The sequence below is a fragment of the Dromaius novaehollandiae genome, chromosome 24, assembly GCF_036370855.1.
Source record: "Dromaius novaehollandiae isolate bDroNov1 chromosome 24, bDroNov1.hap1, whole genome shotgun sequence".
Classification (NCBI taxonomy): Eukaryota; Metazoa; Chordata; class Aves; order Casuariiformes; family Dromaiidae; genus Dromaius; species Dromaius novaehollandiae.
The window spans coordinates 5546684-5607631 of record NC_088121.1 but is presented as its reverse complement, the minus strand read 5'-3'; the positions used below and the strand labels follow the sequence as shown (position 1 = coordinate 5607631).

General features: G+C 47.4%; 1 protein-coding gene across 11 annotated transcripts; it reads right to left on the bottom strand.

Annotated features, from left to right (window-relative positions):
• Positions 1-14890: 14890 nt before the first annotated feature.
• Positions 14891-57890, bottom strand: SPSB1 (splA/ryanodine receptor domain and SOCS box containing 1). Of its 11 annotated transcripts, none has more exons than XM_064525553.1 (4): positions 57634-57890; positions 47358-47451; positions 21593-22421; positions 14891-17014 (listed from the first exon to the last, which is right to left on the bottom strand). In XM_064525553.1, the coding sequence occupies exons 3-4, from the start codon at positions 22284-22286 to the stop codon at positions 16887-16889; spliced, it is 822 nt and encodes a 273-aa protein (XP_064381623.1). In that variant the 5' UTR covers positions 22287-22421; positions 47358-47451; positions 57634-57890; the 3' UTR covers positions 14891-16886. The 11 variants fall into 11 exon arrangements, with proteins under 11 accessions (XP_064381623.1, XP_064381616.1, XP_064381619.1 ...); XM_064525546.1 differs by lacking the exon at positions 47358-47451 and adding an exon at positions 42805-42937; XM_064525549.1 differs by lacking the exon at positions 47358-47451 and adding an exon at positions 42845-42937.
• Positions 57891-60948: the final 3058 nt, after the last annotated feature.

The following is a 60948-nucleotide window of genomic DNA, read 5'->3' as shown; positions in this document are numbered from 1 at the left end:
GGGGCAGGTCGCTGTGGGGCAGGCCGCGTGGGGCCGGCGGGTGCCTCCCCTCAGCCGCCCCCGGCCCCGGCGTGGGGCTGGCAGCGCGCGGGCCCCGGGACAGTGCTGGCGAGGCCCCGCAGTGCTCCGGGCCGCTCGCGCGGTGCCTCCTCGCGCCACGTTCCCGCCTGGGTTCGAGGCGCCGCGCTGAGGAGAGGGACGCGGCCCGGCGCAGAGGCAGCCCGGAGAAAGTCCCGCCTGTGGCAGGCAGCGCGGCCCTGCCCGCCGCGGGACCCCTGCGCTGGGGGGACGAGCGGCTGCCGCCGGCCGGCGTCGTGGCGGCCCCGGCTCTCCTCGCAGCCCGCGGAGGCGGCGGCGGCGGTCTGGAGCGGGGCAGGGAGGCCGCGGGAAGGGACCGCGCTGCCGGGACGGGCCGTCGCCAGAGCCGCCCGGCCGTTCCCGCCACCCGGCCTTGCCCCTGCACGAGGCGCGGACACGACACGACGCGAACAGCCCTCGGCAGCAGCCTGCCCGCGCGGCCAGCGAACGCCTCGACGGCCCGTGCCCAGGCAGTGGGGAGCGTGCTGTCTGGCAGAGGAGCAGCCACAGTGGTGTCACCCTGGACGCATTCCTGCTGGCACATCCGCAGGGCGCAACGGCGTCACGTTGATGTGGCAGTGGCTGCTCTGCTGGTAGGATTCAGGCAGCGGAGTGCTGTTACAGCCCTAATACAAGAGGCCGGCTGGGCTAGTAGCCAGCACAGTGAGGCTTGTATAATACCAGCGCGACGTGCTGAAATCCCACCGTAGCGACAGCCCAGCCTTGCTCTGTGGGACCCAGAACAGCACGTCAGTACAGCGTGGCTGGAAGCTGGCTTACGGTGGACACCACAACAGTGAGCACAGTATCAGACCCTCCTCAGATCCCGCCTGACCCGCGCCTGTGTGGCCAGCAGAGCCTGAAGCCGGCTGTTGGCTTGCATCCCCCCCCCGTGCTTTATTCCTTCTGCAGAGGAGTCTGCGTAGGGGACGTGCTGTGACTTTGGTTCGAGTTATATTTTGATTACAGATGCTGTGAGCAACATTCATTCCTAGTGGGTGTATCATGGCTAGAGCTTCCGGAGAAAGCAGCCAGTGGAACAGCAACAGGTCCCTGACAGGGAGGGCCATATCCGCTACAGCCTGTACGCTCAAGAGGATGCAGCTGTATCCTCCCCACCAGGCTTGCACTTGCGCTTTCCTTCATCAGACCTTAAGCAAGCGCTGCACCTCCTCGCCTTGCGACACCAACGACAACTGACCTCCTGAGCACGCCTGCCCTGCAGAAAGTGCCCAGGTTGGGGAGGAAAGGGAATTAAACGCACCCACCCTCACACAGCCACTGCATCTGCCAAAAGCCTTGGGTTGCCTGCAAGGGCAGGCGGCTGGAGCCCTGGTTTTAGGAGGGGAGTTAATATAACCTGGCCTCTGCAAGTAGGACCCACCCTGACAGTCTTTCAACACCCAGAGAGACATCGGCAAGGACCTGGCCTAGAGGCGTTGACGTCAGGGGGACCTGATGGACACCATGTGCGTCACTGCGCCCAGTGAAAGGAAAGAGTCATCTCAGGGAGGGAGGGCAGACAGAAAACAAGGACCCTAAGGATCACTTGCTCAGAGGATGAGAGGGGAAAGAGGTCAGTTCCTGACAAGCAGCTCAAAACAAACCCATTGTTCTTAGCGAGACCCTGTCGTCCCTCTTTCACCAGCTGTTACCTGGAAAACCCATCTGCCCTTTCCCCCTCCCGCCCCCATTCCTCTGCCCCGGCTGCTGGGGGAATGGGGAAATTCCTGAGACAGTCGTAATGGCACCAGCTTCCTGGCCAGTCTCGCCTCACCTTCCTAGAGGAAAATCAGCCGAGCTCACTCGCTGCCTGGAGGAGGAAGCATGCCCCGGCCACAACGGGACAGCTCTGTGGGAGAAGTGTGCACCAGACAGCCCTGAGACAGACTCTCTTTTCGGCAGAAGCACCACATCCCATGGTAGGACACTTATATTTCATTACTCCTGCACCTACAGAAACTTGCTCTGTGGGGTCACCAGCCAGCCACTACCCTGTAGTAATACACACCAGCTCCTAGAAACCACACCCGCCCCTTCCTCACCTCCATACTTTTTCTACTCCCTGCCAGCACCTTCTGGAAAGGTAAGAGGGGCAGACAATTTCCTATCAGGACAGGAGCAAACACCCTCCTCAGCTTCCAGGCCTGCCTTTCTAGGGCGGAAAAGAAGTTCAAATCTTTTCCCTGCCCCAGCATCAGCAACTCTAGTAAAAAAATGCCTTCCAGGTCTTCTCACACATACTCCAGGTCTTATCCATAGGGCATTCCAGTTCAGTACAAAGCTCCAGTCCTGGCTTTTGTATCCTAATAAAGAGCATAGTCTGGCAAAACAGTGCTAAAGAGCTGTGCTCTGTCATGTGCATCACGGCCCTCGCATCACCGCACCGCTTGCCTGTGTGGTGCCAGAGCAGGCTCAGTGGATACACGTGAAGTATATAAGCCTTTTCCATAGAATGGTTATTTAAAAAACTCCTTGAGACTGTAGCCCCAAAGAAAGGGCCCTGAACAGGCCGATGGTGAACAGCATACAGAATGCAAACGTTACGCTCCTCAAAATGCTGTCTTGGGGAGGTACGCAGAGGAGAAGGGAACTTCTTGTCACGGCTGATTTCTGGTTGCTTTGGCTCACAGCCAGCCTGGAACACCCCGGGCCTTTGGAGAACCTGTGGGAATGAAATGCTGGGGAAGGTGTGGGTCCTCCTGAAGAGTCAACTAAACACAGGAGGCAGGCTTTGTATACAGTGCGCACACGGTATGAGGAGACTGTTTCTGCTGGGTTTTGGCATTGCGTCTACTACTGCGGGGCAGAAAGGCTGGTGGGGAGCGGGAATTTGGGGATTTATTAAAAACAACAGTATTGGAAAAGAACGTTCAAATGTTGAACATCTCCCACAAAATGAGAGTTCTGAATTTCTTTTTGGTCAGGAACCATCAAACTGTATCATGTTACTTCTTTTGAAAAGATATCCATGTTCAACACAATCATATGAGCACAACTCTTCAAATATAATCAAAAGAGAACATGAAAATTTTAACCTTTTTCCCTCTATGGTACATAACTGCCCATTTATTTGTCAGGAGAAAAGCAACCCACTGAAAGTCTTTTAACCTTTGTGATTTTCCTTCTTCTTTTCTTCTGCCTTTAGTCTCCCTTCAGGGAAATTAGCTTTGAACTAGTGGTAGGGACAGGCAGACTTAACTCAGGTGTTCTTCAAGGAGGTCACCTATGTGAATGCTTAAATCAGAGCAGGTACTAAAACCTGAGCACATAAGCACATGCTTAAGCATGTCCCTGAACTGAGCCCAAACACTGAGATCACTGAATCGATGCAACCTTTGCCACTGACGGATGGGATTCAGCATAAGCCCATTCCTAATTACAATTGTCCTTCAAATTGTAAGGCAAGTCCTCATCTTCCTGATATTTAGGCACACGTCATATGCCTTGTTTACATGAGTGGTCAGGCCCTTAACTGTAGCCTTGCTCATCTGTTTTTTATAAAGTACAGCTACTATTTCAGATCTGAAGAGAATGAATTCTACGCACAAGTATCTTGTCTGCTTCAGAGCGCTGCAGTTTCCAAGCGGATGCCACTCTGGCTCCTGGCCTGATCTCCCTTCAGCCCTGTCTTCCAGAGTCAAGCAATAAATTCCATTCCTTCTACACAGAGTAGCAAAGGCCATATGAGTCATCACTGGGTGTGAGGACAAAGAGATGTTCCTTTAAAATGGTTTCTGCCTGACTATTCCTTCCTTAAGAGGCCTTCTGGGAAGATCTATTCAGGTCCCTGGAAAAAAAGCGGTGTTCTAGGGCCTTGACAGTTTGCATAATGCTCTCTGCTGTGAAAATCTAAAAAGATTCAGGTGATTTAAGATATTGTCCTCCTCCCCAGGAATATCTTCTCCATCATGCCCACTTTCTGCACTGCAAAGACTACAGTAAGGCTGCTGAATTGTCTGACAGTCGCTGCATGGATCCATCTGGAGATTTGACTGTTTCTGCCTCAGTCAATAAGACTTGGGTGCAAACAGCAAGATCATTCTCAGCAGACACAACCATTACTGCCTCAAAGAGGAATGTTCTTTCAAATAATGCAAGAGATTCCCAGGAAATTTTTGGGTAGGAGGAGTTGTTACTGATGGGCAGGAAGTGATTGCTGTGTTCTTACCAGAATAGAAAATTCGAAGGTTTTGGAGAAGCAAAAAAATAGCAAGCAGTTTTTTTCATTGTGTATATAATACCTACTTGCAAAGTGCACTTATCTGAGAGGTAAGGAGTTATCTTAAACACCCGTGACCCACAAGCCTGTTGACAATGATAAGAAAGGTATAGAAATATGCAGAATTCACAACTAATTGTACTTTTTAATGGTAATTTCATTTTCCTTCCCTTTCATCTATAACCCCTTCACACGAAATAAAGGTAATTCTTAGTGTACAGAGTCCAGCACAAGGAGGTGCCGCAGATGGTACTGAACCATGAGAAAGAAAAATGCAACTTCAGTTGTTTTTCATTGCCTTACTCATACAAACAGAAGCAAAGCTTTCCTGTTTGGGGCAATGGAAAGGGAATCAGTAGTGTGCACCTCTCTGCTGCAACTTCAGGACCTTGGTGGGTGTTAGATGCGTCTGCAGCTGAGCTGGCACGTGTGTACCACAGCTGCTGCAAGGAGACCCTTCTGCAGCATAAGCAGTGTCCAAGACTGTCGATGAGAAATCGGTGGCAGAATCAGGTGGGCAGCTGTAAGAGAGGAGTTCTGTGCGGCATTCGAGCTGAGATCTTCTATGAGGTACCTTGGGTGGTCTCTACTGAGCCAGGCATATAATTTCTAGAAAGTAGAGCCAAATAAAAAGAAAGTGAGGACCTTAACGGACTGACATAGACATCGCTTCTCACTCATAGGCTCATACATATCTCCCCAACTCAAAACGAAGAACATAAATCAACTCCGCTGCCAAACAGCTAGAGAATATCATTTTTAATGGTGAACAGCTGGGAGTACATGTACATGTGTTTGTAAATGATTTAAGTCACATACATATAGGTCTCCTTGCCAGAAATCTGTGTTTGCTATATGAAACTTGAAGAATTGCACCTTGACTGTCCGGTAATCAGGACTTGTATACTCCTGGTTTCTTTTTCCTTTTTCTTTTTAAGTGCTGTGGTTCTTTAATGTGCAGGCAGCACTTGAGTGGGAGCTGTTACTGTAGATGACTGCTCTGTGATAATATTTATGTAACATGTTCTTCTAGGGGCTCAGCTCTTGCCAGCTCTGCATCTTTGTTCCAGGCAGCCCTCCTGTTGACTGTTAGCACTGAACTCTCACATCAGATGTCTTGAGAGCATGGTTTTTCAGGAAGTTGGCTATGATCCCTTCCTAGCAGCACAAGAGCCATTGCTGTACCAAAGCCTTGCCTGATTCCACTGGGAGACATTTACCAAGGCTTCTTAGCAGGCTCAAAAAAGTGGGACACATGGGGACAGCTTCAAATGTCTGTCTTTTCCTAAGAGTAGAAAACATACAATTAAGAGGTAAGAAAAGAATTTACTTTGCAACAAGATACTGACAACAGTGGCATGTGGCAGCATGTGCAGTACAGGCCAACAGGCCATCAGACAACTCTGCAAGTGTTTCTCAATCCTTTACAGTCCCCTCCTTTCACTTCTGCCTTCCTTGCTTATGCATCTCAGCATTAAAAAAGTAGGTCAAGCACCTAAAAGCCAGCTGGGAATGTGCATGTCCCCATCACTCTGGGACAGGTTATGTGTGGCCTGCAGAAAAGCCATGGACAGGCATCCTAGGATGGTGTGAAAGAATGTTATTAGCAGGTGCAGCAACCCTGCAGGAATAAGTGATCTGTTTCTTCAGCCCGCAGTGCGCTTTGGTGTTGGCGCAGCCATTAGGAAAAGATCCATGCATGCTTAAGTAAGTGAGTATCACTTCCTTCTTAAGTCACATAAGAAAAGCAAATTTAACAAGACAACCCTGGATGTCAGAGAGATCATCCCTACAAAGGGACAACAGTCCAGGATTCCCTGGTCCTATTCCTCTCTGTGTCACAGACTCTTGAGAGTTTAATTTAGTCATTTAATTTGTTCTCTTTCATAGTTTTCCTGCTCCATAAAAGACAAGTTTTATTAACAATTTATGAGACTGGACAGTAAATCTGGGGAATAATTCTTTATTGCAACCTTGATTGCAGCCTACTTGAAAAACCCAATGGAAGATGCTGCTGACAATATTGCTCAGTGGTGTGAATAAGGGGAGCAAGGTGCAAGCCAGGTGCATGGAAAAGGCTGACAAAAGGGGAGAAATGCAGCATTTCCCTTGGCGGTCTGAGCTACATGTCCACATTTTATAAAGGCTGTTAATCCCCACAATTAGTAAATGCAGGTCTTAATACGTTGCTGGCTAAGGCCCCATGGTCTCCCTCGGGTCCACCCAATGCCCGGGAGCCACGGGCTGCGGGGAGAGCTGCACAGCGACGCAGCACAACCATAACGAAGAGCAGAAGCTGCTTTCCTCGTGCTGCAGGAAGAGCCTTTCGGAAGACCTGTACAGTGGAAGCGTGAGAGGCATACAGACGTTGCCATTGCGCCTCTGTGAAACCTAGGAGCTGCGCTATGTAATCTGGTTCCTTATCTGGAAACTATTAATATAGAGAGATACAAAGCAGTTTTAAGACACCAAGCACCCCCTGGCATGGCCCCAGACAGCTCCAGTCCCCTCCAAGAGATGGCAAAGGAGGTGAGAACAGTGCTGCGTTTGCCTTCACACAGCCAGCCTGTCTTGCCACTTGACAAGGGAAGAAAGAAAAAAAATCCAAAGCCTCAAGACTATTTTTATTTATGGTCATGTCCGTGGGCCGCTCTTTGTCTAGACAGCTGGTATTAGTATCTGAAGCTGTCTTGGAATTTGAAATACCATTTATTTACAGGGGAAATAAAAGCCCTGAGATTAAACAGTTCGTAAAAATAATTTGGGAACTGACACGGGGCCCAAGGAGACCAAAGGTAACAAGGGCTGGAGCAGGCATCTTTGTTTGTCTTGGCTGTAGAAATGTTTTCTCAAAAAACAAAACAAAGCAACTTCCATCTCCCAGGAACCTCCCCCAACCCCCTCTAAAAAACAGCTTGGCTTCAGGAAAGCGTCTCCTTTTGCTTCCTCTCCTCCCCACCTTTACTTGGCTGTCTAAACAAGCCCCCACAAAGTAGCTGCCGAACAAACTGGTCACCCAGCTGAAAAGGGGAGCTGGACAGGGACAGCTCTTACCCTTCCAAGAAAAGCCCAGGAACTGGGAGCTGCTCTGTTTGCATGCGGAGAGACTCGGGATGTCACACCTGCAGCAAAATGTCATGCTGTTATCTCTAACAATCATTTTGCTTCTGCTTGCAGCAGAAAATAAAAGCAGGGAAGATAGATAGCAGGAGCCCTTGATCTGTCCTTTTGCTGCCATTGAGGCTCTGCCAGGCGATGATCCGTGCCTACTGCACTTGGCATGGCTCTGTTGCAGGACCACCTTGTCGGTCTGGCCTTCACACTGCACTCATTTTTCGCTGCCAGTTCACAGAATTTAGGAGGTTTCCAGCCATGGAGCTAAGCTGGGAAAGAGCAAAACAAACTTCTGGGCTCCATCTGCTCCCTCCCCTTGAACAAGCCGTGCACCATCACCCAGGGGAGTGTATAAAGAGAGCTTGATGGAGTCACCCTGTGATTTTACACAGCAGCAGCTGGATTTTAAAGAAGAATTACAGTAAGGTACAAGACCTCCCCCCTTTAGAAAGAGCCACTTGCTCCTTGTTGAAGCAGAAAGTTCATAATAACGTAAGCAAACTATTAGACCTAATGCATAGCAGCTTGGCTGGAAAAGTGCTACAGTGCTCAAACCACAGAGGGAAAGTTCAATCACGGAGGCAGCAGCTACAGGAGAGCACAGCAATACCAGGTGGGCCATGGATTGACTTTGTGCAGAGTTGGCAGGGGCAAGAGTTGGTCTAAGGATGATTGGCAGAAGTTCTGAGGGGTTCAAAAGTGTGTTGGCCCAGAGGTCTACGAGGGGAGAAACAACCCATGTTGCTGTGGTCCTGAAGCTGAGAACAAATGCTAAGACTTTTTATTTTACTTCACTAGTGTCTAACGTGGATTTTTCTCATGCAGCCGTTCTGACAGTCCCCAAACATGAATGCAGAACATGGAGCATATTTAATAAAACTACTGATTACCAACTGTAGCCTCATTTTAAGACACAGTCCAAGGAAATCTGCCATTTTAATTCAATACAGGTAGCAAAGAAGGAAACAAAAGGTCAGTGTAGAATAGGACCAGGGCATAAATCTAAGCACAACACATCTAAGCTGCCAGGTTCTTGAAAAACCAACCTCTCCAAATATATTGTGACAGCCTGGAAGGAAAGATGGGTTTGGGGAGTGCATCTGGAGCAAACTGTGTTTGATTTCCAGCTCTGATACAGAGCTCATGTACAGCCTTGTGCAAATCATCTCAGCTCCCTGAGTTATAAAATTAAACTATTATACCTCAGGTATAACATTAGACTACTACCTCTTCGTCTACTTTGTTTAGAGGCGGAGACTATCCATCTTCTGTAGTGGAAAGAACAACTAGCAGAAAAGACTAGTTGTTGCACAATAAGGATCTGCTCCCTTCGTTCTGCAAACTCTCTGCAATCTATGAAGAATTTGCCGTATTACCAGAGGGGCCATGAGCCGGGTCATTTGCAGCCACTTTCTGTAGAGAACTGTTGAGCGTTGGCTACCGTTGGAAGACTCAATTTGCTGGACAATGTTCCTGACCCAAGGTGGCCAAACTTGTCATAGTATGGAAACACTGCTAATGAGATCAGAGTCTGAAGAGACAAATTCCAAAGCACAAAGAGAAAAGGATGTTTTCTTTTCCGCTGGACAAAACACAACTTTTCTGGCAGGCACAAGTAGGACAGTCTGTCCACTTTGGCAATACCCTGCGTGCCTGGACGTACACAAGTGTGTTTTTACATGCAACCCGGTTTGATTACACAACCTCCCTCCAAGAGAACTTGGCAAAAAAGATATCTGAGAGGCTTTACAAACCGAGAGCAGTCTGCAGCATGCTGCATCTCTCACTGTATATCTTGCACCATTTGGAGCTGCTGACCATCAGGAAAACAACCAAACAAACCCACCATAACGGCTGCTCAGTTACCCAACCTGCTGTTTCAGATGCCACAAGGTTGCAGGTTCAGCTTCTGTTGCCAGCTTGTACCCACCGACCTTCATCCAAAAGCAGGGGCCGTGATCAGAGCACTGAACCAGCCCCTAGGCCAAATCCCTTCCTCTTTTTCATTTTCCCAAGGATGATCCTGAACCTTTGCCAAATGCATCTGGTAAGAGATCGACATGTCAAAGGCCTTTTACTAATCGAGGCTCTTTGTGTGCCTTGGGTTCTTCCAGAGCTGGATCTGCCCTTTCAGTGTTTGCCCCTTCCTGAGAGCGCTGTATAACACCCATCCAGGGAGATGGTACTTAATGCTGGTGCCCGATTCTGCTAGACTCCTAGTTAAGCTCTCTGGGAAATGCACGATAGCTTATCCTAGGATTCTTATGCTTGTTTGGGTTGCAGGCACCTTACATGTTTGACCATAATATTACTTTCTTTGCATTTGCTGTTCCTCAAGAAACATACACGCCTTGTGCTTGCGAAAAGGTACTTGGGATCAGTGCTGATGCCAGGCAGCCTTAAAGAGGAAAATACGTTTATTCTAGTGAAGGTCAGTTACAGTCTTGATTACAAAGTTTGAAACACAGTTAACAAACACAGACATAAAACCAAGAAAATACAAACCTAAAGTATGTGTGACACGAGTCTCTTGCTCTGAAGTTCAGCATCCTCTGAGGCGTTGCTTGCCTGCGGGCTTGCAGGCCCGTCCCCAGAGTGCCCGAGCTCCAGGACGCTGCTGCTCAGGGTGAGTTCCTGTCCAGGAATGTCTGCCTCCCATTTAGACCTTCGGTTTATTTCTGTTTTTCTGATTATTTTTTAATGCAAACAAAAATGTCAAATTATGTATCAAAACCCACCTTCTTTCCCTTCTGATAATGAGGATCTTATTGCACAGCACTGCACTTTGGCATAGACAGTTGGCATCTGTGAGAACATTAATTAAAAACTTCTATGTTTAACTGAGAAGGATGCATCACAAGGACTCAGAGTACTCATTCTTCTACCTTTTCCCTTACGAAATCAATTAAAACCTTAATTTCTAGTGTTCTGCAAACCTCATTTTCACTGCTGTAATTTCCTGCTGAGCAGCGGCTCCAATAATCTTTTCATTAATTAGCATTTCACAGAGACAAAATCTGATACATTAATACATCTCACTGTTTTAAGGGGTTACACTGTCAGAGTGTTGTTATCAAACAGCACAGCCAATAACTTCTGAAATCCTGAAATTTGTGGACTATCTAGATCAGTTGAAAATGAAGAATGTCAAATCTCAGCCTTAGTGATCAAATTTCCTCTTGTCTGCTTGAGTCCGTGTCTTCCCTTGGGTTTCCATATAGCTCATTAAACAAAACAAAACAAGAAGGGGCCTCTATAGAAAGAAGAAGTCTGACATGATTAACTAGCTCTGCTGGTAATGTGCGCAACCCACCCAGGTGTCTAGACAGTTTGAAAAATACAGATTGTATTCAGGAGTAACAGCTGTTACTCCTCAACTCTCTGTCTGTCGAACCTCAAATTAAGTAGGAACAGACCATATCAGTATTAGGTGGTCCTCTTCCAAAGGAAACACCCAGCCTGTTACAGGAAATTAAGCTGCTGATTCAGTGGGTGGCACCTTACCTTCCAGCTCGATGAAGCACTTGCCCAGCACGTGAGAAAGTCTTGCACTCCCAAAGGTGCTTGCACTGGGAAAAGCTAGAGAACAGAGAGTTCAGCACCTCAGCGTGGGAAGCCCTCAGCATTTTTTCATAAAGGAAAAGAAGAAAAGAGCAGCACCTGTGTCCTGGCCAGAGGCCAGTCTAGGCAGGTGCTCCGTGCCTCCTGTGTGCCCTTCGTAATAATAGAGTGGGGAGCATGTTTGCTTATGCAGGTTTCGGGCAGTAAAATTCTGCTAGGTCCTGCTGAATAATAGTTAATGGCTTAGCAAAAGGCTCTGAGAGGGAACGTGGAAAGACTCCTGTAGGCGTTTTGGAATCCCTTAGGACAGACAAGGTGCTCTCTTGAAGGCTGTCCAGAAGCAGTATCTATTTCTAGGCCTGTGTCCCCACAGTACCACTGCACAGCGAGGCTTCCCCGGGGCACGAGCTGTTGGCTTCAGAGCAATCTCAGCTATTCGCAGAGGATGTTAGAGGCAAGCACAGTGCTGGGTGCCCAAGGAGAAGTGTGGACGCAGGCCCCCGACTAGTGAAAGGTGCAAGTCTGAGCAAAGTGAAAAACAGTAGGTTAAACCCATTTAGCAAGGACTCTGCCTGAAGATACTGCATGTGTACAGATGTGATGTTGGAGGAAAGTGAGAGTGGTGCAGCAGCACGGGAAGCCACGGATGTGTGCTTCCAAACCTACAGACACATCAGACCACTCCCAGCTGAGAAACTTCACACAAATGGCATAAATGGGCAGGATGCTGTTGGAGTTGGGTAAACGAAGGAAATCTTGAGGCATCCCTGCTGGGCAGGTGCGTCTTTCAAATCTATCACAGTTTTAAAAAAACCTAAGGCCTTTGCCTTGCTTCATTGTGCTCAAGAATTTATTGCCTATTTTACTCATAGGGGAGAAAAGAAAAGTTTGTAACCCATGGAAGTTGCAGCTACTCAGAGAGGCTACCCAAGCCGTGAACTGTGGCCATTTAGTGTAAGGTTATTGAATGAGGCCTTGATCCCCATAATGCTGTTTGTGCAAGCCCCAATTGCTTTTGTAAGAGTCTGCAAACCACCTTAACTTCTCTACACTACAGCAACATGCGAGCAGAGGAATGCGGCTGGTCTGTGCTAGTCCCAGAAAAGGTCCCAGATGAGGCCAGCAGATTGCGAGCGGACGTGCAATACCAAACCACTGCACAAAGCGCTCGGGCTTGTATCTTGCCCGCGCTACGTGCGTACGCGGCTGGGGCGAAGGGGCAGGAAACCAGCATGGAGATGCCGCAGGAACAGAATGCACAAGGGCAGCTCGAACGGCTGATGGGAAGAGCATTACTGAGCAGTAAGCAAGTTGTAAAACATAAGTCAGACAAAACATCTGGCAGCTGCTTCAAATAGTTTTCTGTCTGAAGGGCAGACAAGCCTGCAATGGTCTCAAATCAAAACATGTGCAAGGACAGGATCAATGCTCTAGTGCGCTTTGTGCAAGCATAGGATGAGTTTTGCTCCCTTCAATAATATTTTCTGTGCCAAGAAAGGTTGTGTTTTGGGTTAGGTTTTTAATTTTAATAAACTTAACTAAATAAATCACTAAGTATATCCCTTTCCAGTCAAATGCAACTTCATCTTTGGCATAAGATCAACATTAGCTCTGCATAGGAAGTATATAGGAGAGAAGAGGGGGCGCATACTAGGAAGTGTTTTTCATGACTGTCTTAAGAACAGATTCACTTACTCAGTAGAGAAACTCAACTGCCAAAATAGGTTCTTAGAAGTATGATGTAAATCCTTCCAGTTTGCACATCTCAGGCACTGGGAAAGGGAAGATTGTATTATGCTCGTACTGGGTAAAAACTTGAGAGATCCAGACTGATCTCTAGGCTCTGTTAGGAAAGTTGCTTGGGCTCAGGCAAATCATTTTATTAGCAACTTGCCTCAGTTCTGCGGGTAAAGGAGAGGATTGGGAACAGTCCTTTTTGTCCCCAAGTTTTTCTGCCGTATTGACATTGCTGTAGCTTTGGCCAAAATCCACAGTAGGAATGTTTGCTGGCCCGGGTATGCTGCACAGAAGCATAACTTGCACACAAAACAGCCTTTCTTTTCAAAAGGAATTGTGGCAAGACTGCTAAAGTACTGTGACTTATTTTCTTATCACCTATCAAAGGCCTTCAGTGGAAACTTCCCCCTTGCAAATTTTTTAGATTCAAGTTACTTCTACCAATGCCTCGACTTTCAGGAAGAAATGAAAGCCACCCCAGTGCCTGTCTAGAGCATCAGGATGCCAGATGCTCTGCAGAATTGCCACCTCACTTCTGTATCACCAGCAAGGCAAAGCAGTCAGACTATCAAGGCCAGAAGCCTCCTGTAAAACGTAGAGGAGCAGTTCCATGTGCATCAACATTAGTCAGCAATAGCAGGAAGACCAGAGATGCTGGCCAGCATGAGAGGGTTGGGTTTCAAGAAAACCCTGATACAAGCAGGACTTGTGATTTTTAACGCTACTCAGAGAAGGGAGCAGGTCTGCCTGCTACATGCCAGTGCCTGCGCACAGGCAATAGCAGGGGAAGCAGCGAGCCACTGATTCATTAGGACTTGCTAATCTGTGATATCATTTGTTGATTCCACCAGGTCCAGTCCTCATCTCATGACTTCCTCCGTCGTCACCATGGCACTGTACATAAACACTGCAGACTCCCAGCCCCAAACAGGTCATTTATTTCAAATATTCCGTGCAGCTGGAACACAAGCCTGTTTGGGTGTCTGGAGCTGAGCATGAACTAATTTCTCAGTCTCCTGCACCCGCCCCACCTTGTGGGCCCTCCCCAGGCCCAGCCTGCTGCTCTCCCAGCACCCCCGCGCCAGCTGTACTCCCCGCTCAGAGACAACCTTTCTCTGAAAGTTAAGGGGAAGCTAGGTCTGCCCACATACGGGCAGGAAAAAAAAGTTTCTCTACCTGCAGCAAAATGAAACACCGCTGACGGTTAAACATGCTGGCTGTTCAGCTTAGCATTCACAAACAGCTGTCCTCAAAAATTTGAAAATCCTTGCCATGATCAGAGATAAAGGCAAGAAGCCACTTAAAAAAAATCCCCAAGCCACCCCGCACACACAACTCTCCTCACGCAGCAGATGGGCAGCTTATAAGCATACTTCTGAGCTTGAGTTGAGTCTCACATTTTGTAGTGTTTGAACTGACAAAATGATTTGCTTTTCACACCCAAGTTGGGAGCTGCAGGGAAGGCAGAAAAGCAAGCATGGAAGGGAGGAGGAATTGGAGCCTTTGCCGTAATTGGAGAGTACAAACCCATCTCACCTTCAGTCAGTCTGGAGAGGCTTAACCTACCCGCTGCTACAATTTGATAGCATCTCTGTACCGCACAGGTTGGAGGTGGAAGAGACAGAAGGCACCATCAGCAAGCACAAAACAATTTGTACTCTGCAGCCAATATCATCCATAGCTCCCAATAGCCCAAGGATGAATCCTCTTGTGCAAAATAGATCTCAAACTGTGTTTACTGGCCTGTGCTATGCAACAGGTTCAACTAGATAATCAGGGCCCTGACCACAGCTTAAAAATGTCTTAGCAAACCAGAATCTATTTCAAGAAACAGGAGTATTGCATAGTAATGAGGTGGCTGTAAGCCAAGTTTAAGTAGGAAAGCCAAGGCTGCCATGTCATCCAGGTTTCTTTCAACTATGGCTGCAGCAGCCATTTCCAGCCCCAGTGGCAGATATGCAAGATTTCAGGTTCCCACACCCCACCACTTGTAGTGATAGCTGCTGCTCACCCTCCTCCTGTGTACAGCTCTTAAAGACCAGCTTTGAATTGTTATGCTCTTAAGTGAAGACAAGGCCAACTGCCTTTGCTTGTTTGGGATGGGTTCTCTGGAGTAAGCCTAGCATAGAGGTAGTAAGGAGGTCTGATCATGTCATGCATATAAAAACCAGCACCAAGTAATATTTAATAAAGTTTATTAGGTTAATGAATATTATCTACAGTCATAAAATAGAAAGTGAGAATTTAAAACTGTACAAAGCAACACAGTAGGGAAGTGAGAGGAGAGGGAGACAAGAGAGCGCAAAGAGCATTAGAAGTGGGAAGAACACAGATGCTTCCCTGGAGTTAACGGAAGACACTGGTTCAAGTTGAAGGCAACCAAGTAGGGCTCCATACACACTGAATTTTCTTGTGCAACTTGTGTCCCACCCTGTAACAGGAACTACTACAAACCCCTATGTTAAAAAAAATTATACAAGATTAAAAAAAGGGGCACATCACACCCCACCCAGTCTTGGCACCAATTCTGTGCTTTAAAAAATATACTATGCAAGTAGTTTATTTTTAAAAAAGGTACCCTACAGCAGCTGTTTAAAACATGGTTCTTATACATACATCACAAATATAATATATATTAACATTTTCAACAACTAAACTCATTTGTACCTACACAGAACTGAAGGAATAACTCAAGAGCAAAAAAAAAAAAAAAAAAAACCACCCACACAAACATTTTTCAAGACAAAGAAATGTGCAAAATAACCCCAGAAAGGCATTGTAGTAGCCTGTGGAGACATCAAGAGAGAGCTCTGATCCTCTCTTTACTGGGCTACTGAGGCAAGAATCTTTATTTGGGATGTGCTGATTTTGCCTGAATTGCTTGTCCTGTTGTTTATTGCAGTTCCTCCTCCCAGCTCTGGAGGGGGTCCCTTTCTTCTCCCTGTGCCTGAAGGTCACCCCGCAGGGCTCTGCCAAAGCCTCACAACCTACAGTATTCTGCAGCAATCACCAGCTTCTAGATTTCCAGTCTGCTGATGGCAATTCTGCAGTCACACTGTTAACCTCCCTGTCTGGGAGATCTTCCCACCCCCAAGCAAGGAACAGGGAGAACTATTCCTGCTGCATAGCTAAGAGGAGATTAGGCTGATGGTCTATGACAGGACAAAGCCTGGCTAGGAGGACTTTAAGCAGCTTATTGAAGAGAATACCCCGGCAGAGACAGAGGAACACTTCAGTATGTGTTTCTAAAGCCCTGACAAGGACAGGCTATACAGAAAGCAGACTTAAGAAAGCAGGGCCTATAGCTGTGCGACAAGCCCCAGAGCTCAACCACCCTGGCTTATATTGCAGGACAAGTTTGTCCTTTCCCTGTCTCCACACTGGCAAGGAACCCCCTGATTCCAGACTAAAACCTGCAGTTTTAGGTCAGCAGAAAGCAGGCAGGTGAAGACACGGGAGGCCTGCTCTGAGTCACACCCACTAAGACAAGGCAGGACAAACAGCAGGAGAACTGGGAAAGTGACAGCAGCAGAAACAAGAAAGCAAGATCCACTGTCTATTAAATAACCTCAGAACACAGTGAGAAGTCCTAGCAGAGACAGACAGACATCAGCTACATAACCACCTTCTCCACGTTAAGTGTCCTGGTGGAAGGGTCCTTGGTTTTGGTGTTTCAGGTTTTTGTTGGTTTTGGTTTTTTTGGTTTTAACATCCCACTGATAATTCCTCTTGGTATTTCAGACTCTTCCCAACTCTGCTGGCCACCCTGTGCCTTTCCATTCTCAGCACCGGCTCTGAAGACAGACCCCCACTCCTCCTGCCTTCCCTTCCCCTAAGCTATGTTCTGCCCTGTGGCTGGCGCAGAGGAATAATTCACTCGTAGGCTCTACAACCCATAGGATCCAGTATAGCCTTTATCTGGAGAAGCAGGGAAGCACAGAGCTTCTGTGAAGGTTCCTTTTGTAAGTGTGCTGGAGAAGCAACTTCCAAAGAACAAGATGCTCATTTTAGTTGCGAAACAAGGATTATTTGAGAATTCGCTTTAGCACTGAGAGGGGTACTTCGGCCAAGGAGTTCCAACAGTAGCGGTGGCATGAGGGTGGCAAACCCGTTGCCCAGTGGGTCAGCTCCAGATTGTTTGCCTTGGTTCCAGCTCTGTCCTTGAACATGAAGGTCATTGGTAGAGCAGATAACTCTTGAGGGAAGCTGGCAGTGGCAATGTAGGGATCTCATTCAGTCTTTCCTTGCCCAGCGCAAGCCTCACAGCTCGCCGACACAAGTCCATCAGAGGCAGTGGTTCAGCTGGAAGAAAGACATCCAAAACATTAGCATCCCGACCCATGAGCTACACATTCACTTTGCTAGCTCTAAAAATCCCCAGAAAAACATGGGCAAGAGAAGTGACTGCTGGGCCTGTTCATAAGACCCAAGCCCTCAATCAGCACTCAATCAGCAACATTAGCATGTCAAATACGCAGGCCAAGGATGACTTTCTGTAGAAGGTATTTAGAGCCACACATGGGTGAAGGAAAGAGTATTAGAATCACTTAAGGAAGTTACCTCTCTGCAATACCATTCGAGTCTGAGTACATACATTTAGTTTGTGCCTCTCCTGGCAGTATCCAAACACCTTTGTAAGAGGTTCACCCAAAATAAAAGACTACAGCACAGTTTGATAACACCATATGATATAGGTACAGAGAAAGGACCATGATTTGTGTTTCTTCTCTAATACTGTAACAGCTGTCAGCCCCTTCATTCCTACTACATGATCCCCATGAGACAACTAAAGCCATCTGTTAAGCTTCGTGTCACTACACTTGAACGTAGTGTGACAGCTTCCAGAGGATTCCCCTCTGGATCATACACACCTAGGAAAAATACAAGCTTTGGGCTACCATTTCTGCATCTGTACTTTAAACACTAAACAAGATAATACTAATTTTTCAAGCATGACATATCGAGCCCTTTGATGCTGAAGAGTCATTCACGACATAAAGGGGACTCTGAGGTCAAAGCTAGAGTGGACACAGAGCTGTACGGAAGGAAGATGAGTTATTTTCTTGCAGCTTCTGTTACTGAGTCTGCCCAAGCTCACCTACACACAGTGCACTGCTCAAGGCTGAAGGGTCCCGCTCACCCAAGACCCAGCTAAAACAAAGACATCCTGAATTAAGGAAATCACTGGACAATCTTCTAATAGCCTGAGTGCTCAGCATGCACCATTATAAAAAGTTTCCTTTAGAGACATCTCAGGCCAGAGACACCTAAAACACACCCACAGGAATGGAAAAGCTTGGCTGGGAAGCTGCAGTTTTCAGGAACTCTGACAGATGCCAACTGCTCTAACTTCCACTACTCCAAGCCAAATTAATTTACTTCATACAGCTGTTTTAAACAGCTGAGAGTGAAAGCTTAATTCTCCTGGACACGATCATGTTACTGCATTTCTTACCCGTATTCATTCCATCAGTAAGATGGATAAAAATCCCTTCCTTCCAGGTTCATATATTACAATTAGTACTGAAAAGCTCAGACAGAAGCGTTGTCAGTAGCCTCTGATCAGGCCACGTCCCAATTCTACTTTGGAAAATAAAAATATTCGGATTGCTCCATGTAGAGAAAATTTCCAGTGAGAAGCAGAGAGCTAGTTTTTATTCTGTTTTTGGCAAAAAGTTTGCGAGAAGGAGAGTCTGCTAACTGCAGAGGGACTTGGTAGCGAAGTCAGGAATCACACTCTTGAATTGGTCTGTCTCCCCCTCAAGTTTGCAGCCAAAGAGCTGAACTAATGCCCTGTTTCCCCCCTCCCATTATGGACTGCAAACTTAGCTGCTGCAGAGGAAGCTGCAGGACAGTGTTTTTTCTAGCAGTTCTCCCAGTGCTTCAAGCATTAATTATTCAAGGTGTTACACCTCTATGCACGCCCCTTCAGCAGTGATAGCTGGGTGGACATCAATCAGCAAACAGATCCATCAGAGCAGTGTTGTCACATCCCCAGCCCCATCAGTCACATCTGCTCTGTGTCATAAGTGACAACAGCCTCACAGCTGCTCAGTACCTTCATGCAGAACATAGCTGCATCCAGCCCAACGCACTGCAGGTCCTGCCTGCTAACGAGCTGCTCCAAGATCTGCACTGCCTCTTCTGCAGGGACGGGTCTCTGTACAGCAGCGCTGCACGTCTCGGCTCTGGCTGCAGTACTGCCAGAGGAACCGATTATTGGCAGCACTCCTTTGGGACTTTCCAGTGTAGCTTATTTTCAAACTGCTGGGGCACAAATGCTAAACTAGTCTGTCCCATCTCCTGCTGCTCCACGTAGAGATTGTTTGGACACAGACACTGTCCTGAAGTACGCAGTGCTTGTCTACCCAGCACCCAGGACAAGGGGCCCTGACCTTCAAGGCCTATAGGCATTAGCATAACAAACACATTCCAGTTTAATGGCCTTAAAAACAGAAAGGATCTTCTTCCCAAAGAGATTAAGAAGAACTTTATCCCCATCTAGTCTGCCCTGATAACCCAGTCTGACAAAAGATAGACCAAGAAAGCAAGCATGCATGTGTCTGACCTGCTTTCATTCACCAGCACTACAATCACTGGACACAGTGCTGCTATTGAATGCTCAGAAGTGGTTAGAGCCAGACACCTTCTTTCTATCTGTGCCAAAATAGCATCCTGTCATTCCTGGCCTCATGCCCATGATTCGCTCCTATGCTGAGAGCACATTACAACCAAGTCCAATACAGGAGGTGGCTGTTTCCTTGCTAAGTGCAGTTCTGTGCCGACAACTCCACAGACTTGCTGGCTCTGAGGGGAGCTGCAGATTTTGGCTTTGACCCTTGTAAAGCCTGGTTACTGCAGCTCCTGCCATTCCTTAAGCCATTGTGTGGCAGAAAGAGCTGGGCTCCTTCCTGCTGGTGTGAGAGGATGTTTTGCCAAGGACTCTCAATTCAAGATTGCTATTCTCCAGGGTTGTTCTGCCATTCCTGCTCTGAGCTCATCTGCTGAAAGCTGATGGGAACAGGGCTGGCTGCAGGAAAAAAAAGAGAATAAAGTAAGTTGTGGGAGGCAGACACCTATGCTGAGCACTAAGAGATGGTGTCTCAACTTAATATCCACTTAACTGCTTAACATCCACTGTAGACACTGGAAAGACCTTTCCACCTAATTACTCCAGTCCTGCAAACAAAGTAGTAGCAAAAAAATCAGCTGAACAATATACCTACTTGAGGGACAGTACCAAACTCAAATTCCTCCAGAGCTAAATCTTCCTTGGAAGAGATCAGTTACGTTGTGGCTTGTGATAGAAACAGCAGTCTTGATAGAGCATCTCAGCAGATAAACATAAGGACTTAAATCAGTTGCTTCATATAGAATTTACAGCCATTAGATAGATACTCCATGGCAGAATAAACTGAATATCCGAGACTTCTGTCCCATCACCCTGGTTTTTAAACCAGTTTCGAGACTCAAAAGCTGAAGAGCCAAGAAACTCAGTATTTTCAAAGAAAAACAGCAGAATAGTTCATATATTATGCCTCATGTCTGACAAGCCAAACCGCAGAAGACTAAACTGTGTAGACTTCCACTTGGATCCAGCTTGGTCCAAGCTTCACCAATGCCCTGGGAATACCCTGTTGCATGGAAACGTTTACTCTTACTTCAACAAAACCAAACAGGACTTATCTAACTTAAAGTAACTTCCTCCTGACGTATCATCAGAAGAGTATGCCTGTAACCCCCAGTTAAAGAGAACTAGGAGTTTAACAAAAGGTGTTTAACCAGCATGAAATGCCATCTGGTTCTTTTCCTTTGGTCTGTGGATTTAGCTCTTTACCCCGTTGCAAGGCTTTTCAGGTTATTCTATGAGAGTTCTTGAAAAGAAAGTTTGTCACAGCTGAATTTTGGTGCCTAGTGTCAGCTTTGTTGTACCCCACATCACCAGTGCCAGGAGTTGGCCACTGCTGGCCCAGCATTAGAATAAACACATTCTGCTCACAAATAAAGGACTCCAGTATGCTGCAGCCTTTGGGCAGACACTGCTCTGGAATGCAGGGGAAATACACTGCCCTTTTCATATCAACCTTGCCAAATTTATTTCAGTAACATAAATCCAGATTTTAATCCACTTCCTTCACCTCTTCTCCACCCCACCCATATGACTGAGTCAGTCTGGCCCAATGGGAACCTCTGACTATAAGAGATAACAGACTTCTCCGCACATTTGGAAAGCCAAACCTATTACTAAGCTTAGCTAGGAATTGACATCCCTCTTAGAGGACTTGGCACAAACTGTGCTGGCTACAATATTCAGCCCCGCACTAGAAGTCAGCACTTCCTGCCCTGAAAGAAGCAAGAGAGCGAGCTGCTTTCTTGAATGATGGGACATTCCCATTTGGTCGGAGGGACAGATCTCCCCATTCCTGCCTGCAGGGGATTTTGGAAGCTCTTTCATTACGCATCTAAGGAAGGGGACTGTGCTTCAGAGACTGCTCCCTGCAGAGAGGCACCAAGATTACACTGCAAACAATGCGACTGTCGAGAGGATATCCCTGCTGAGAATTCAGTAGCAATACAGAAACAAAAGCTTCTCAGCTCTGCAGACAGATAGCCAGCAAACAGCCAGGAACACCCTCCCCGTCATACCATCTTCCCATGCCCTGCCTGCTCCCTGCAGTGCCATGGTGATAGCACACGTGTTCCCAGCCAGACAGGCTCCTTTCGAATGGGCCTTTAAGGATTCAGAGATGTAGCCAGCCACCACAGGGCTGACATGAAGCCCTTACCCTCTAAAAGCCTTCCCCGAGGGCTGTGGCAAGCCTGCACATAAGCAGCCAACAGATCTGTGCTGTTCAAAAAAATACAAGGAGTTATACTCACGGTCAAGTCCATTCAAGTAGCGCATCCGTATTTCACAGTGTCCCCACACTGCGCTTACCACTGGATATAGCTTTTTCCCTTTGAGTCCCCGAAACGCAACACCCATGTATTGCCCATCTACAATGAAGCTCAGCGTCCCATCGTCCATGTCCAGAACGACCAGGAAGGAGTCCGGCACGATGAAAGTCTCATCTGGTTCTAGGAAGGCAGGGTAGGTTTTACTTGGCTGGTTCTTCCCATCGTGGTACAGTCGGTTGCGCCCAAGGTCCCACCCCCAAGATTCATGGTTATTTCCTACAAGCGTGGTGTAACCTACAGAATGCAGAGGGGCATCTGCCGTTGCCACCCCCACCACAGCATGTGTGCCTCGCTGCCGCATCGCCCACGTGATCTGCCACACGTGCAGTCCTCGTGTGTATCCCACTTTGCCTCTGATCGCGTCTGTGCTCTGAGCCACCGGATGCCGGTGAAATATGAGTTTGTCATCCTCTTTCACGAATACGTTCAGCGAGCGATCGTCATTGTTCCATGAATGCAACAGCTGGACTTCATACGATACTGGAGGCATGTCCAGCAGCAAGTCCAAACGTGTGGGTTTGCTGTAGTCGAGTCCCTGGAGCTCCTGTTTCAGTGGCCTGTATACAGGGTCCCTCATATCCACAGTCTTTATCCCACCTGTGACCTTCTGACCCATTGCGTGTTCCGATTTTGCCTATTTATAGGCTCCCCAGGCAAGCGCATCAATTTACCCTGCTGTTCCCGCTGTCATTCAGCCCTGCGGAAAAGGTTGCTAGGAGACCTTGTCAAGATGTGCACTGGTCAGTATTGCCTAAGGGATGGAAAGAAAAACAAGAGGAGAGAGTTAAACATTAGCACGTACTGCCTTGTAAGCAACATTTACACAACACTTACTGTTTTGCCTGCCAACTCACCCCTCCTGTCCATGAGGGAGGAAGGGTAATGCATAACATCTATGCAGTACACCCTGCACAGCAGAGATAGCGCTATACTATCTAAACCACCGTCTATTTAATTCATATGCTACATCTCGGATGTCCCCTTCGGAAAGGCACTTGAATTTCTGCTCCTTTGCTTAAGGACAGTGTGGACTCAGAGCCAACAGAACTCGTCTTCCCTTTGCAGTGAACGCACCGCTCCTCATTACTGCACCATTAAGCCTTAGGAGAGCACACCTTTAAAGTCAGGCTGCCTCCAGCTGCCCTTGGTTTCACATCATGGTCACCTATGTGTTGTCCAGGCCGGAAGAAACCATTGCCTTAAGTTTTCCACACAGAAGACTTGGAGCCTGATACACAGTAATGCTAGAGACATTCCTCGTGATGGTCTTCAGTAGGTGGGAAGACTGAAAACAATGTCTTTTATAAATATAATTTTGCCTGGTTTCCCAGCTCTAGTTCATACCCACAAGGCCAGGCTGAGCAAGACATCCCAGTGAAGCCCCCAGCCGCCTGCTGATGTGCACTGTTCCAGCTCCTTCCACCCACCTTGGAGTCCCTTTCCAGTTGGATAGACCAAAGCCATCTCTACAGCTACCCATAAAGGAGTCAAAACACACAAGGTACTTAATACTCGAAGAAAAAGTCCCAAACAACTTCAGTCAATTTTCTTCTGCTGTAGAGATGTTGGAACTAGCCTTTTGAAGGATGCAATGCAGTTGTAAGAGCAGCTTTCCCTATGGGGGGAAAGCAGGCTTCATTTCGGAAGGGATGCATTTGTGTTCCAGCCCAAGAGGACCACGAGCTGGCAACTAGAACAGGCACTATAAAAGCCTGGTACCGGTGTTTTTCCAGGGGCCAAAACAGCTTATTCATGCAACAGCAACACACCAGTTCACCATCTGGTGTTCTTCTAGCTGGTACTCCAGCAAGTGCTTCCTTTGCAGCGCTCCCAGATCTCTCATACAGAAACTAGATGAAGACGACCAAATTCCAGCCTTCCTTTTTTGGCTGACGGTTGCAAATGAGAACCTCTAGAATGCAAGCATCCCCTAGAGTAAACGTTACATATTGCAAATACACATGCAGAGGGATTGCCTGGTGTTGTCATCCTTCCATAAGTAGTTTTTTCTTCCCTCAACACTTAAGCAGCTCAAAAAAATAAAAAGCATTCAGAACAATCACCCAATAGCAGTGATCAAACAACACAGGAGTCAGGAAAGAAAAGGAAAATTTCTCCATCTGGAGAGTTACAAACCTTCCATGGATCAGGCAGCAAAGCAGCCAGCAGTCACTGGTATAGGTCTGAGGAAATAATTCCCTTCAACCCCACTCCAGCTTTGCAAAGCGCCTCAGAGACCTGACTGTGCAAGTCCAAAGCAGCAGACAAAAATCCACCGTGCCCAGTCTTAAGGGACCTTCACTGCAGCAGCCCTCAGCCGTGCTGGTCCCACTATTCACTGGTTGAGAGAGCAGTTAAAAAGCCTCCTGTACGGCTCGTCTCAAGTGAGCAGCATCAGTTGGGGCAGCTCCTCTTCTCCAAGAGAGGAAAAAAATCCCAGCTTAAGATGCAGAGCTGAGGGGGAGGAGCAAGATTCTTCTCACAGTTTAGCAGTTTTCCTTCCAAATCTCAGAGAAATCTAAAAAAGTTTAAGCCAGTTTGCCTAGAGAGACTGGCTCACTCTGCGTACCTTTCCCCCCAGGACAGCATCCACCCAAACAGCTCTGCTCTCACTCGGCAACACAAACAACCCTCTGTATGACAGCCGCCAAACTGGGGGCAGCTATTAGGAGAATTAAAAGTGGGAGGGGAGGAACTAGCTTTCTAAGAAAAAAAGTGTTATTTTAACATTTCCTGGAGTGAGGCAATCACTCAGGGCTCCTGCCAGCTACAGTCACAACACTTACTCACAACCAGGACCTCATCTGGCATGGAAAATAGAGCATGAATCAGATCTGGTTTAAAAATAAGGTTACCGGACATAAGCAGCAAAGCTTCAGCTAGAAGGTGACAGGGAAAGATCGTGTATGTTCTGGGTTAGGGATCAACTCACCAGCTTCCCTGCAGCTTTTGATTAGTAGTCCAGGGGACACTGTTGAAACAGTGAGCTCAAATCAGGTAGTTCTTAAAGAACCTCTACAAAACTACTTTCTTCCTTTCCTTCCCTGCTTTTTTTCATCCAGTGTAGGGAGGAAAATCCGAGGGTCTTTAAAAGGCACATCACTAAGCAGCAATATAGCTATTTCAAATAGCAGCAGGATAGCTATTCAGTGACCTCAGATGCATGGCACTGAGGGACAGAAAGTGGTTCATTAAGCGACCCCCACTTAGATCAGGTCCAATCACATTAGCAGTTGATAAGCTGGAACAACAGGGAAACCCTGTAGGACCCTCCAATAAGGACCATCCACAACATCAAAACAAGTCCTGAATAATGCAAGCCAGGCAGCCAACAGCTGAGAATGAGCAAGTAATTGCAAAACAAATTAAGAGTGACAGCACAGTCACCAGATGCCAGCACCTCTTTAAGACATCCTTATTCACCCCCTAGGGTTGTTCTTTCCAGTTCACCCAGAGGTGATACTAATACTTCTTTTAACTTCTAAGCATGAAAATTTCAGGGGTCTGTTTTGCCTTCCCACACCAGAACTTGACACGAAGGGAGAACATCACCCCCCACAACATAGATGTGCGTTATTTAGCTGTTCTGCCCCACAGCTCAGAGGGCAGACAGCACCTAGCACAGGTGCTTGGGCCAAGCATTTCCATGACACACAGGCACTCCCAGCCACTAAGGACAGTCTCCCTTGCCCTCTGTGAGGCTAAGGAACAGCAGCATCTCAAACCAAAGGGACCAAAAAAAGCAAGCTGACACTGACACGAACTGAGCTGCTGGTGTACAAGTTCACTACACCGTCGCGGTTGTCTCCTACAGTCATTATCACAACATAGCAACAAGTCCTACAAAGCCATCTGGGAAGCTGCTTGATCACCTTTTTCAGCTCAGCACATAGCTGCATGCAGCTATTCAAGGGTTTGACAGCAGCTCCTCTCAATCCTCCCTACCGCCTCACTTTTAAGTCTTTGTGCTTGTGTGCTCAAGTGCTCAGTTTTGACACCTTAAGGCTGACACCAACTTGGTTTCAGTGCAAGTCATCTGCTCAGGCTGGGAGAAAGACCATCAGGCTACTGAGATCGGAAGATCTGAATCATACGTCCTTCTGCAGAGAGCACCGGATGAGCGGCCTGGCATTCCCAAGGCCTGTGGCACACGGACAGAGGCTGTCAACAAGGCACAGGCTGCAGCGCATTTGGAAGTCTACAGGCCAGTTCAGCTGTTGGAACATCGATTAGGATAAAGGAACAAAACATTGGCAGAAAGAGGAGAGGCAGAGATTTCCTGAGAGCAGTACAGTACATGTGAGAACACTGCATAGGAAGCAATAACCAAAACAAAGCAGGCTGCCAGACTGCAGGAGTATTGGTGCAGATTGTTTTGAAGCACAGAATGCTTGAGAGAAGAGTGCAGCTCTGTACTCTAGTTAGAAAAAATCATGCCCTGTTCATTATGACTTTTTGCCTCCTGTCAACATAAGCTTCATCATATTTCTCAAGGCTGCTGCACCAAAGAATCAACACGGCAAAGACAAGAGGCGCTTCCAGAGCACGTTTGGCAGGGTGCTGTCTCTCTGCCTCCTCCGAAAAGGAAGCAACCTTTCCTGAAGACAAGGATTATTCATCACATGCCTCAATTACGACTCTTTCCCCAGGCAGACTATTAACTCTAGATGAAGTGTTACAGTCAGGATAGAGAAGTGAGAGAGGGGGAAGGCAAAAAGAATGGAACAAAGGAGTTGATTAGACGGAGAGGAGGTCAGGTACTGAGCACTGTACACCAAGACTGAAGGGCAGCTTAGCTCCTTATTAGGGCAAGGCAGCAATTCCTGCTCAGAGCGGGCTCCAGTGATCCTGGCACTAGCCTGGTCCAGAACTGCAGAGCAGCACCTTGCCCTGCAGTCTGGAGGCACAGTTAATGCCCCTGTACTTTTAAAGGAAAAGCTTCTTCAGGCACAAGACTATACAGGTGCTTTCCCTCAGCAAGGCAGATAGAGAGAGGCTTAGCTCCAAAGTTAATGGACTAATGCTCTGGGCAGCTTGATATGAGATGCAGACAGCCATAAAAAGAAATATGCTAGGGAATCAGCTACTCAAAGCCTTTGAATGGTTAGCTGTTTAAGTACATATGCAAGCACTGAAAGTACTTTTTATCTATCGCATCGACGGTTCAGGTTTGCTGGAATTCTGCTCTGCTTTATAAACATAACCCCATCTCCATTATGCTGTTTTGTTCCCACGCTATTTGCAGTTTTATTGTTAACCTTCCAGACTTAAAAGCTTTGGAACAAAATTAGGATAGTCTGTCTCAGAGCAAAATGCTTACTGCTTTTTCAGGGAGAATTAGATTCCCCCCTTCAGAGCAAACAGGCAGTTTGCCATGCTAGAAAGACACGCCAGGTTTCAAAACAACTGCTTGCTAGAAATAGATCAAGGCAGGAGATAACAAAGACATTTCAATGGAAGGTGTCAAAGTCCCTGCTGCCGAACAGGGAGAACACAGCTTTTACGAGGCTTCGCAAGGAAAGGAACGTACACGGAAGTCAGAGCGGAGCTGAGGTGTACAACCCTTCTTCCATTTAGGCATTAACACGAACCAGGCAAGCTGTTTAAGTGCCTACCACAGACCTCCTGGAACTGAAGTAGTTCATCCTGATTTACTTCCTCCGGTTCTTGTCCCACATTTTCCAAAGGCTGGTTGCTTTTCCCCTCTCCAATCTACAATTCCTCCTCTCACTCCACTCTGGACCTACAGTCCTCTCCCTAAGAGCTTGAGTAGTTTTAGTAGTGTCGAAGTGCTGGGTGCAAGAGAGCAGAGCCATACTGAGTGCCCAGGGCCACCTGTACCCCTTTGGCAGGCTGGGACTGCTGGAACAACCCAGAACCCAGCTAGGCTGATGCCATGTAGGGGAGTCTGAGCTATCCACACCAGAGTATTTTGTGTCTTGATATGAATCAAAAATAGCTAGAACTTGATTTCATTTATTTCCCTAGCGTCCTCTAAAACCTGGGGGGAACACCTTGCACAACGCTTGTGAACATCAGTCTAAACGATGCACCTTAGAGAATCCTCACAGCTAGATTCAGAGAAAGTCATCCACATCCGGAACAAGGCTGCTTTTTTGCTCCAAGCCTGTTTACCTCATTCCCATACGCACCAGCATTCAAACCCATTCAGCTCATCTGAACACACACACTAGAAATGCAATCCAAACTATCAGTACAGTGAACTTAAGCCAGAGAATACTCACCCGAGGTGCCCTCCTTGTTCTGTCTGAAGCCAAAAGGCTGTTCCCATGTCAGCCTTATCACGCTGCGGGAGGTTACTTCAGGTAGCTACGTCTCAAAGTGACACAGGAATTTTAAAAGGCTGCTCTGTAGATTTTCAGCTCCATTTGGGAGCTACTTCCACAGAAACAGCAGTCCTTAAAGTCCCAGTCCAACATCTCCCCACAAGGCAAAGTCCTGGCACTAGCTGTTCGGAGAGACTTGGTGTCTCTGCTGGTGCCGTTAACCCTGACACCCCCCCCCCCCACCCCCCAACAAAATCCTGTGCTGCCAAAGTGCTGCCAAGGGCTCAGTTTAGACTGGATGGTGCAAAGCCTCAAAACCCATAGAGCAGCATGTGGAGTTCTAGGAACAGCTTCTCCAAAGCAAGCGGAAGTAAGAAGGTTTTCACAGGAAAATGCCTGCAGTTGTTCAAGCACCTGTGAGGCACTCACTCAGCCACTGAAAACATCTCTTTTCATGAGGTGAGGTATGGCAAGCCATTCTTCAGTTGCAAACTGCCGGAAGGAAAGAGCAGAAGCACTTCTGGGCAGTTATGAAGAGTTTTGATAACTGCAGTTCAGAAAACCCCACATCTTCTCACAGGTCTTTCCATTGCACTGCAGCTCAACGCCTACAGGACACCTGTCCGGAACATCAGTACATGAAGGTCCTAAAATTCCTTGATTCCCGATTCAATTTTACTTTAAGTCTATTTGTTCTAGTAAGTTTACTCTGGCTCCTTTTCTTCCCACAATAGTTATACAGAATACTTCTATAGCGAAGAGGCCGGACCTTTAAAGCACCTACCAAACTCTGGGTGCTCTAGAGACAATGAATCAGAGCCCTACCCTGAAGATTTCCAGCTTAGAAAATACCTCATGAGAAGGAGAGAAAACAATGTTCTGCACATGGTCATCTACTTGCTTCCTGCTTTGGAAAGCTGAACTACAGGATACCAAGCTCCTGTAGAGGAGGCTGAAAGAAACCCTGCAGATTTGCCCAGGTTTCCACCCAGCATTCTTTTAGTAGAAAACCATTAAGTAAACTCTGCCTATTTTCTTGGGCTACACATTCATCACATAAGCCAATAGACAAAGAAGCTCAACTGATGGGAGCTGCATTATTGCTAACTTGCTGACTAGCCTGCTGGCAGCAGCTCACCTTTCCATCCCCTCACAAGATTTTTTACATGCTGGTTGTGCACGAACTCCCCACAAAGACCTTTCGCACAGAACTATCCCCCCTTCTTTAACAGGGGACCAGAAGTTACTTAAACATCAAAGCTTTTCTTGGTGGTATAGATAAGATCCCTTGACCGTATGCCCCCAAAAGCCAGCCCCAGATGTTTTCCTTAGCATTGATTATTAATATTTTTAATGACCACGATGATTCTTGATGCATCACCTCATTTGTACTGTGCACTTCTGCCTACTGCACAAGCTGATCACAGGAAATCTAGGACACCTCAACCAGCCCTGACGCAACCACTCCACTGGCATTCAGGCTTCAAGACCCTTCTCCCCCACAACTGACGATTTAGCAAAACCTTGGGGAAAAAAGTAAAGCTCACCTATGCAACTGAAGCAGTCTTCCAGTGCTGTGTTAGCAGAGACTACTGAGCAGCTACAAACCAGGTGACAGGAACAACCGAACTGACAACATGGTTAGAGGTGGTTTCGGAGTGTTGCAATTTTGCTTAGATCAGGGCTGGGCTGGCAGCCCTCATTGCACAGCACTGTGTTTCGCAGCACTGACAGCCTCTTACTATCTTGCTCTTTGCAGCAAGAGAAGGTTGCCATGGGGCAACTTCCCCTGCCCCACCTACCCGAGAGCTGCAGCAGTTTGGTTCGGCAGATTTAGCTGTTGGCAGCAGGGCTGCACGGCCTTTGCAGAAAGCGAAACTGCAGTCACTGAGATCACGAGGGGGGTAGGGCAACAAAGAAGAATTAAGAAAGATGGCACGTGTCCCAGCAAGCACATCAAAAAGGAAAATCCTCCACCAGAATAAGAGGCCACTGAAATAACTGTGTTCAACATACGCCTGGGATGGGGAAAAAATGAGACCCTTAATATTCAGCAGAGCTTGTCTTAACTAGACTACAAAGCTAACAAGCCACCACGCATAGCCAACAAGCCTCATTCATCTGCTGAGCTGCAGGTTCCCTGCCTTGGGCACCAAGAGCTCTGCTCTCCTCTACGTTAGGGAGCTAGCATAGGAACGCCCACCCCGAGACGTACCAGGGGAGACGCCTGTCCAAGGGAGCCAAGAGCATGTCATTGTACAGCACTGCTAGGACTTGTCTGTACCAACACAGCAATCCAGTGTTCCCCTCCTTGGGAGGATTCAGACAGTTTTTGCAGAAAATTTTATTATTATTATTATTATTAAATGTTGCAAGGCAGCACGAGGACAGTGTGTACTCTTACGCTCTACAGAGTGGCTGGTTCTCCAGTGGAGCACTGAAATTATCTGGGGCAGCACATCTAAATAAGCTAACCCCTGGAACTGCAAGAACCACCTGTTATCCTCTGCTAAGCAGCCACCCACAAGCAACCAACTTCAGCAAGTTTCCACTGTCCACCTACCTAGGCAGTTCCTGGTAACTGCAGTGCCGTGTAACCTAGCAGAAGAGGCTACGGACGAGAGGTTTACTTTGCAAAGCGTTTGTACCAAGGGAAGGAAGTCAGACAGGAGTTCCCCAGTTCCTGCCAAATATGTTCTCTGCTGTTAAAGGCTAGTTACAAATGGCAATTCAGGTCACAGAGAAGCTTAAGATATTTCTTTAAACAAAAAGTGAACTCAAGCTGTTCTTTCTCACAGAGGAAGTTTAGTGGATGTTTCAGAAAGGTCATTAGACCCTTCACAGCTCTGTTTAAGGCAGCTCCTAGATTCCACATAAGTGCCAGGTGCAAGTTAAGGACCATGCACAGGCAGTGTTTCATCAAGGCTCTTTAAAAGAGCTTCCTGGGGCAGATTCCAGCCAATTGCCTGCTCTGGCAATGCCATCTTTGTGCGCATCAAGTCTTAACAACTCTAAGTCTTGTCCATTTAAGTTCTCCTTTCCACTCGAACCCTGTACTTAAAGCTACAGACTCTTGCCTAATATGCCTTCAGAACCACAACAGAGCATGTAGTCTTCCACAGCCTCTCCCACGTAGGACTAACATCTACGTGCAGGTACAGCAGCTGTACTGACATAATGGCTCTGTTCACTGGCACAGTCCGTGACCTGATCCATCCCATGTGCCTGAGCACACTCCGCAGCATGTTTCACTGCCATGCCTGCTTCATAACTAAGATGCTGGGCATCTTTCCTTCCACAAAGGATAAGTGGTAGTGAGCTATCTCATCAAGACCTCTGTTCCCCTTGCCTCCCTGTGAAGCAGCAGAGAAGCCAACCTGAGTGCTGGTCATCTCCATGCAGAAAGAGGCTGGGATCAGCTCTGAGGCTCACTCGGTCACTGCAAGCCATTATGTTCTTGGCACAATTAGGCTGTTAGACCATCTTCCTATGGTCAGTCTACTTTGAACAGCAGTCTAGAGCTATTCCTTTGTACCTTTGCTGAAGTTACTTGAAGGATGCTTTGTTCTCAGTATTCCAGCAGCAGTAAGCAGCAATGTAGCTTAAACAATAAATTTCAGCTCTACTGCTGGCTTTAGGTCTCTGCATTACCAACAGCATATAGTTTCTCCTTTTCTCCTAGTCTCAGTTACTCTCACCCATTCTTACTCATGGCCTGTGGTCCTTACAAAGCAAACACTGCTTAAATCAGGATAATGAGACTCTGTCTACAAGTAGTTCATTTATTGGTAGTGTAACATATACATAGTAAAAGGAGTCAATTCAGTTTGTTCTGATCTCCCAGCATACTGGTTGTACAACAGAGCAGAACTTAACTCCCAACCCATTTCCCTGACACTGCAGAACACTACCATGCAGGCTTGTAAGTGCCTGTACTGCAGGGTAAGCAGCATTATACGGCATGAGAAGAGTAACTACGCTTACCATGGCTTCTCTCAGGCCTCCTGGCCAAGTGTGCACAGCAAGTAGTAGCAGAGTGAGTGAGCCAGAAAGCCAGCTACTACAGCTCTTCCTTCATAAGGCAGGATGGAGTCCTGAGAATTCACCACCCCACACTGAACTGACGACTCTGCATTTTAGCCAAGTGCTGAGAAATTTAACCAGAGTCCCTTCCCATGTCCCCCATCTGCAGCTGCAGCAGTGACCTTCCTTACACCTCTCCCCTTTGCTCTTCTCTAACATCCTGCTGGTCCAAAATACTTGTTTGTAGCCAGCTGGTGAAGTGCTATTTTCCAGAAGCAGCTTCGAACTATGGTTTCTAGCAACTATTCACAGGCAATGCTTACAAACCCAGAGCTGATTTGATGAGCTCAGGTTGCAGGTATAACTCAGCATCTGAATCACGCGTGGTGCCACAAGCCAGCCTGCCGCACGCTCAGAGGACAGTCAGCTCAGCTAGCAGTCCAGCCCTCTGCCTGTGGCGCGCTCAAGCTAGAGCACACACAGATGGATTGCAGACATCCCCTGTTTTTAAGGCAGAGGTTACGGACAGGCTATCATGGGGACATGGCAAGCTGAGCCTCAGCTCTGCACTCCAGGTAGATTCTTTTGGAGGAGACAACAAAAAGCTGTGGTTTGGCAGTTATGTCTGAGCTGAGACAGCACCCGTACATAGTGTTATATGAGCAGGAAGATCCACACAGCTCCCCCCTTTCCTGAGGAAAGCATGGAAAGACAAGGCAGCAAGGGCACGAAGCAATGCAGCCACTGCAGAGGGAGAGCCTGGAGGAAAAGATAGGTTAATACAACAATTAAGCTCTTACGTATAGTCCTACTCCTGTTCCGGGTGCTTTGTACACAGTTATCAGCACAGCCATTCTGCAGTGCAAGCTGTTTACAGCTGATTCACTGGTTTGAGCAGCTTGTTTGAGGCTGTAGTTCTCCAGCTACAACATGCTCCACTAGCATAGCAGGCTGTCTGCATGCTTCAGCATGCAGATACCCATTTAGAGAAGACAGAAGCACTAGATCAAATGTCTCCCAGGTCAGAAAAGACAGGCTTCTTGCACACCAGGGTCTTAAGTCGCTAGCCACATTTGGCAAAGCTGTTTCTTAGCTCGCGGCACCACTTTCATGCTAGACCCAGACAAGTGATTTTATTCTCATTGCGTCTTGTCAAGAACCCACTTTTCTGCAGATGGATTTTGCTTGTACTGACATTAAGGTAGTTTGGCAGAACTACATGGAAAGATTGCTTCAGCACAGTCTTTGCTTTAAGAAACCACCACCACTGTCAGCCTTGGGAGAGTTTATTCCAAGGCAATAAACTAGGCTAATATAGAGATAAACAGCAGCAGTCACCTGCAAAAGGCACAGGCTTTTACAGTTCCAGCTTCTTTGCACGCTCTTAGGAGATGGCTCTGAGATCTGCTTGCAGATTAAGTGCTATGGGAAATAAATCATAGGCAGCAGGAAGAAAGGTTACACATGACCTTGTTTTAAACCCTGTCCAGAGGATCACCTTTCTTATACCTTTGTACCTGCCTGCATGCTTTCAGATGTCTTTTTCCTCATGGTATTGAGACTTTCCATGTAAACAAGCACTACTCCCAGAAGCAGCCTCATGTCTCAGTAAGGCCGAGCTCTCTGCCTGGCACATTGCAAAAAGTCCCCACTTCTATAAACAAGCTGCACTTGAAAGACTAGTTTGGTGGACTGAACTACCAGGCACGTTCTATTTAACAGTGCTCGTCCTACAACTTTCCTGTTTTTAGCAGCTGCTCTGTGCCCCTCTACTACCACACATTCCTCAAATTGAGGAATAGCCCATTTTTTAAGAATTCCTCTATAACTAGAGATTAGTGAAGTTTCTGTTCACAGGTGCCAGACAGTATTGCCCTTAGATGAAAGCTCTTTCAGGGCAAAAGGCTAGCATTTTGGCTGTACAAGGAACCTAGCAACTCTGAGACATCCTGCCAAATGCTCATGCAGCCAGCAGGGAAACATCTCAGATTAGCTTTTCCACAGGACCTCTTCTGCAGGTTAGATGGCTACTCAGGGAGAAGTTCCAGGTCTTGGGGTCCTCCAGGGCTCTATATTCAGTCCATCCTCACAGAAAGTTAAGACAATTATTTAGACAGCCCATCTTTGAACCATGCCTTCGAATTTAAATAGCAAAAATTATTATGGAGGACAAGTAAAGGATGGCTTGAGCGGCATCAAGGAAATAACAGGAATGAGACAAGGGACTGAAAAGGTACCTCCTGGGAGAAGTTTAAGCCAGAACATTGTTCTGCTTTAGCATCCCATTCAAAGCATTTCATATGCCGTCTAACTAGGTTGGTCAGTTAGTCTGGAGCTTCTACTGGCTCTCAGTGGAGCTGCTCCATGGGTGACTCTCTCTTCTCCAGCCCTTGCCATCCTGCTCCCCTGCCCTGCTGCACCAGCACAAGCAGCGATGCAACCATCAGAGACTGAACAGGGGAAACTAATCCAGGAGGATTCTGTTCAGCCAGATCCATTCCCCAAACTGATTCACTGCCCAGTCCTACAGACAGTTGCCCCAGCTGACAAAAGAGGCAGAACGCAGCAGCTATTTCAGCTGGCAATACCCTCGAGAAGTGATTTAACAGAGAGCAGAGGTTCAGCACGGTGGCTTGCGAATGCTCTATAAAGGCAGTGCCTGGCCAGTTTGCTACGTTCGCTTCATGTTTTTCCCTCCTTCCCCCAAGCGCTGGGGCTGTAATGTCTCAAGATAGGCTGCATTTAGAAAGGCATTTCCTCCATTTTAAGCAACCATACATTTTAAATAGCAGATGTTTACATTTAGAGCTATTTGCATTAAAGAAATCCACACAAACTCTAGTGAGCCACCCTGCTTGTGCAAAAGTGCTCCTTGCTTTCTGTAATTTCCCCATTTACTAATTTACAGTCTACACAGCCCTCTGTCCTGCCCTCATGTCCTCCTCTCTAAGAATCACCTTCACTTGTTAGCTTGGTCTGGGTAATCAATAGATGGAGAGGGGAGCAGTGGGCAGACAGAATGAAGCTTAAGTGTTCCTACCCCTAGCCAGAGTTTCCATTCCCATATCAAAAGCTCTTTTCTCGCAAGACTGGCGAACAGAACAGGCCATCAGGACAAAGGTTGTGGTACCAAAACGCTCCTTTTCCCCTTGAAACAATGGGCCACTGGCTTAATGCTGGCAGCAGCTATGTTAGCAGAAGGAACCCTCGGTAGAGCTCCCAGTAGTCACCTTACCAAAACTTCCCTTCTGCCTCTTTTCTAGAGGACAGCACGGTAAAGCAAAGATGCTTGCAAATACCTAAACTAACACTGCTGTGCACAGCTGCATCTTCTGCTATCATCGCCCAGTTCAGGGGAGGTCAGCCTCCCATTTAGCTATCCTTTGCCTAGAAGCAGATTTGTAAAAGGCCTGTCTCACATACTGTAAGTGTTTGAAGGACTGGGGGAAGCAACATGGTTCCTAGGTTGCTTGGGCTTGTCAGTCATAGGCTTAAGAGTAAAGCCATGGTCTCTCCCAGCTACTGGAAGTGGTTTAGAAGTCGTCTTTTCCAGAACTGCTGCCCTGCTGCTTTCAGTGGGCAGAACAAGGCATTGCACAACACCTCCATAAACAGCCATTTGAAAGTTGAACGAAGTTGCGCAAGTACTTAATACCCGTATAAGAACAGAAACTGAGCCCTTGCTGTAGCACAAGTCACAGATTTGGGGGTTCCAGTCCTGAAAAGCAGCGTTTTCTCAGACAGACAGCTTGAAAATGTGAGATACACAGCAGGTTGTCAGAACTTCAATCCTGCTCCTAAAAGCAGTAAAGCTTACTCCATCAGTAGCCATGCAGAGTCCAGCAGGATTCCTTTCTCTTGGGAAAGCCATTGGCAGTTTGAGCTATTTTATTATTGTTACCCAGCTACAGCCTCCTCCTTCCTCTTTTCATTTCAAGATGTCACAAGCACTGCTAACAGAAAAGCAAAAATCCCCACAACAGAGCAGCTGCCAAGCGCTAGATTACTCAGCCTGTTGCCCTCAAATAGGTTTATTGTGTCTGAAGCTTCAGTACATGCATCTACATCAAATATATCCATGCCAGAGGGGAAGTCGTGCAAATGTCTGGTATGGCTTATCAGGACTATGGAAACAGCACAGCTGAAACCCAGGCCATGCACTAGAGACAATTCTCGGTCCACTACAATAGTGTCTCTCCATTTCCTCTAAGGAGAGTGCTGGATTCCCGCAGCACCACATACACAAGATCTTCCTCTTCAAAAGGAGGAGGCAAGAACAGCACATGCAATTACAGCAATATCAGGGCCTTTTGAGGAGGGACTGAAGTTTGTTCCATTCCCACTTCATTGCCGCTCAGCCTGGGGACCTTCAGTCTGCCACTTTCTCAGATTTGAGCTTCCTCCATTTGAAAGAGTAATGAAGTGCTAGCAGCCTACCACGTAGAGTAGAAGAAAATGCTCTTAACATGAGTAGAAAAGCTAATGAGCATTGTGCATTTCTCATACCACTGCGTCACAGGGAGAGAGTTAGTGAGGGAGGTAAAGACAAATGATAGCACCACAGAGGAGGCCTCAAACTGCCTACCGCTGAAGGTTATCAAACTCCAAGGCCAAGCACACTTGATACCCAGCCAAATAGTACTCAGCTCCTGTTCACAAAAAGCTGCTCTGGCCCTGACATTAAAAGCAGCAAAAGTTAGCTTTTCCTTCTCCAGCTTTACAGTTCCTTCACCGAGCTCCCTCACCAGCTCAGCTGGCATTCAGCCATACTACACCCCATCCACCTCCAAGTTCATTACTTTCTTCCTTCTTTTCCAGTCTGTACTCCGTCACTGGACTGAATGCTACTGCATTCCCACTGTATTCAGGAGGATAGGATGTAGACAAACTCCCATTCCAGCCTACACACGCATGCCACTAACTTCCAGGGAGGAAATAACCAAGCCTCTCAGTTCGGAACTAATGGGTTTCCTGACTGAGGATTTTGGAAGTCTTTTCCATCTGATGAAATCTGATGAACAGAAACCATGACAATCAAAACATGAGACATAGGGAAATTCATTCTGACCTCCCCAAATACCTTTTAAAGGACTCAAATTCAGGGGCTGAGGGAAGCTGGACATTCAGCTCCTAAAACTTATCACAGTGGAAAGCAAACAACCTTCTCCTGCTCCCAGAGAAAAGATCCCTTGGTTTTTAACGCCTGTCCTATCAGTCTTTCACCATCCCAGGGGGAACAAACAGCTAGTGAAAGGTCCTGCACTGCCCAGCCCACAGCACTGCATTCAGTTTTCAGAGGAGTTAAGACATAGCGTTGTGCCAAGTACTGCTACTTGCTATGAAGAAATAAACCCTTATATGGCGACTACAGACCACTTCCTGGTATTCTGAAAGGATGGGCTCAGAGGGAGAAGATAAAGCAAGCTTGTATGGCTGCTTTGAGAGCCTAGAAACACTGGCATCCTTCCAGTGGCATCCTTCCCTTGTCAAAGCAAGAGGACTTGCCACTGTGTTCAGTAACATGGCAAGATTGGGAACAGTTGTGAAATCGAGTTGTTTTTGAGATCACCTTTGACATTAAAAATTTGTATTAAAAGGAGATTTGTCCAGTCTAGTCTTTTATCGAAGCACTAGAAGTTTTAGTCATGATGCTGCAACATGAAATGAGTAACTCATCTGCTCAGTGTTTCTGGTTATATTTGTAGGATAGAAATTGGTTGAGAGAGGTTCTTAGACAAAGTTTCTTCTGTGAAATAAGCAATCAGAAATCCCAGACTACAGTGTGGCTGTGCAGGAGGTAAGCCCTTGTTGTCTATCTGTTGTCTAACAGCCTACCTGCTTCCAGAAGTTACCTCTATTCTGACAATATCACAGGAAGATGCCTACACAAGCTTATTTCACAGAATGACAGAATAATTCAGGCTGGGAGGGACCTCAGGAGGTCTCTAGTCCAACCTCTTCCTCACAGCAGGGTCAGACCAGGTTACTAAGGGCTTTATCCAGTTTGCTCCTGAAAATCTTGAAGGATAAAGACTGCACAACCTCCGGGCAGCCTGTCCCAGTACTTCACTGTCCTCATAGTGAGGAAACTTTTCCATGCATTTAGGGTTACACACTTTGCTCCCTGATCAAATCCATCTAGTTTCCTATCAGCCAGTATCAGGTTGAACTTAGTGCTATTCCTCAGGTCAAATAAAGCCCAAAGAAGTGAACACAGTTCAATCTCTTGTACTTGCTGTTAGTGCCTTTTTATTGAAGACTGAATTACTTAAAGCAATTTAAGCAGAAATTAAAAATACCACAGGTCTTTGTCTTACCTTGCCATATGGAAAAGCCCAATGCTCTTCTATAATGTTTGCCAAGATCTCTTCACTCTGACCTTAAGCGTTGACAAACAAGAATGAAGTTACCTCCTGATGCATAAAGGCCTGACAGATCTTTCAAAGCTTACTTAAGCTATAAATTCAAGTCTTTCCTGTCCTGAGGTCTGTGGAGACTGAAGGTGTCACTACTGAAGACAAACCTCACAAGAGGAGACAGTTGAGTCACTGAGGAAGTGATTTTTTCCCATACACTGTTTAGAAAACTGCTCTGTTCATTTGGCAAAAGGATGTTTTCAGAAGTCAACACCTCTGCACATGCATCCACAGCAAGAGTCCATCACACAGGTTCTTTAAATCAAGTTGACTGTTTAAATCAGACTCTTCAGTTCCTCCAGCACCTACCTATGTGCAGAAAGTCTTCCAGGCCTCTCTCAGTGACTGGCAGTTTCAGTAGGACCAAGCAGAGCTGAAAAAGCATTGTCACTTTCAAATAATACCTTTTGCAATTCACCTCCAGAAGTGTCTGGCTTCTGTCCCTTTCCCTTCACTAGGAAAGATGTCCCCCAGCCCATTCTCTCAAGTGGCACCTTGAACCCATAGCCTCTGCAACAGATGTGCCTGCGCTGCATTAGATAACACATTACTGTGTTCTTGTAACAAAAATGGCAGCAACATCTTTTTCTCCTTCTGTGTCCTGACCTCTAGCCAGACTGGCCATAGCGTAAGTCTAGGAATTCTCCTCTGCTCCCCAAAGTCACCTGCTACATGAGCAGTGCTGTGGCTCAGACCTAGCCACCAGTGGCCTTCCCTATGAGGACAGGCACGCTTCAGCATCGCCCCTGGAAACAATCCTCCCAGGGTACGCAGCGTAGCCACACCACCCTTTAGGAAGGGCTCCACCTTACAGGAACAGAGCATGTCTTTTTAAGTGGAAAAGATGAAAGCCAGAAGCTGGGTGTTCATACAGACCTCACGCTCAGTGCAAGTCTTTGAAGGCAGGAAGGCTAGGGAGGGGAGGGTGGATGGGGAAGGAGAGCACCGTCTGGCTAGAGGCTACGGATTGCTTCACTACCACAGTGAAGTGTCTGATGGCTTGTGTTCTTCTTGGCTCCTTCCCCCTGCTGTGCTCCACCTTGAGTTACGTGGTTGACACTCATTATAGACTGCAGCGCATGGCTCATGCTGTTATCAGCTGGGAGGGAAACAAGCTGCAGGAACACTCTGCATCATGTCCACTTCTGCCTCCTCTTCCCTATCCACAGCTCATCTTGAAGAGCCCAGCTTCATCTGGGCCTGCCCCCCAGACAGAAGTCATCCACGCTCCCAAGCAAGGAGGCACTGCACGTTAACTCAGAGCAGACAAGGTTCAAGATCTTCCAGCCCTCAGATTTATTTCAAAGGAATGCAGAATTACCTTCAAGATAAAAACAGCAGTTTTTATTATTGAAGTTAACTAGGTACTTCACTTTGAAATAGTATTTCTCCCCTTGCATCAAAGGACTGTTAATTTTAGTCTTGTAACAAAAAAAAAAAAAAAAAAAAAAAAAAAAAAAAAAAAAGCAGAAGAAATGAAAGCAGCATCTGCTTAGGAAAGATCAATGTAAGATAAAAGGTGTCTGTGACAGAAAGCTGGCAGAAGCCTTATGTTTTCTATTCAAGTTTGATCTGGAAACAACAACTCTTAAAACATAATAAAAGCTGTGGAAAAACCCTTCCCAAATCCAAAAACATAGCCAGAAGATGCAATTATTCTCCTCCAACTGCTGCAACAGCCAGTCAAGGTGAAGAGTACAGACAGATCCAAACTTGCTATCTCACTGTAACCGAGCACCTCGGCTTGCTCAAGTTCAGATATCCCCCCTTGCAGCTTTCAGTCCCCTCTTCCCCTCCAAGCCTCCAGAGGGAAAGCAGTTTCCTAGGAATCTCCCTCAGCAAAAAGGAAGCGGAGTCACACCATGGCAGAACGCCTCCAGAATGTTTTGGCATAGATGGTTTGCAACCCAGCCAGAGGGGAAAAAAAGCATTGGCATTTCTTGTCTGCCTAGAACGGTCTGTTCTTTGCAGAGAGTCAAGTCAGGATCATCATGCATTTGTTATATAATACAGACTTTTAGACATTGTGCTCAAGTCCAGTTCTGTAACAGTAAAACAGAGGCACTGAAGTTTGTCATAAGAGTGCATCCAGGGTAGGTCAACTCTATTCTGCATCTTCGTAAGCTTTAACTGGATCTACTAGCACTTCCCACAGTAGGCCAAGGACTGGCAGCTCCTTTACAGGAAGCAAAACTTTACCAAGAGCAACCATGCTGTGGTGTACAAGCTTCCACTGAAAACAAACCAAGCTCTTGTGCTCTGCAGTGCTACTCATATGATCTAAACAGGGAGAGGGATATATAAGCATCTTGCTCTTGTCTTTCCCTCAGTATTTCTGAGACAGGTCCCTCCAGGCATCTTTATTATGCAGACTCAGACACACTAGTTATAGTCTGGGCCACCTTAATCTGCCATATGAGGTTCTGTGTGGAGGAGGAAGTCCATTTCCTGCCCCTTCCCGCTCCTCCTCCCCTTTTTAGTAGCAAAAGGGTTCATCTAGTAAAGCTTGGGGCAAGCATCTAGAGGGGACCAGATAGCTAGGACAGATGCACAAGGCATAAGCAGCTCACTTAAATACTAGCTATGAAGTGTGCACACAGTACAGGACTTGCCAGAATGCAAATGCTATCTATGTGCATGCATTTGCTACCCGAGTAGGTTGACTCACCATGCACGTACATTTATTTCTGCTTTTTTACTTCAACTCAGAATTTCTGTAATGGAAGAATGGATTCCCATTCTTCCACTGTCAAGCTAGACAGCTAACATGGAAAGCTATTTCTAACCTTCAAGCTGTTTGAAACTATCAAGCAAAGAGAAGCCAACATAATGCACTCAGCCTGACCCAACCCATTGCCAGTCTCTAGAAAGATATGTTCACCTCCTATTTCTGAGGCATCTGCCAAACACCATGCAACTCAAACATTGGTTATGCGAGCAAAAACTCAAGAAAGCCAGATATGCAACAGAAGTGCTGAGCCATTTGTCAACATTTAGCAAACCACACCATCAGCATGCTTAGCAAGGTAACCCCTCCACATCCAGGAATACACACAAGCAAGGTAACCCCTCCACATCCAGGAATACACACAAGCAACAAGCCATCGCACAGCAGCTGGCAGTGAAATGCTGAGCTAAGAGGATATTCCTGGCAGACAGATTACACAAGAGACAGCTCACACTGCCAGCTTTACTGGAACATACACAGCAACTCCCCAAAGCAGAGCATTCTGGGATGATGCCTCACTAGATTTCTGCCTTTTCATTAGCCAAGAGTTTAATGACATGGTTGGACTCTATATTTAAATATAATTGACCTGGGACATACCATAATTAGGAAGAGAGACAGTATACATCTCAATGAAAGCCACAGCTGGGCACAGTCTCAACATTACACAGTATTTTGCTTTCACCACCACCTGAAAGGTTCCTAGCAAATTGCTATGACTGTTTTAGATGTAGGGCAACCAAGAGCTTCAGCTAGGTTCTTACATCACCCCGCACTGCAAAAGACTTGACTGAGTCAAGAAGATTAGTACAGCCTGCCACAACACAAAACCCCATGTAAATCAGGTGTTCAAAAGGTCTTTAAGAAAGCACAGAAGAAATTTAGAAAGCCCTTCTAGTCTGGCTGCCTGAAGTTTTATCCTTACACAAATGCAACTAGACAAATCAGATTTGAGAATGGAGAGCAGAGCCAAGATGAAATGAACTAAAGCACATTACACAAACTACAGCTGCACAAATACATACACTGCCTTCAGAGGCCATCTGTACTATAGGGTGGCCAGATACTCCAGGACAATTTTACTGGAAATAACTGAGTTGTGGTAATACAAAACTGCAATAGTTTTCACCCAAAACCATGACCAAGATGTGCACCTACAAAAGTGTTCAGTTGCTTTGCTAGCGGTTAGTATCCAGAGTGGTTGGTTCAGGAGGCTGGGAGTGGAGTTTGCCCCTTGTTTTTACTGGGCTACACTCAGAAGTGCATTCCTATGCAACAGCTTCACTAGATCAAGCTCTGTACATCAAGCAATACTTTAAGTGGTTTCCTCATCACCTCCTGTATGCCAACATTAAACTGCACCTCAATCATTTACAGTGATGAAGCAAACTTGTGTGATTTCTTCCAACATTACTAGCTTACATAATGGTAGTACCACTACATGGCAGAAAAGGGAGTATGAGGTAATACAGTTCACATCAGTTGCCTCACCACACACAACTGGTCAGGAGATGGTCACGCTCTGAACCACAGAGAGTATATAATGCTGAAGAGACAGTATTTGTACAGGCTTTTTGACAATAAAGAACATTAAGTGTCACCTTTTCAGACAGCATGTAAAAGCACATACAGAAATTTTTACTCTGAGCCATTTTAGACAGCATAAACATCCAGACTTACTGATTTATTCTCGTACGAAGTAGTCCATCTTTGGCCCCACCTGCAATAAGTGTCTCTCAAAACATCCACTTCCAGATGGATCCACCTCCATCCCACCTCAGTATCAACAGCAGCTACATCAACAGGGGTGATGCTGGAACATGGAAAGGCTGCAGTTAGAAATAGCCATGACAACTTCTACAACATCAGTTTGCGGAAGCATACTAGAAGGTATCCTTCTAGTGTAAGGGAATGGAATCTCCTTCCTGATAGGAAGCAATTGCCCCTTTTTAAAGGCAGAGCAACATCCCAGAGAGATACCTCAGTTTAAGGTTGTGTAGTGACACTTAGCTTTCTAGGAAGTTTAGTCTGACAGCAGTCCAGTTACTGTAGCCTTTAGAAAGGGAGCACAGCGAAAACCATTTAAATATGTTCTTTGCCTGAAAAGATTCTGCCCACCAGTAAGCTTAGTCTTAGCTATCAAAACCAAACCTAGATCCCTGCTCTTCCCACAATTTAGGTTCAAGCATCAAATTTTCAAAGGCATTTTGCCCTCTCCAAAATGAAGTAACTGAACACAATTTGGGGCTCTAACTCTGAAGTGCAGCTGGACTTGCTTGATCTTTTCACGGGGGTGCATACAGCCACAGGTGGCAATAAAATGCAGCACAAAACTTCAGCAAGTCTTGCAAAACTGACCGATCTGCCAAGAGTCTACTGCAAAGGTGGTAGCTACTAGCACATGATGTTCATAAGGAAAGTTCCCCCAAGCCCCAAGTAGCTTTTCCTTTAAATAGAGAAGCAACAAAATCTCTCCCAGGGAAGGAAAGAGATGGCCACTCCTCAAAATCTGAAAGCCTTTCAGACTGGTGGTGGTGGGGGGGGGAAGAATGCTAATAAGGTATTATTCCTTCTGCTTCCACCTTTCAAGACCTTATCTTCCTAACCACTACAGAGGCATGAGTAAGCGGAGTTTGAAGAACACATGTTCACCATCTCTTCCTTTCCCCTCTCTTCCCTTGGGCTTCTCAGCAGACTAAACTGTGGGTTTCCTCTCCGAAAGAAAGGAATTCCAGTACCTGTAATTAAGCTGGCTGCTTTCTGCTTTGACTATTCCAGACATTACTGTCTGAGTCCTTTCCATTAAGGTTACCCATTCAAAAATGTCTCCAATGTGAGAGATAAGAAACAGAGCAAGAGTCAGTGATAGGGCAAGTTCATTAGATGTAAGCAAGTTTGAGTTGTCTTATCTGGGCATTAAACAGCTGCCAGTACTTTTACAGTTCAAAGGCAAGACAAAAGCCTGTACAGTCAACCTATCCTCCCAACATACCATAGTCATCATAGGTCCTCATAAATCAACATGCCTTCTAAATAAGTGTTTAATATAAACATTTGTACAGTCACTTAATTCCTGGTGAACCCAGCTATTTGATGTGGGCCACAGAAAGCTCCCATGACATCAATGGAAAGTTTCCAATTAGGAAACCAAGTTTGAAGCATGTTAAAAGAACTTAAAATATAAAGAGAAAGGAAGAAACCTTATGGAAACAATCAAAAGAGATCTGTTAAGATGCACTCCTTAATACACTTAGGAACAAGCAGAAAACATAAGCTGCCTTGCATTTTCAGAATTTAGTGATGAAGAATTCCAAAGACATAACCACAGTTATGTTAGCTGCTAAATCCTTTCAAGATCTAAGGTTCTGTCTTCTCTAATGCTGGTCAGCCTCAGCCACTCAAAGCACATTCACCTGTTTTTGTTTTTTTTTTTAAGCAGCCATTGAAGTCTTCCTTCTCCTTTGAAGAGGCTGGATGGCTCACACAGCTTTGCCAAGTTTTGCTAGGTACAAGCACCAATCTGCAAAGAATGAGAACACCACTGCCACCCACCCTTCAGTGCACCACAGCATCCCAAGCATAGTATAGGCTTATGCTGTCTAGGATATCTTGTGCCTAGAACACCAAATAAAGCCACCACATCCATCAGGATTTTCTTCCCTTAAAAACCTTGCAGCAGACAAGACTTACCATATTTCTACAGTCAATTCATTACACTATGTGTTGTTTCCTATACTCAAAGAGATACTGCAACCACTTAATACTGCCAGTGTAGCCAGTTGCAGATAAGCCACAGTATCAGGCCTGTACAATCACAGGATTTCAATATGAAGCCAAGACACCTGAAACAGCAGCTTGGCTTTCAGTGGAAATACTGGTACGTACTTCTGCAAATTGGCAAATTTGTCAACTGCTAGTCTGAAGACTGAGGTATTCTCACAAGGTCAGTCACATTGTCTAACATTAGGTGGATTCCACTACTAATGACATAACATTTCAGTAGATAAAGACTTTTCCAGCACAGCTGTAGCTGGTGTTCAGGACTTTAGTTGGCCTAAACCAATAGTTTCTCCAAAACTTAAAACTCTAAGACCTAAAAGCCAAGGTTACATCTAGAGCTCTGCTTTTCAGAGTCAAGAAGCGGATTAGAATAACCTGCCACAATACAAACCCAGCACTACATAATTCAGGTATTTAAAGACACTTAAGGAAGGGCAAGGATGAGATGTGCATCATCAGTACAAGGACATACTGCCAAGTGAAGTATTAGAAAAACTTGGATCACTCAAGACATTTGAGAGGTGACCAACAGCAGAGAGGCAGTCACTTCTCCTAGTTCCATGGCTGACATAATGTTTTAATTCTGGCAACAATTTCATAATTACCCCACACTTACAATTTTTCAGCTCACTATCTGCAAGACAGAATGCCCTACCCCTACATCCACCACGCTTCTACTGCAGAAGTAGAGGTCTAACCTGAAGCCACCCTACCACTGTTCCCTGCAGATAGGACCAAAGCGCTGGGATTACCATACTAAGATTTGAAAGAGCTGACTACAGAGATGTGCATCCTGGATAAATACACCCAGGCATGCATTCATTGGATTGCCCAGTTTGCATGCATTCATTGGATTGCCCAGTTTTTCTGTCAGGCTCCGGACACCCAGGGTTAATTCAGCATCCTGCCGATCCACCGCTGCCGCTGCCAGCCTGCCACCTGCTGGGCCATCTGCTTCGTCCGCCCCAGCTGAGGAGAAGACTTTCATTTGATGCCCATCCAGCATCGCAGCCCTGGGTTGGGCAGGATTTCAAGCACCAGCTTGTTTTGTGCATGGCTTAAACATCCCCAAACAAGACTTAACAATATATGGAACACTGCATTAGCACAACTTATCCCAGCAGTAAAAATCACCGAGAAGCTTTCTGCTGTACCCATTTTGCATCTTGAAATAGAGATTCCCAGGAGGCCAAGTGTTCTCTCAAGGCCAGTCTTCGGGATTGGCTAGGATATTTTTTGAAGGTTTAGAGCCTAATCCCAATAAGATAAGTGCACAGGGCTCTGAACATGCAGTAGTGTACTATATCCTTCCCATTCACCTTAACAACCATAAACTTGAAAGCAATTCTCCTATCTCAAATAGAGAGGGATTTGCCATCAGCCTCAATAAATGGTCTACTGCATACACTGCTCCTCAGTGCCCACTAAGGTCTTACCCGCATCAAGAAGTCTCTTCCCACATAAGACTTCCAGAGCCATTCAGTAAGTCATCTTCTCCATTTTACAGGAGAAAAGTCTTGCTGCACTTATCCTGTAAAACACAGCCCAGCCGAAGATAAGCCATTATATCCTGCTCTTGAATGCTCCTTGATGCATACCAGAAACCACACTATCCTTCAGGCACAAAGCCAAAACCTGTTTCTGCCTACTAAGTTTAGTCAAGGGACACTGCACATGTTCCATCAGCAATGTGCAGTCAATGGAAATTCCATTTACCCCCATTGGTAGTGTGCTGCTGCAAAAAGTCACAGTCACAGCAGCAAGCTGAGCAGTTCCACCCAGAGCAATCTGTCCAGGAAGGGAATGCCAGGGCACACTTACCATAGCATCCCTACATCAAGGGACAAAGACTGAAGGCACCTCACGAGTCAGAGCCCAACTCTTCACGCTGTTCATGTTTTCCCCAGAAAGTCCTTAGGAAAATCCCCCACCAGTGGGTATGCAAGGACACCTAGCAGCAAACATGATTCTTCTGAAGAGACTAAACTCACTTGAGAAGCACATTCACCAGAATCCCTTGTAGGTAAACATCTGGACGTGTCTGCCATCCAGGAGTGACACAGCATAGTTGGCAAGTTTCCCCTACTAAAACAGTACACTACTTCTCTAGCTATAGAGCAAGAAAGAATGTAGTTGCACAATCACAGCCTGCCTGCAGATGTGGGTTTTTGCTTGTTCCAAGCCAGCTCTGGTCAGGTGTCCCCTCCCACTTAGCACTGACACACAAAGCATCAATTGCAAATCCAGCCCAGGGTCCACACGCTGGGCAACAGTCCTGATAACTCAGATATCAGGCCTCAGATGTGAGCATAATCCATACCAAAAAGTGAAGATTCAGGCCTGCATGCAAACATGACCTGCCCCTCCAACAACCTCACTGGAAGGCAACATATTACAGTTATTCAGCACGCATCACACCCAGAGGATGAGTAGTGCATCAGGAACACTGGTACCTCAGTAAGACAGCAGAGTCAGCTGGTTTGAGCGTAGGGGTAAGTCTTCCAGGAGAGCTCAAACAGTTGCTTGAATATTTGCTTCTTGCAAACACTGTTAAGAAAGTTAGACCATTTAGTGGCTTGTCAGTCCCTGAGTGCATCATCTCCAAGTCTGTAAGCTTTAAGGCAGATCCCAAGAAAGAATCACAATATCCAAATTCCAGGATGAACCTTAATCACTGAAGTGGGCCCATATTAATAAAAAGATGCATGCTTCGACCTTTTTCTTCCCCATCCCAACATACAGCAAGTCAAATCCACAATTTGGAACACCAGGAGCATGTCACCAAGCTGGTTTGTCTCCACTTCCTGGATGTTCATCACCAGGTGCCCATGCGAACAGCCACTTCACAGCAGCGGAGCTGCCCCTTTTTAACTTCTCTAAATGCAAGCAGCAATTGAACACTAGCAAGTGTGCCACATACCAAAGCCCACAGCAATATCCTGCCAGAATCAGTCCCATGTGTGCAGCCCTCCTGCCCTCTTCCTTAGGCTGCAACTAAGCTATGCAGCAAGATGTGGGAGATGCACGTGTGGGAATCAATACCAGAGCCAAGGCTCCAAGGCTGAAGCCACTTAACTGCCTGTCTGCTTCTTGTTGCAAGAGGGACACACAGCACTCTGAAAAGCTGTGAGAGAGGAAAGTAGTGTCCTCTCTCACAAAAGAGGAAAAACTCATTAGGCTGCTTAACCCCCTTCCCAGGTCCATTTTGTCCCAGCTGGAAGTACACAGCACACCATATGGAAAATCCCAGAACATTAGCAGTGAAACTGCACGGGACATCAGGCAAGGAAGCCAAGCGCTCAAGCCTTTAGCACAGAGCAGTGACAGCAAGCTATAGGGTAACAACACAGCACATGTACAATCTGCCACAGCTCTTGCCTATCATGTAATCCCAGAACAGAAAGCCCTAGCAGCTATATCCCCAGCCCACAGGGGTAAGCCATACCTTGACAAGCCAGATGCCTTCTGGATTCATACATGCCCCAAGCCTCTTCTCACCCAAAGCGGTGTCAACACACTTCTCCCACAGCTGTTCAGGGGTTCCTAGGAACTAACATGTCAGTACTAATTCTCCCAGTTCCGCTTACCCCTTGGCTGCTCCACAAGGGCTTATGTCTTATTTTACTTCACAGGCCATAAGTCATTCTTGAAGTTATTCGCCTCTTCTGTATGAGAGTAAACCACACCTCATCAGAATTAAGAAACATTTGGAAGAGATGATCAAATAATGGATTCTGAGTATCAGAGGAGCCGAGAAGCAACAATGGCTTCCTGTGTACATTACCCATTTGGCCTTATTCAGGTCTAAGTACTTGGGCATTTTAATCTTTATAGATCAAAGATAAGGACAGCCTTATCCAGGAACACAGTAAGCACAGTAAGCACATAAACCCTAACTTCTGCAGCCTCATATAGACGGTAACAATCTTGGAAGGCTCCTCAATTTTGAGTCCCAGTACTGACATACGTGAACATCCAGAGCTCCTTCCCCAGCCTCTCTTCTAGCCATCCCCAAAAGCAGTAAGCCTGTCTCTAATACCAGCCCTACAATTCCAGATGCTAACCTCCTCAACACACTCCACAGCTCATCTAAGCTGTCAGCTGGATTCAAAATCAGAGCAAGTCATGCCACAACCAATCTGAAGTTCTCCCCTATTTTGTAAGGAGGGCTGATTTTTGCCTGACCCATAGACTCTACATCCCTACAGCTTTGGCCAACCAAGACAGCAAATTCCTCTAACGAAGAGATGCTTCCTTGCTTGCAGCACTGCTCACTAGGTTATGCCACCACAAAACCATGGGATCCTGAAGGACCATATGGCACTGAATTAGGGTATCTAGGTAACAACTGCACTTTTGCAAACACCAGGACATCTTTCAAAGCTCTAGATGCTAAGGTTGGTATCCAGGCATTTTTCACATCTCTACTTAATAATGTAGAATTCAACTTCCAAAAGGCCATTCAAACGAGAACTTATCCACAGTGAAGTTCCCAAAAGTTTAAACTAAGATTTTCTAAACATCTGAGACCAATGCAGCCTTCTCATGTAGGGAATGGTTTGGCCTTAGCCCTTGCTTGCTTTTCTTGGCTGTTTACCATCTGCGGCTCACGTTCTTTAGAACTAAGTTGTTTCTGCAGTTTTTGTGCAACTGAGTGCCTTTGTACATTTATGGTGTCAAGGCCCCATCCGGGATCTCCTCAGGACAGATTCCCGATGTGATAACATACCAGCTATCCAAAGAAAGCAGACTAACATCTACACAGCTGCTCCAACTTACAAGCTTCATCAAATTCCCCTCCCAAGCTAGAAGAAAAAGGCCATGTTTGGTAACTCCATATTCAGACAGTACCACCTTCTGCCCCAAAGCTCTCAAGTCAGAAGTTGCTGCTCTCACTCTGAAATCAGGCAGATGTTTGTATGTTTTCTTTAAAAAAGTAAAATGTTTCTCTTCTCAGGGGAAGTTTTGCAGGCTGAGAGCCTTACTGTTATACAGTAGCAGGGCTGCTGCAGTTTGTCTTCACATCTTCTAGCAGAGCAAAAACTAGTTGAGCCATAAGAATACAAGAAAAGAAGTGTTGGTGAACAAGATCCTAGAGTTAAGGGAAAAAGATAAGGCAAGGGTAGGTGATGGCTCCTGCATTAAGATCAGAAAGAGATATTAATCCAGTCATCTCTGCAGCTGAAGTTAAATCTTGCTTAAGCACATCTCAGAAAATCTTCCTGGTTTCGATTTGCAATGAGCCAGAAATGAAGATGGCAAAGCCTCTGTCATACATGGGTTGAGCTCCAGGAATCCTACAGCATGCTGAGTCTCAGCTCCCAGCTGCAGCACTTCCACAGTGTAGACAGGAAAGATATTTCCCCCTCCCTCCCCCCAGACTGTCAGAAATCTGCACAAGTCTTTCCTACTCCAGTCCAAACAGCGATGCTGTTTGCATCAGCCACAGCATAGAGTCCATTAAATAAAACCTTGTATTAGCATCTGCCCCTGCCAAAGGTGATCAGATAAGAGAAATAGTAGCTTCACTTTCCTCCCTTTTAAAAAAAGCCTGAAGTAAAGTGTTAAGTGATTGGAGCAAGGCCACACATCAAGTCAGATGTATAGCAAGGATTAGCCTACAGCTGTCCCCGGCTTGCAACCCTGTGCTCATGCCTCTAAACCGCACTCCCGGGGGCACACGCAGTACTGCCAGATTGCTACAAGCACCAGCTGGCAGAGAAAGCTCTAGACCTTCGAGGCCCATCCCGGGCATGGGAGTATGTGACAGAGCTGTCCCCAGCAGCCACAAGACAGCGCAAGCACCCATCCCACTAGCCAGCCATCTACCTGGTCATCCCAGCGGTCAAGCTCTGTCCCCAGAGCTCGGATAGATCACTCCACCTGCAGAGAAGCTGTTCTTCAGTCCCGCTGCACTCTTTCCAAACGCAGGGCACCTGCAGAGGAGCCCGCCGTACCCAGGCCGTGCAGTGGGCTGGGGGAGTTTTACTCAGTCTCAGCCCAGCAGCAGCAGGAAGTGATTCACAGCTCAGCTGCCTCTTCTGCTGGTACCCTTCCTCTCCCTCTACCCTGTGTGTGGGGCGTGCACCTCAATACAGCATCCAGCTCACACCAGATCCATCTCACTAGGAAAGTCCGCTGCATCTCCCTCTCAAACACTGAGAATTATAGCAGCTTATGCCAGCCCACAGCTACAGCAGAAAGCCGTTTCCTATGCTATTAACACCCAGAATTAATATTTAAATCACAATCTTTGTATAAAAACACTCTTCAGTCACACACTGTTTCCACACGGGCAGCTCTGAAGTATCAGCTACTCTTCAGCTTCTTCAGGCTCAAGACCATACTTGCTCAGCCTGCTTCCAGAGTTCAGGCTCATGAGCAGGTTTGTTTCAAGAACACACTGTAGCCCTGTCTCAGGGATGGGGACAGATTTCCTACCGACTAGCTAAGAAATCACTAGTCAAAGTTGTTGGCTTTTAAACCCATCATAACAGAGAGCATCTGCAAGAGCTTGAGAAGGTTTTGGTTGAAAAGGAAAAGCAGCATCCAGCTGGACTGACTGCAAGGGAAGTCAAGCCTTGCTTAGGAAGACACACAGGGAGTTGTTAGCACTATTTCAATCACTGAACAGGAGCAAGATTTCACTGCCACCAAGAATGTCAATTCCTGTAACCCAGCCAGAGAAGAACTGCCAAAAAAACATGTGTAACCAACGCTGGCAGCACATGTATCAGCACTTCTGCAAAGTTACAAGTTTATCACAGAATAAAACTGGGGCAGAACAGCTTCACCACCACAGATTAATGAAAGCAAACTGCAGACAGCATATGTTGTAGTATTCCAACAGTTGACTAGAGTCCATGTTGTCTAACACCTCTGCAATATCTTCCTCTAGTAATTGTAGTGACCCAAGCCCAATAAACCCAGTGTGTAACACCAATACCTTGGAGACACCCAGTGACTTGGAAAAATGATGCCAACGTGATAGCAGTCTTGAAGACAGTCTGATCTTGGACTTTAATAGGTCTTTGTTTGTACCTTAGAAAGTAAAAATATGTAATAAAATAAAAAGCAGAAATCCATGCTCAGTCCCATAGCCCATTGCTAGCAGAGCCAGAGGAAATGCTGCAGTGTTTTATATGAAGAACAAGACCATGACCGTTGAGTAGCCTGCTCTCCAAACTCCTGGCCTTGCACAGAGTCAGTAAAAGAGGGAAGAGCTAGACCAACATCTATTCTTTTGCTCTCAAACTTTTTCCTCATGACATTGCACAGAGACACAGAACCAGCAACTAAGTGCTTCAGCCTCTCCTTTGGTGGAAGGATCAGGGCAGATAAATTGTTCTTGACCCCTGAGCTATGAGGTAAGCAAAAGCAGAAGCAAATGTACAAGAACGTCACATGAGTTCTCCCAGTGGTATGCACCAAGCCAGACATCCTCATTTCCAGTTGCACGCACATTCTTCAGACAACTTGGTTCACACTTCTCCCCCCCACCAGGACGTGCAAAACCACGTGTAAGACAAGGCTGTCTCTCAAACACACTCATCGCTACAAGCAGCTATCGGTTTTGCCTTCCTCTGTAGCTGGACTCAGGAGGAACATTTTCACTGTTTCCAGAAGCCTTGCTCAGTACATGCAGAGACCTGCAAGCAAGCGCAGATTCCAGACAACCATGTGGATTTTTCCTAGGCAGTAACAGACATCTGCAGAAAGGAAACATTAGTCAGACTTTCATAAGAAAGTGTTAGATTAACTCTCAACTAGCTCAACAGCCAGATCACCAGCATTGTATCTCTCCACAATTGCTGTACTTGCTGAACTAGGCAGAAATACATTTAAAGTGGTTAAACCCAGTCCGTGGATGGCTGATAATCCCCAATTAACTAGAAGGAGTCCTACAATATTCAGGGAAGTAAGCACGACCCAGGCAGCACAGAGACTGAGTGCATGAGCCTGTAATTGCCACAGGGCGCAGCCCAGGTCACCCTCCAGTAAGGGGCTGCACTGAGCTCTCAGTTCTGCTCCCAAGGAGATCTCCACATGCTTCCTGTGCATTTTAGGCTGTCACTAAGCCTTGAATTTCAGCATCACAGGGATAATAGGAATAACAGTTAATAGGAAGAAACTCCAAGGTCCAAGACAACAACACCCAGAGCCCACTTATCAAACCTGAAACAGCATTTGTTGGAACCCATCTTCACCCATCAGATGCAGTCCAGCACAGATACAGCTCATCTAATACTTGTAGAGATAAATAGTCAAATTCTTCATGTCTGGATGAGCTTTATTTCAAAGCTGTACTTCTCTTTGATATACTAGAGTGAGTAGCACGAAACTGCTTAAAATGAGTAATGGAACTGCATCCGTTCACCAATATTGTTTTGCTTACCCAAAATTTAACTACCTCCCTCATCAACGTAATTGCAATACAGCAGAGTTCAGCCAGCCACCAAAGTGAACCAGCAACAAAGTGAACTGCAAGCATTTTTTAGGGTTGAGGATGAGGGCCCTAACACTCTTTTCTGCTCTTGATATCTTCATGAAGCTCTGTTTGCACTTTTATTACTTCCAGAAGTGTGCTTCAAGAAGGCTGCAAGATACCAAAAATGCATTTCACCAGCAGCAAGTCTAGGTTTCTCAGCTGGTCTCAGTTTCAATTCCTATTTTCATTAACAGGGAACAACATACAAAGGTCTACAGGTGGCATGCTTTTCTCCAGTACCATTTAAAGATCTTTTCATGCCTTTTTAAGGTAGAAAGGCACACTGTCATTTTGAAGTGAAGTGTATCATGATTATAGACAGGGAGAGCTTTGAAGCACATCTCATCCCTGCTTTACAATACAGATTTTGACTGAAATCACTCAGATCTCACATAGCACAAAGAGCTGCCGCCGCCGCCTCCTCCTCTCCCTGGTTTCCACTTTTCGAGAGCAGTTCACAGTGAGCAAGGGTAGACCAGAATATCACTACATTTACAGAATCCTCAAGGTGGAGCAAATTATCAATCACTTACAATTTGAAGCCCACCAAAGCCCCAATGAGCCCCAAGACCTTATCACTGACAGGAAGCTTTATTCACACCTCAGGAAGAGTAACATTAATTTAGCAAGCTGAGAGCAACCTGTTACAGCAACAGCAGAACAGAAGCCCAGTACTTCTACCTTCCTCCATACACACAGTGATTACATCTCCCTAATTATACCCTTTTCCAGCAAACTATTAGGCAAAACTTCTATTTCCACCTGGAAATCAGCACTGCCATTTGACTCCACCTTATCTCTACCAGCCACTAGGCTCTGACTCCAAATCCCTTCCCTCCACTGATTCAGGTTTCACTCCCAGCCTCCTGCAAGCAGAGATGTATTTTTGCAGTTCAGTTCAGTAAGAAAATAGAATAAATCTGCACTAATGTCTTTTCCCTCAGCTACCCAGTGTGAATCTGTTAACAATGTTAGGAAGATGTCATTTCTCAAATTCCACATCCCCCTTTGTAAAGCAATAACAGATCAAGAGTGGGGTAATGGAAAGGGGAAAAATACAGCAGAGACTGGTAAGGCAAGGGGGTGAAAAGATAATCCAAGCTGATATAAGGACAGCCCTAATGTACCTTTCCACTCTTGGGTGCTGCAACAATACCAAGCAGTGCTGTTGCCTCCCAACTGCTATGACACTTCTCTCAAGCGCTGTGGACCGTCCACTGTGGCTCTGGGGAAGGCTTGTGCATTTACTAAACAGAAGGCCAATAGCTCCCAGCTCAAAAGTTACTAGAGCAAACCAGCAAACTTAACTGCTAGAGTCTCCCCTTTACCTTTTTCCCCAGAAACAGGTTCTTCTTTCTTTGGCCAACCACAATATTACAACAGGTTGAAGTTTTCAATCTCATTGCTGCAGATCCCACCCAGACTTGGCAAAGCTTTATTCTGGGGTTGTTTTTTTCCTCCTCTCCAAGCAACCTGAAGACTTCCTGTTCTGTTTTCAGCACTTGTACATTACATTTAAGTTTGACAACTGACTGTAACTCCCCCTTGCAGGCATCCCTCCATGCACAAGATGCATTTCGCTCAGTCTCCTGTCATGCTCAGCTGCCCAGCAAGACTGCCGGGTCTTTCCAGGACAGAACCGTTAGACACCCTTTTCAGGCTTGACACCACTTCATCCAAAGGTGGGATCTGCTGGAACAGAACTTCCTGGTCATCAATCCAAAGAGCCAAATTATTTTGGCCCAGTAGCTCCCGAAGCATTGCCCACAAGGCTACAGAGCACTGGAGAGTTGAGGGTGAGTCTATGGAAGCTCCCCCCACTTTTTTTTTTTTTTTTTTTTTTTTTTTTTTTTTTGAGGTGACAGTGCTTTGGGAAGACAAAATTAATAGTGGCTTTGTTTCTGTGTGCTTGGGAACCAGTATTTGAAAGCTAAGTTCCCCCATCTGCACTCTGCTAGGTATCTCCTGTAGCACACATCCCAGCTTTGCCAAGGACAACTGCATCCATCCTCCCCCAGCAATTATTTATTGAAACAGTGGCGGATGTAGCAATTACTCACATGGAGGAGTAATTCAAGTGAAGATTTTTGTTGCTCAGAGTAGTGTAGTAACTGGAAGTGAGTCAACACCTTGAAATCAACCCCTTCTGCAGTGACCACTAGCGAAGGACTCCAGCGACCGCAGTTTGGTAACCTTGGTTCTCAGACAGTTACTCACTTTTATTCTGTGGGCATTACACAGTTCTGCCTGGAAGCAGCTGGTATCTAACTTGTCTTGTACCAGCAACTTAATTTGCTAAGTCATGTCACACACCACAGATATAAGGAGCAGGGCTGCAAGTCTCACAGTCAGCCACCTATTTCAGCCTTTGGAAACATCAAGGTTCGGGAACCTCATACCTGGCCCAAGCTTGTTAATATACTCCATGCAGGTCTAGTAAACCGTTTTTCCACTGCTATAATGCTACTACCATCACTCTACTAGTTAATACAAGTACGAGCCTCCTTCTACGGGACACGAGGACAAGCCGCACTAACGGAGTATGGCTGCACAGCCCAGCTGAGGTCATCTCATTGATACTCCCTGCCGGCACCAGCTAATCCACCCTCCCCTCGTGCTGACCAGCCCGCAAGGCCTCGAGATTGAGTCAGCGCATCTATGCTACAGCCCAAAACCGTAAGCACAGCTCGTGTTGGCATATCAGGGCTAACCAGTTTGAACCGTGCCCTGACTGGCTCACTGTCTACAGGCTTTTAATTCAGGTGCCTTCATGAGCTCAGAACTAGCCCTTGCAAGGCAGACACTGCTTTCACTTTCACTAAGAAAGGAAACGCAAGGGGACAGGGAAAGACGACGAGAGCAACAAGTAAAGCAGATCTACATCCAGGATCTGGTTGCAGCGACCTGACTCCACACAAACACAGCACGTCTCGGCTAGCCAGTTCCTGGAACACAAAACCACATCTCAGTAGTATCTAGCATGAGTTTACAAACAAACCCCAATCACATTATAGTGCACTTAAGTAACCTCTAAAGCAGGGAAGAGAGGCTGCAAAAGCTGTTCTGCAACAACGCAATGCCCCCCAGAGGAACACGCTGCTGCAGAAGTTCATCCCTTGTCCTCAGAAAAACTAAGAGGGGGAAGAAAAGGTCACAGGGAAAAGAATAAATTACAACTTTATACATCCGTCGTCTCAAGTCTTTCGAGAGCCAGGGCAGGACCGCAGGCCAGGCAAACCGACGGCGCAGGGAGGAGGCAGGCACGCTAGCAGGGCTGGATGAGGAAGGCTCTCCTCTGCAGGCCAGCGAGTGCCTCTCAGCGCTGCCATTCGCTCGGTAAACAGCCGCACGGCTCCACGAGGCTCTCCGCAGCTTTCTGCTCCCTAAGCTGGCACAGGCACTTCGACCCCATCCTACGGCCGCAGCTCATATACTGCCATCGCTGGCAGCTCTGCCGTTTGCTCCTGGAGATCTGGCATTCAGCCCACCTCCAGCAAGGCAAAGCTGCCCGTGCTACCGAGCCTTCGCAGCAGCCCTGCCCAGGCTCTGCACGGCAAAGCCAGCCGTCAGCTGGGGGTGAGAGAGAAAGAAAGGAAGGTTGGCTTCCGAGACAGAAAGACCAGACATTCATCCTGCATCGCTCTCAGGAGGATAAAAACTACATTTCTTTCTCCAAGGGAGCAACTGCCATCTTTACGATGATTTTGTAAACTTCCTACTCCTGTACCGAGCGATGGCTCGGGCAGCTCAGGCTTTCTAACCAGGCACGGCCACCGCCTCCCCAGCCTCCCCGACTGCTGGCCTGGCAGCAGGGAACCGAGCGACTCGTGCTTCCTCACGAGGATGCGGCAGCCCCAGCCTGCTCTGGGAAGGGGGCCGAGGTACTTCGGATACAGGGCCGGGACAACTCCCGCCGCATCAGCACAGATTTATGCGGTCAGAAACCCCACGTTAGCTGAGCCCGGCGAGGCGCGCCCCGCGCACAGCCCCGCGCACAGCCCCGGCCGCACAGCCCCGGCCGCACAGCCCCGGCCGCACAGCCCCGCCGAAGGGCTCCGCGCCGCCGCCGCCAGCGCTTGCCTTCCCCGCCCGCCCGCCGCCCTCCGCGCCCGCGCGTGGCCCCGCCGCCCGAGCCGCCGCCGCCGCCCGACCCGGGCAGCGCAGGGACCCGGCCGCGCCGGGGGACGCGCCGAGAGCAGCCGCCGCCCCGCCCGGCCCCGCCCCGCCCCGGCGGCTCTTACCGCTCCCAGGCTGCCGCCGCACCATGGCAGCGCCGGCCCCGGCCCGGCGGACGCTGCTCCCGGGGCCGCGGTGCGGAGCGGAGCGGAATGGAGCGCAGGGAGGGCGGCGCCGGCCTCTGCCCGCCCGCGCGTGCCTCCGCCGCGGCGGGGAGGCTGGAGCGGCGGCTCCGCCCGGCGGCAGTCACGGCCAGCACGGCCCGGCCCGGCCCGTCACATGGCCCCAATAGCGCCCGGCCCGGCCCGCTCCGCCCCCGGCCCCGCTCCGCCCCGCAGCCCGGTCCGCCCCGGCCCCGCTCCGCCCCCGGCCCCGCTCCGCCCCGCAGCCCGCTCCGCCCCGCAGCCCGGCCCCGCTCCGCCCCCGGCCCCGCTCCGCTCCGCCCTCGGCCCCGCTCCGCTCCGCCCCGGCCCCGCTCCGCCCCGGCCCCGCTCCGCCCCGCAGCCCGGCCCCGCTCCGCCCTGCAGCCCGGCCCCGCTCCGCTCCGCCCCGGCCCCGCTCCGCCCCGGCCCCGCTCCGCCCCGCAGCCCGGCCCCGCTCCGCCCTGCAGCCCGGCCCCGCTCCGCCCCGGCCCCGCTCCGCCCTTCTCGCCCCAAGGGCGGCCGAAAGCGGCGGCAGGTTGCCCGGCGGGACGCTCTGTTCCCGCGCGGGCAGGACGGGCGGCACTCGCCGCTTCGCCGCCCTCTGATGCATCCCGCTCTCAGCGCCGTGTCGGTGACCCGGGATGCAGTACGGGCGTCGCGGACGCCCCGGGGAACGCGCCTTTGCTGCTTTAGAACTGGCTTATCTACCCAAATAAATCATGGAAACAATTCTGCTCGTTTCGGTCTTTTTTTCAGAAAGCAAGTTTAGGGACAAATTTGACCCAGTGATGTCTCTTTGAGATGAGTCATTTTCAGTATTCCCAGGCGAAAAGAGCCTGCAGGCATGTCGCTTGGAGCTATGGACTCGTGAATTGTCTCAAATTAAGCCGTTTTGCAAGGGACACCTCCGAGGACCACCGCGGAGCGGCAGGAAGTGGTATGGGTGATTCAGGAGGTGGCAGCCTGCCATCTGAGTCAGTATTGAACCGATGTGCCTGCACGCCGCCAAAGTTGCTGCTTTTGGGGATTGAACATTAACGTTGGGCCTTTACGAATTCTCCTCATTGAGGGAATGGGACATGTTTGAAAAGAAGAGCTGGGCTCATTGGTGTGTCTTGATTTGTTCATCCCAAATTCCGGAGGACTTTGTTTCCATCTCTGCTGAAGTTCCTTTCCACCACAAGGCCTTCACTCAAACAAGGTTCAACCATAAATGCGCAAGTGTACTCCTTCTCCTTACCTGCCCTTTAATCAGACAGGTCATTCAGCCATTTCTCTCCTTGCTGCGCTCCTCTTAGGGAGGGAGGGAGGTGAGCAGCGAGGAAGGCGATTCCCCTGCGTACACACGCACCGGGGCTCTGGGGATGCTGGTGGAAGGAGGTATGACTTTCCTCTGCTAAGAGCTGAACAGGCTTTTTCTCATGTTTTGTGGGCCATTCATTAACGCACAAGTTAGTGATAACCTGCGCTCGCAAGGGAGAAGTCAAGCATCTGCAGAGGGGCTGAAATGAGGTTGGAGGCTGTGTGCTGCCCGGGGCCATAGGCTCCCCGCCGCTACGTTACTTCTTCAGTGAGGCGGTCCGTCACAGCAGGACGTCAAGGGATGTACCATGGGCCGGGCAGAGCGCTGACCCCACCAAACTCTCAGAACAAAGGGGAAGCTGCATCTTCCCTAGGACTCTGTAATGCAAAGGCCAAGGTGCGGTGGCTTGACTGTTGTATACCCTCCTCTTCCTCACCCCTGTCTGGCCATGCAATCAAAAAAATCCTGCAAAAAGACTCCAGCCGATGCAGGGAAATACTCCTCTTGGACTCCATGGGACAATGCATGCATGTGAAGTGGCTCATATGTGCATTCATCTCTTTCCAGGACTGAGGCACTAATTTGTTAAGCATCTTTTGAAGTCCTTGGGGAATAGGTGCTCTGTGCCACCCGGTGTGGTTCATTAAAAAAACACATTCACATTACATTAAAGTTGTTGCTCTAGCTGACCAGAGACACCAAGGAGTTTACAGACAAAGCACAAATGTCTTCTTTCACACCCTGCATGACAGAAATGGGAGAGGTTTCATATTAAAAATACATATATTTGGGTGGCTTCTTCAAAACCACTGTGCTTTGGCCTCGTCCTGTTCCAGTTTAAGTCAATAAGATTTTTCCCACTAATTTCAGCAGAAATCACTGCAAAATACTCCCCCGGTGTATTGTGAAAATCTCCCTCTTTAAGATTTTCCCACAGGTTACCTGTCCATTTCTTGGATAGTTGGCCAAATCTGGTGGGCCCGTGCTCACCCGGAGACCCTGTGAATGTGGCTCCGAGGGAGATGAGGAAGGATGCTGGCACTGCAAACTGGCTTCAGTGTTTTCCATCAGCACACTGGCAGCCCACGTGCAAATCCGTCCTTGCCTGGGGAGAATTTTCCCATTTGCTCTCCACTGTTCATGAGTCACTCGTGTCCCTTATACCCATGCCAAAGATCTTGGAGAGGAGAACCACACACACATTAGCCAGAGGGCAAGGCAAGCCGAAGTGTTGTATTGGGAAACTCCAGAACTGCTCAGAATTGGAGCTCTGTGGACCAGACTCATTTACAGTAAATCACTCTACTACATGTATTAAAAGCACACCTGCTTTAAAGGCTTTGTTTCCTTACTGCCAAGGTGGGAGGCTGCTATAATGTGAGAACCTGACTGCTGGGAGCGGGGCAAAGGCTAATGTGGCTTTGTAATCTGGAAAGATAGAGGGGAGGCAGCTGTTAATTAGTGGGCTGACAGCAGCTCTTGGTGCCTAGAAATGCAGATGGGGAAATTTCCTCTTGCTTTGAGACCTTTCCCTGCACATCTGCTGTGCCCCAGGAGGGATAACAGAGCAATAGCCAGCGCCAGGATCCTGCGGGAATCCCGAGCTCTCGCTTGTGGAGACTTTGAAAGCAGGTTCTCCTTGGCCCGTCCTGCCACAGCTCCCCAGGGCGTATTAAAGGGTCGGCGCAGCTTGAGCACCTTTGCAGCAGCGGAGGCATGTCATCACCGAGTCCAAGAAAGATGTTAATGAGGTCTGAGAACTGCACAGGAAACCCGGCAGGCTTTAGTCTGCCTGTGAATTCGGCTGCTCTGCTGACTCCACCGCAGTGGTGTTAGCTGCCTTCCAGCACTGGAGATACCAATTTCCTGAGGCCTGAATAGTAAAAGCAAGGTATGAAAAGGTTAGGCCCCCGCCAAGGCAGCGGGAAAAGTAG

Coding starts and splice junctions, on each gene's coding strand:
- SPSB1 (XM_064525553.1), bottom strand. CDS start 22,286: ATGGGTCAGAAGGTCACAGGTGGGATAAAGACTGTGGATATGAGGGAC. Junction 17,015..21,592: donor CTACTTGAATGGACTTGACC/GTGAGTATAACT, acceptor TCTTTCTTCCAG/CTGAACCACTGCCTCTGATG.